The sequence below is a fragment of the Adiantum capillus-veneris genome, chromosome 6 (genome assembly GCF_014529385.1).
Source record: "Adiantum capillus-veneris isolate H3 chromosome 6, ASM1452938v2, whole genome shotgun sequence".
NCBI classification, from domain to species: Eukaryota; Viridiplantae; Streptophyta; class Polypodiopsida; order Polypodiales; family Pteridaceae; genus Adiantum; species Adiantum capillus-veneris.
In genome coordinates this window covers 106,473,421-106,545,509 of record NC_140936.1, presented here as the reverse complement: position 1 = coordinate 106,545,509, position 72,089 = coordinate 106,473,421, and the positions used below count along the sequence as shown (strand labels likewise).

The following is a 72,089-nucleotide window of genomic DNA, read 5'->3' as shown; positions in this document are numbered from 1 at the left end:
CGGTCAGAGGGTCGTGCCGTGCTTTACAGCCCTCCGTTTGGTCACTCTATGCTCTCGGAATCCCTAAAATTGTCAATTTCCAGTAGGGAACTAGGCCCAAACTAGAAAGTCTAAGGGTGCAAGTGGGAAGAGAAAGGAGGAGAGTGGAGGACTTGTCCCACATGCTCTCATTCTCTCTTGAGGGAGTAGGGTATATATATAAGAGTGAGTCTAGTATATATCATAGGACTGAGGACTGAGGCCTGGGCTTGGGCTTGGGCTTGGGCTTGGGCTTGGGAAAACGATCCCGATCTATCTTTTATACAAACCAACCCGTCCAGTCACGTTTTTTATTTTCGAAAAATTTCCGAATTTTTATTTTCTTTTTTTTTTTTCAAATTTTTCGAATTGCAGAAATTGCAGGAAAAAACGCAGAAATTGCAGAAATTGCAGAAAATTTAAAAAACGCAGAAATGCAGAAAATTGCAGAAATTGAAAACGCCGAACTTGAAAATGCAGAAATTGCGGAAATTAAAAAAACGCAGACAATAGCAGAAATTGAAACTTGACAGCAAATGCAGAAAACGCAAAAAACAAAAATCTCCACACACTCCTTCCCTGCCTTTCCTATGATAGAAATTGCACCACAAGGAAGCGTAAAGTGCTAACCGAGCTTAGTGTAGGGCATATCCCCGACAGCGGCGCCAAAAATGTGCGCTCCTTGCCGCACTGTCGAAGCAAGGGACTTGCCAATACACCGTATGCGAGCCACAAACGGCTCCAAGCACACAACAAGCCTAAACTAGCAAGCTCAAGAAAACAAAGGGTGTGTCACTCACCGCTCTACGCTCGCCTTCGTGGTGGATTCCTCGCCGCGATGAAGAAGAAGCTGCAGTCGTGCCGCGCTCAACCGCCTCGCCACCGTCGTGCCTTCGTAATGCTCGATCGCACACACACTCTCCCTCTCTCTCTCTCTCTCACACACACACACACAAGGAGGTGAAGAAGAAGAAGAAGATGGAGATGGAGCAAGAGCACTCTTCAATTGCACAAATGAGAGAATGAGTAAAAATTAGGTTTAGTTGGCTTTTATAGGAGCTCAACCCATTCACACTTGGGCGCCCATGCTTAACCAACTAATCCCTTGAATGTCCAAGTTAAAGTGCGCCTCTCATCGGCGATCACTCTACCTTTCCCTATTGGACCGACAAGCCCGGTACCTGACTCTACTAAATACATAATACGTGTCCATCGTAGGTGATAGGGTGTCCGTGAGCCATGAGGGTTAACACTCACTCATGGTGTGAAGCTTTGAAGGCCCAAAGGCACTTTTATGATTGTGGCATGAAATAACCTATGAGGTGTAAAATGAATATTGCAGGAGTGCTTGCCAAAGTCCCTACGCAAACACAGGTGCAGGGGAGAGAGAGAGAGAGAGAGAGAGAGAGAGAGAGAGAGAGAGGCGGTTGTTGATATTGTGCAGCACTTTGAATATATTTTACAATCCCCAACAATGTGAATGAGGTGAAGCAGACCTAGAAATCAATGATTTCACGAGCTCGTGCAATCTGAATGCACTATTAGAGCATTCACCTATCCTTTACTCAAGTCCATCATAACAATCACTCACCATGGTAATTGGCTTCTTCACCTACCAACTTGTTAAAAATAACCCATAGTATCCATTACTCTTTGCTATGGTAGTACAGTGATAGGGTGGCACCCTTATTTAGCTGATGTATTGATTGTTGTTTACGTCCAAATGATGTTATGTCTCAAAGGAGCATGGTTCCTATTGTAACTTTTTTGTTTTCTTAATCTCTTTCTCCACTCAATATTGTGAGTTTAGCCAAAAAAAAAAGGATTTGACACCAGTTGAGATTCTTAGGGAATTTTTTTTCATTGTATGAAGGTCGAATTTTTAATGAATCACTCATGGGAAGGGCTTGTTTAAAAGTTTTCCCCTTTTGTTTTTTGAAAAAAACACAATTGTGAGTGGATTATATTAGCAAAACCAAAAAAAAAGTACAAAGTTCTCTCATGCTCATGACGAGGCATGATAGCTACAAAGGGTCATAACTACATCGATTCATAGCAAAGCCACCCCAAGGAAAGGAATGAGCCCACATCTTCACCCAAGGAAGTTACTCATAGCGGCACCCAAGGCCCTATTCCACTCATAAGATTTTGTATGTTTCCTAACAATGATGATTGCCCCCCTGCTTTCTTGGATTATGTTTGAGAATTTAGCTATTACAATGGTGTTCTTGAAGATACGACAAATCCTTGCCTTCCATACATGTTGAAGGAGAAAAATCTCACTACTTACATTACGATAAGTAGCATTCTAATCTTAAACACTTTCCCTACCAAGAAAAGATTGTTCTTGTATAATCCAATTTTCCAAGTTTTTTGAACCCATTTGCAAATTTTTCTTGCAAGGCCACAAATTGTTGGGCATTCCTTGAAAAGATGAGGGAGGTCTAGTCGACCTGCATTGCGGGCATCTATCCGGACCAATCCCCCTAGTGAGAACCTTCACCCCACTTGGCAAGGCTCCCCACAAAACCTTCCATACAAAGACCTTCATCCTATGCAACTATTGCGGGTGCCATATGTTCTTCACAAATGTTTTCAATCTTGACTCTGGCCATTGTTTGCATAGCTTGTTTAGTAGAGAAAACCAATCCTTTGAACACATTAGTGAGAAGTACACTCCCTTGGTTTGTGGTTTAAGAAAGTGTCTATTCTTTGACCATTGCCACGTTTTCCACTCAAACCTAGAATCATAGTCTGGCAGATACCACCTATTCAGTCATTCAAGGGCTCTATTGATAGCAAGCTTTCAGTCCCACTGAGGTTAAATTGGCTGACTAGTTGGTTCGTTCTTTTCCAGCTACAACTATTGTAGTCCCAAAGTTGGCCAAGACATTTGATTCATTTCTTATAAATCTGTCTGGAAATTTCCCTCCAAAAAGGGGTCAGAGGACTGCTTCTAGCCTTAGAGAGACAAGGGGACCAGTGAGTCATGGAGTTGTAAAAATACCTTGTTAGCTCTCCCCACTCCTATGCCAATGGAAGAGGAGAACATTAAGTAGCCCATTTAATTTAGAGAACACACACATGCCATGCCATGAAAAATGGGAAAGTTAATTGGAGCTCATGAAAAAATGTTATCATCTCTAGGTCAACCTAAAACTTGGCGATAATATAAGCAAGCTTGTGTGTAAATGTGCCAAATCAATAGAAACACTTGAATGGGAAGAGGAAGTCTTTCAAAAATTCCATAACCCATCGCTCCCCCACCCGGAATAAAACGTACTTTGGTTTCACAAGATGTTGTATTTGTGAAAGATTCTATTCAACCTTTGTTTTATAAGAACTTGTTGGTGACTCAAAGAGTGGGGCTGGCATGAGTGGTACATGGTTGAAGTTCTTTATGCAAAAGCAAGAAATATATTTGCATCATGTCATGTCCACTAATATTTATTGATGTTCGTTTCTTCATGATGCATGACCATGATTTTGGTGTATCTTGCCTTTGCCTTTTTCCTCTAGCAAACTCGTCCATTTGCTTTTGCTTCACAGTTCCAAGCCAAACAAATCGATATTTTCCTTGAGAACTTTGCCGTGCATATGTCGATGACTGGATGCGAGTTGATATTTCCATAGCTGATACTTGGTCTTCTTTGGTGTTGAGGATTTGGGGAAACAACACCCAAGATATTTTATAAAACTATCCACTTGGCTCCTCTTCCAAGTAGTTCAACAACGCTAAGCATTAAAAGGTTTTTCTCTTCCTGTGGGGTCTGGGTTCTACATCACCCCCTGTCAGAAGCATCTCAAAATGCCCCTCTCAAAGATGAGAAAGGTGCAGTTGGCATCTTAAAAATGCAAGACATATTTACACAATGAGCTCATAGCATTTCAAAAAGCCTTCTGTAGCCACCCCCACATCCGCTCTACAGGTGGAGTCACCTCTACCTTGCCGCCTCTCAAACTCCATGTGACATTGTGTCATAAGCTTGTGCTTTTGAAAGGGCAATGAGGAGCCCTCCCTTGTCACAAGCATCTCAAAACACTGACGGAATGCACTACGCTGGGAGTCTCCTGTCCATGCGTGTAACAAAACGTTGTGCAATACATTAGCCCAAGATTCAATGAAGCTAGCACACCACATAGTGTCTACCTTCAGTTGCATTTCAAAATGCTTTCCTTTAATAGCCCTCTCCAAGTTCCAATGCCTTCAAAAATGCTACACAAATTGATCCTCTGTCGTGTGCAGTGAACGCCGCCACCACTGAGCCCTTTTTCACCTGCGTTTGGAAATGCCTTGGGAAGCAACCATTGATCTTGGCTAATGTTTCAAAAATGCCACACAAACATAAGGCCCTACTCTTGCATTTTAAAGCCGTCGATTCTCGTCACCAATTCACCTTCTCTAGTTCCTCTTCTTTGCAACAATCTGCTCCCCAATGATCAAGGAGCTCGAGGCTTTGATACCATGTCAAACTTGACAATGCAAAAGCAGAGAGCTACGGGAAGAATACACAAGAGAGAGAGAGAGAGAGAGAGAGAGATACTACTGAACCAACCAACCTTGGCAATGAACTGATACACAATACAATGGGGTAGGTGTGCTTATATAGCCACCTTAGTAAATAGCCCAACCGAGACTTTGTCAAATAACTGAAATAAATACCTAACAAAAGCCAAAATCAATATTGGGATCACGTTGGGCAATTCACCTAAGATGTCATAACTTTAACGTATAGAGCATAGATGAGTCATGCTTTATAGGGAGCCACCCTTAGAAAATATAAAATATAAAAAATCTGTAGGACATTAAGAACACCCATGCAGAGGAGGCACCCACATAGAACCCCCCCCCCCACCCCCCACCCCCAAAAAAAAAAAAAACATGAGCATACTTGAATCAAACACACCAACATCTTGATACCAAATCAACACAAGAAACCACCCCAATTGCTAGACAACAACAAATGATCACCATCAGCAAGACTTAGTAGGCCGATGATGAGAGCAAAATAGAGGGGAGCCAATCCCCAACAAAAGGTGCTCCTCATTGCCACAAAGATGGAGGGTCGCTACCACCAATCAAACACCTCACGAGGAGCAGATCTTGCGAACTTGGATCTAAAGGTGTCCTCTATAGGGAGAGGAGGGAGGACTACTCCACTTCTTTGAGAAAGGAAACCCAAGGGGGGAAAGGGGAGGGCAGCCCGGTGCCCCCCACATGCGGAAAACCCCTACACACGGATCCACATGTAGCACCTCCACATGTAGCACCTCCACATCTCTAGTTGCTAGATGAATGCTACGAGCAAGAATCTTGCAACAAACTATACCTTGGTGCCTCTTGCTCATGGGCACTACTTAATACCTTACTTATACGCCCTCTCAAAATCCTTACAAGATCAAACTCTACTACTGATGGAAGTAGTGCTATGCTCCAAAGTGCACACATATGCGGTGCTTGTGTATTGTAGTCACTCTAAAGGTATAGAGAATCTTGTAAGGTTGAGGTAATGGGTTGCTCCAAAGTAGTGTTGTGCTCCAAAGTGCACACATATGCGGTGCTTGTGTATTGTAGTCATTCTAAAGGTATAGAGAATCTTGTAAGGTTGAGGTAATGGGTTGCTACTCAATACCCCACCTATTCCCAAATCAAATAATATGATATGTTGGGCCAAAATATATTACCAAATAAGTAATACCTACTGGTGTCACTGCGACGACAGCTGGTCCGATGGCAAATAACCATGCATCACCCTTAGCTAGAATGATATCTTCCTTTAAAAGAAGTTTAATTCCATCAGCTAGGGATTGAATAATTCCTAGTGGACCTGCATATTCTAGTCCAATTCGTTACTGAACCCCCGTACTTTTCATTCGAGCCATGCAATTACTAAAACTCCTATCATGACTCCCAAAAATGAAGAGTAGGGAAGAAAAAATCCAAAACTTGTCAGAGATAGAATTTACTAGATTGTTTATTCGCGCACATTGCAATTGTGAAACAAATTCATAGCCGTTCTCAACGCTGGGCAATCTACCTTCTTGGTAGGTTTCTAGTATTCTCTCTAAATCCTGCCAAGTTTCAAATAAGATTGAATGGCAATCCTCCTCCTTTAGTTGCATAAACTGTGAATGTATAGACGCTTGAGTTACTATTGAAGAAGTACTAGTGCCCATATTCATACAGTATGTTGTTTCAGCAAACCCAATCCCAATTAGATCTAATAAAATTAAAATAGCAACAAACAAAAATACCTTTCTCTTAGAAAGAAAGTAGAGATATATGGTGAGGTTAAGCTTCATGTTCGTATTTCCTTCTCTTTTTAAGAGACAAATAAGATTCAAAAATCCATAGGCAATAGTTTCTGTCAAGGCAAAGCCTAAAGTAACACAGCCAAATAATTATTTAGCTAACGATAAATTTCACGCCATAGGGCTTGTCAAAGAACTAAATACGTTTCCAGTACCTACTATTGTCCTGCTAAGGCTATGGTAGCCTCTCTTTATCCAATTAATTTTGCACCTTCTAGGGTAACTAGTTCTTAAGTGTTTGTGTAATAAAAAAGTGTAGCTAACTATGTTGGTACAATCTTTCTTTCATTTCTTTTTATAAGAATCAGCGAAGATGCTTTTGTAAAAGTTTGGAGGAAAGCAAAACTAGGTGGAAAGCGGGCCAAGGGGGGTCGCATGGACATGGCACGTGGACGTGATAGAGAGAGGGAAAGAGAGATTTTCTTTGTGCTCAAAGGAAAAGCGGCAATTTTTTTCCAAGGACACCAGTGTTCGAGAAAAATGTGTCTCGGCTTACTATCTGCCATTTTGATTTCAAAAATGGCGGTTGAGAGCAAGGGGAAAAGGAGAAAAATGGTATGAAAACCCAAAAAATAAACCTAACTTTATAGAGGGAAAATTACCAAAATACCCCTCAAATTTCAAAAATTCCCAAAATACCTACATTATTTTCTCATGAATTCCCAAAATGTCCTTCAAATTTTCCAAAATTCCCAAAATACCTTGGATGTGAGATTAAATAACTCCAAAAATAAAAAAAAAATTGTAGCTTTTCATAAGAAGACTGATTGTCTACCAATAGAAAATGCTAAAAACTAGAATTTTGGTTGGTTATGTAGGCTTTGGAGATGAATTGCTTCATTATTTTTCCTTTTGTGAAATTTCCTCCTCACAAATTCAAGGAATGGAATTTTGTATGCTTGAAAAATTTAATTTTCCTGAATAGAGGTGTCGATGCCTGATTTTTTGTGTGGGAGGCGAGGGTGGTAATGCCTGGAGAGATAGAAAAAAAGACATATGGGGTGAGGGCGGTATTGACGCATGGAGTGAGAGGGAAAAAATATAATTTTCTTCTATGGGCCGGCGTCTAGTTTGTGTCGTGTTGATTAAGGAGGTGGGAAGAGGCGTGACCAAGCACATTAGGGGAGGAGGTGGGAAGTCCCTGGATGATGTTCGTAAGGACAATAGCCAGTGTGCAGCTACAAGTGATGGTGGTAGGGATGCTTTTCCCAGACTTCCTTGAGGTAATGTTAGGATGTGCAAGACATCGTGAAGAGGGTATCGTGAGGGAGGGCAAGATGCAGGGAAGATGCACAAGAGAAAGCCCTGTTTTTCGTGTGGTCTAGTACGTTGTTGGAAAATGCAAGACGATGAGAATTTGTACTCAACAAAGAGAGAGAGAGGGGGGGGGATTTCCCAAGGACGGATTTTGCATGGGCCCACAAAAGTCACTATGCACAAGATGCAACTGCATGTGGCCCTAACTGATGAACCATCCTTTGGAAACTTAGAACGCTGCATTTTACCCAAAATATAGCCTTCACAAACATGTTTGATAGGTGCTTCAAGAGGCGGCAAAGAAGCAACCATATCACATTTCTACAAACGCAGCAAATTGGCAAAATTCAAATGCCCAAAACATGCATGCCACAGTTTTGCATCTGAAATAGCCTTTGAATCCGCAACTGCATTTGCAAAATTTTACCCACACTTGTCATACTTATATAGCCCACGGCCTGGGGGAGTTCACCATTCAGTAGCCCCCTATATAACGTGCGTTCGTGGGGTATTAAAAATACCCCTCTTTTAACATGTCTAAATGAATAAAATGACCTCTTATTTCAGGAATTTTTCCCAAAATTGAATATAAAACCCCCCTCATTTTAATGTATCTCTATAAATTGTCTAAAATTTCTGCATTTTAAAACCCCTCCTTTTGAACTCACGTTATACATTAACACGATTACATAGTGCGCCCCTCGAGCCCACGGCATAATATGCCAGATGCAACAATTTCATCACCAAAACTGATATCATATACAGTACATCTGTCATCCACAAATTTGACTACAAGACCAAGTCTAGCAAGTGCAGATACAGACAAAAGATTCTTCTTGATCCCAGGTATATAAATTGCATCAACAAGTGTGAAAGAACTACCATTTGCAATAGTAAGCACAATCTTTCCAACTCCCTGAACCAGATAAGAGGCATTGTTGGCACAAGTGACTGAATTCCCATGAGGGACAGACTCGAGAGAGGTAAACAATTCACGATGTGTGGTAATGTGCTTTGTAGAACCACTATCAAAATACCACACATGTGAATATGTAGCAACTGACATGCATCATGGACAACAGGATTGTAAGTGCACTCTACAGTAAAAGCCCATTTTGCATCAACATCAGCATCACAATCTCCTTTCACAGAAGACTCAACAATGGCTGCATTTGTAGTGGAACCAGCATTTGCAATGGAACCACCCTCTTTCTTCTTAGCCTCTTTGGCCTTCAACTTAGGACACTGCTTGATCAAGTGATCATTAGCTTTACAATAATGGCAACACATCTTCTTTTTGCCCTTATCACCAGAATTTCCAGACGAAGTGCTGCCAGCAGAATCATTGGGAACATAAGTTTTGCCACTCGCAGCAGAACCATAAGAAGTGGCTGCATTGTTGTTACCACCCTTTCTTTGAGAAGCAATAAAAGCCTGCTCAACTGCACGCTACCTAGTCCTGTTTTTTTTGGAAAGTGACTCTTGCAACAGCAATGTGCATAATGCATCAAACTTGAGAACTCCAGGATTTCCTTGGGTCATAAGTCTCCAAGTACTAGCAAAAGTCTGGTAAGAATCTGGTAAGGCATCAAGAACAGTCTGCACAAGGAAACTGTCTGAAATGACTTCACTTGCAAAAATAAGTTGCTCATTGATATCCTTGACACCAAAAAGGAAAGTATCCATATCATCTTCCTCATGCATAATCTTCGATTCCATCTCTTTATGCAGCAAATCAATTTTAGCCTCATTGCGGCTTGCATAAAGACCTGCTAGAATATCCCAAGCCTGTTTTGCAAATTGCACTGAACGAATGTGAGGAGTAATGGTGCGCTTCACAGACAATGCAATCAATGCATGAGCATGCGCATCCTTTACATCCCAACGAGCTTGTTTTGCCATAGGTAAAACAACTCTAATAGCAGCAATCCTTGCAGCAAGACCTGCAACATCCTCAACATCGCCTACATCCTCAGAACCCAGGACGTACATCAATGCCCTGCACAATATTCCAGACGCCCTTTGACACAAGAACATGTTGCATCATATAAGCCCACATAGGGTAATTGTCCCCATCCAACCTGTCCTCAACAGCAAACATCTTGAACACATCTGTGCTGTTGTCAGCCATGGTAAATGTTGCACCTGATGTAAAAACTGCCCGAAAAGAGGAGAAAAAAAGCGGGAACAACACGTGCTATATAGCACAATCCGTAGAAGACTGTAAGGCACCTGTTATGCAAAAAATGGCACTGACAAAAATTCTACACAAAATGACAAAATTGCGTATGCAGACCTGCGTGTAGTGGAAACGGAGGCCAAAATGAGCCCGAATCAAAAATCTGAGCAGAGTGAGCTCTACAAGCAATCCCAAAAATTTTGTGGACTTGCAAACGCTTGCCAAATCTCATTGAAATCAGAGAAAGTGAGTTGGCATGTGCTGGAGCAGCTGGCGACTAAGCCCGAGAGGACGCAACCTGCTCTGATACCAATTGTTGGAGTTAGGGTTGTAGGAAAACACACATAGCTTGGAGAAGATGAAGGAAGCTCAAGGCAAACAACTGAGAGTGTATTACTTAGTGTGCGATGGAAAGATAGATAGCCCTAGAGTGATGGGCGTATATACAATGCACGGGGGAGAAAACCTCCTAAAGAGGGAAAAAATGCCCCAGCAGGCCTAGTGTGTTCAACTTCACCGTGATGTGCATGGCAGTGTATGTAGAAAACCACTCCTTGTGAGGAGTCACGTGAAAGCTAGCACCTGAGTCCACAATCCAATTATGCACATAACACTCGTTAAGAGCTAACAATGCATCAAGACTCAAATCCAATGTGAAAATCAACACATCATTTGGCACATCAGAAACTGTCTCAAAGGTTGGAGACTCAACCACATTAATTTCTTCAATCTTCACACTGCTCTTAGGTTTGTTAGACTTTGCTTTTTCGTTGCCCTTATCAGGCTGCATTGTGTGAAAATCTTTCTTCAAATGTCCTTCTTTATGGAAGTAGTAACACTCAACATTTCTCATGTCTTTGCCACGACTCTTGCTATGACCTTGCATGCGATCTTCTGAACGACTGCAACTACGACCACACTGCCTTTGCTTGCCACGACTGCCACTAGCCACATATGCATCACCATGCAACTTGCATCAAGAGATTGACGTTGAATCTCCTCAGTGAGCAACGCACCAGCAACATCGTTGAAAACTATCTTACCATTGGGTGTAGAATTGCTTGTGGTTGGGTTGAAGGTATGCCATGACATGGTAGTGAACACAGCAAGCAAATAGCCTTCATTTCATCATTAAAATTGAGACCTTTTGAAGTAAGCAATGAAAACACGTTGTTGAACTTGTTCGAGTGAGAGCTAACATTATTGTCTTCTTTCATGTGCATGCGTATCAATTTCTTCATCAACAAAACCTTGTTCGAGCCGTTGTTTCCATCCCAAGCCTGACATAGAGCATCCCACAAATATTTGGCACTGGTCTTATCCATTACGATAAAGTAAATGGATTCACCCAGGTGCATGCGAAAGTCGCCATAGCACGCTCATTCAAGTCATCCCACTCATCATTAGTGTAGGCATTCTCTCTTCTTGCACACAAGGTTGCTATCATCTTGCATACATTGCCGCCAAATGACAAAGTTTGAGCCATCAAACTTTTTGATGTAGTACTCTTCTCTATTATAGCAAATTGCCTGGGATAATTTTGGCAAAGTTTTTAGGAGCAAAAACTCAAACCAAAATGTAGTAAACTCACTGTGTAAGAACAGCTAGAAATGCCAAGAATGCATAAAATGGACTTGCAGGAAAAATTGGCAGAGTCTCCTCTATATGAGGAGTCAAAACTCAACTCGAAAAATGCATAAACTGCTCATTGAGAATATACTGCGCAAAACCATTGTTGTGTGACCACCAACTTGACGTCAAAAGCACAAAAAGGCGCCCAGATACATATTCTATGGCGAGGGTATCGTAAAAGGGGAACTCCAGCTACCTGTATCACCGAAGGTATCTCAACATTTGAGAATATCCCAGCTCAAAGAAAACCTCACGCCATCGACCCTTCAAAAGCTAAAGCAAACACAAAACAATTAGCCAAAGTCTTAGAAAGGGCTCTTCCGGCGGTCCGAGTCTCAGAAACGCCCGGGAAAACTACCCAAATAGCCAAAAATACGTAGTGCAATAGGTAGTCTCTGCAACTCAACATACATGACTGATTGCATTCAAACAAGCACCAAGAACTACTGCATGCAATAAAAGCGATCCCTATGGGGATATCTGCTCTCAAAAGAGTTCAATAACGCCATGGTGTGCTAAAACAAACATGCATCTGTCTGCAGAGAAACTAATGTCAAAATGACTACCAAAATCGCATGTCAAAGTGTTGTGCCTATAAGCGTCTAAAAACCTGGAGAATTTGTGTGTAAACGAGCTCAAAAGCCCCCATGTAACCTGCATTTTGGTGTAGATATGTGCCGATTTCCGCCATTGAACGGAAATGTGCTAGTCAAATAGCCACCAAGAGGTGCTCGGAGTCAAGAAAGTATCGTAGAACGTGATCAGTGTGCTCGGTGTTTATGTTGGGTGTCACTCCTATGTGGTAGAGGCACCTCACCTGTGCATGTCACAAGCACAAAGACCGTCGTCTGGTTGTTTGTCAAAATCCTCTCGTAAAGAGAAGTATTGGTGCCAAATGGCAAGGATGGTAGCAGAATTGATGTGTCATATCATCAAGGAAAGCTGAGAAAATCAATAAATCACCTAGTTGGTGTCAAAAAAGGATGCGATGTCAAGGACTAGCCAAGAGCTAGTCGATCTGCTCTTGCTGATGTCGCTACCGGTGCAGTGCGACGAGGTGCCAATGTCCGGTGCGGAACGCGGCAAGTCATCGATCTCAAGGCCACTGATATCGAGGCCGTAAATGGTGTCGCCAAAAACCTACTTGCTCTCTCTCTCTCTCTCTCTCTCTCACACACACACTCGCTCGCTCTCTCACGCTTGCTCGCTCTCTGTCTCTATCTCTCAAGCTCTACTCTCTTTCTTTCAAGCTCTCTCTCTTACTCAATTCTCAATCTCTCGATTTCCCTTTCGGTCGGATTTAGGAGCAGGGATCGAAAATGGAGGGAGATTTGTCGAGAGCCTTTGGTGGGATTGATGGCTTGCACACAAGCCTTTTTTTTATTAAAAAAATCAATCAAAAGTCTGACTTCTGAAGAGCTGTAGAGCAGAACGACTGACGAGCTGGACTTGGGAGTGTGGGTGTGTATGTGTTCGCTTGCCCTGCTTGTCGCAACAGCGTTGCCCGACTCTAGTTCAATTTCATTTGCTGCATCTCAGCCTCAATTCCCGATTTGCTGCTCCAAGATGTTGACCTCCGATTTTCTCTGCTCGACACACTCAAGCTTCCTTACTACTCACAAGCTCTACGTGTTCAACCTCGCTAGCCCACATTCCATCGAACACAATAATTTCCTCTGCTTGCTGAGATGCCTGATTTTCCTTACCTTGCTTCCCAATTCCAAGCTCCCCAATTTTTCATGTTGTGCAGAGCTTCCAAAAAACTCCCTTGCTCGGGGTTGCTTCACGCATCGGGTAGCCAGGTCTCGGGAGTCGTGCTCCTGGGCTCTGATACCACTTGTAGAATCGGCTATGGACTGCAAGAGAGGGATGGAGAAAAGATGAAGGGATGAGGAGAACATACACAGTAGGTTTGGTGGAACTATGAGAGAAATTAACCCTCTCACTCCTTACTCTTCATTATAAGAAATAAGAATAGGTGGGCGGCCAGCCATTGCCTTTAGGTGCTCAATTGGCCTAAAACTCTTACATGTAGTAACCACGGTGTCCCATAAAGCATTGTACTTGCTTTGCATTTTTGGTTTAGGCATCTCTACAGTTACTTTTATCTTGTCTAAGTTGGTAGATATGCCATTCTTCGAGACAATATGTCCCAGGTTTCTGCCTTGTCTAACCATAAATACGCACTTTTTTGGGTTAAGACAAATCCTATAAATCTTACACTTCTCGAATAATTTTCTAAGATGCTCTATATGTTCATGTCTCAAGAGAGAGTGCACACATAAGTCATCCATTTAGATTTCCAAGAATATTCCTCAAGTATTCCTTAGAGACATGTACCATTAATCTTTGAAATGTTGTTGGGGCATTGGTCAAGCCAAAAGGCATCACCATATACACGTATATACCCCATGCTATGGCAAATGTTGTCTTGTATTGATCTTCAGGAGCAATTGCGAGTTGGTTATATCCTGAGAACCCAACTAAGAGGGAGTATGCCCGCTTACCTGCCACTCGTTCTAAGACATGGTCAGTAATAGGTAAGGGAAATAAGTATCCCTTATTGGTAGCGATATTAACCTTCTTTAGATTCACACACACTCGTAGTTTACCATTCTTTTAGATACCTAGTCGATGTGTTCTATCTCGTAGATAAACTCAGCCTCCTTTAATTTATCAATCTCCTCCTTGATGCACTTAGCAAACATATCATTGTAAGTGTAAGGTCAATGTCGGCTAGGCTTTGCATTGGGTTTTAAAGGGATCGTGTGCTGGCATATTGTAGGATCTACTCCTTTCAAGTCTTTATATGACCAGGCGAACACGTCCTTGTACTCTTTGAGAAGACTTGTGAGCTTCTTCTTATGGAATTAGATATGTTGCTATGTAGGTTGGCCGTGGCTCTTCTTCGGGTCTTGCCAAGTCTATCTTCTTTGCATCCTCATGCCCATTGTAGGACTCCTTGTTCTTTTCCTTCGTAGAGGTTGCGTCATCACTACCTTCCGATCTTGGATAGTGAACATTTTGTAGTGGGATGACACACTCATTTTGTCCGCATTTTTCTCGCCTTATCTTTCCCCAGTTTCTACTTTCATTGTCCATACTTCGCTGAGAGGTTTCTTAAGCTCTCGGTACTTCTTATTTCTCTCCACCTTGGTCCAATTAGTTTCTCCAAACTCACTTAATCCTGGTTCTTTTGTTTGTTTGAGTTTTGTTTCAAATGCCAACTTTCTGGTTTGTTTTCTCAAGTCTCTTATGCTCTCTCTTGTTTTCGGATCTTGAGCTTTAGAGAACCTTCCAGATATTTTGTCCTTGACACAATCTTCGTCCTTTACAAGCATCGGGAACTATGTTTTGCCCCTTATCCTAGGCATAGGGTTCTCTCTTGGTTTGTTTTCAGCTCTCTTTTTCTTGTAGCGCTCTTGACGTCTAAGTTTTTGATTTGGAAAATTGTAAAACCGGACATCTGCTCTCATTTCCTCCTGTTCACTCGGGTTGTCAGAGCATTCATTCTTTGCCTCATCATCTCGCTCAAAATGCTATAGGGACTCATAAAACATCTCCTCTTCTTTAGCACTCACCAATTGATCATCTCTGGGGTTTTCCAGGACTAATTTCTCATCATTCTCATTTACTATATTGACCATATAGTATGGAACCATGTCATATCCATCCTTGTCACAGAATTTTGTTGTGGGCCATCCTAAATAGCACACACATCTAGGGTTGCTAGAATATGAGTCCATTCCAAAGGCTCAAGAGCTTCTTTGGGAAAGGGTTCAGGAATGTATTCCTTATCTTCAATTGCTCTTTTGAGAATACACTTTTCTCGTTTCAAGCTCCTACAATGTGATGCATTGCACATCCACAGCTCCTTCAGCTTGCCTAACCAAGTTGAAAACTCCGATCCTACTAATGTGGTTGAATCAAACTCCTCAACTGGGATTCGGTTCACGTCTTTGTAACTATGGTCTTTAAGGTTTATGCACATCATGGTTTCCATGTATCTGAGGTATATGTGATCATTCCCCAATCTTGAACCATCTTCAGTTGTCGCATGGAATGGCCATCCAAGTATTATGTTGTAGCTGTTTCTCTTGCCAAAATCCACTATATCAAAGGTATGCTCATACTCAATGCCGTAAGAAGTGGCAATCACTTTCTCTAGAAGCCCTAGGGGTTTCTTTGTATACCCATCTGCTAGGTTCAATTTCATCCTGGTAGCCCTCAAGGTAGGTTTTTCTCCTTTTTTCCATATCTCTTTGGTTGCAATGGCTACACCAGGGAGAATGTCCATGGTTGTCACACCTTGGAATTCTACTAAAAGCGTAGTATTTCCATCTTCACCCTCGCAATACTCTTTAACCTTGTTTAATGGTACAGGTCTTGTGTTCAATCGAGGTTTTTCCAGTTCTCGGATTCCTTCTTGTATCTGTGATGTTGGATATTTTACCCCAAACTTCTCCAAGCATTTTTCAACAACCGTCCACATGTTTGGTCTTATTTGGAGAAGCTATGCTAGCATAATAGTGCAAGTCACAGGCGTAGACAATATGTCTACCAATCATTTAGAGTCCATAGCCTTTCTTGATGAGAGTCTTTGTGATGGCACCGCCTTCACATCAGACTTGGCTTCATACTCTCTCGTAAGGTTCTCAAAGATTGAGGTTGACTCTCTAAAGATCGCAATGATCCTCTATCCCCCCAATATGAGCGAATATCCAAATCTGCTTGAGATCCTACCTTGAACTCCTCAATAGGTGGAAGAAAGACATCCCTCCCCTTACTGGTTTGATTAACTCTTTCGCTCAACCCGTTTGCCTCATTTGCTTATCGTATTTGTCTCCAAAGCTCGTCTAAGCCATCATCCTCTCTGTAGGCCTCTAGTATCATAGATGGAAGCCCTAAAATGTCTAATCGATGGTATTCATCACTATCCTTGGATTTTCTAATTCATTTGTGGGATTCCTTCAGTTTCATGCCTCAGTGGGATTATCGATGTTGGAGCTGGAACTTCTATCCAACTCTTTGGCTTGCTTGCCGATGGCTCTGGAAAAGCTTGGGTGGTTTGAATCATCTCTAATCTTTGCGTTTCCAACTCAGCATAAGGATACATCATTCTTTTTTTTTCTTAGTTTTGGTTAGTTTGAAGCCGCACTTTGTAGGTTTTCATAAGTGCGTCTAGAGGTTTATTCACCTTTTCAACTAGTACAGATCCCCCCGAACGTGCACTCTTTGGTCTCTTTTTCTCATTAGATTCTTTGGTCTCTTAATTTCCAACTTAGGATTAGTTTGATTCTCTAGTCTCTCTAACTTGTCCCTGATTTGTTTTAACTCCTCCACTAGGGCTATTTGTTCACATTCCTTCCTAGCTTTCATGTGTGCCTTCCTAGCCTTCCAAGTGTTTTGTTGGCTCTTTTGTTCATAACTAGGCGCATTTGTTTTGGGTTCCTCAATTATCGATTCTTCCCTTGCTTTTTGAGCTTGCACTCTTGTGATAACCTGTATAGGTATCACCATTTCATTTTTAGAACCACTACTTGATGGCATTGCCCTCAGAATATTTAACGTTGTTTTCATCGTTTTATTTGGGGTTTTTGGGCAATGACTGATCAAATGAGTAATTTCTCAATCTAAACAGTATACATTCACTCTAATGATCTCTGTATGAGGACGATCTTTCATAAGGTGGTCACCACCACACTTGTAGCACGGTCCTAAAGGTTGGCGTGGTGCTCCTGGATCCACTCTCTGTTGATAGGCAGGTCTTTGTCCTGCTAGCCCACCATTGGCTATGAACAACAATGTGAGTTCATCCAAACTGTATCTACCTTCTCGTACAGCATGAGCTACTGTCAGTGGTCCAACATTCCCAATCATGCTCCAAGGTTCCAGTGCTTTCGGCTCTTTGGGTGGATAGTATGTTGAACTAGCCCCACATTCACTTGGCTCTTCATAATACACAGGCACATGCACTAAGGTTTTTTCCTCCGATTCCTCTATAGTGGGTGCATACCTAATTCCCATCGGTCTCGTTCCTGGTAGAGGTGGTCGTTGCCCCAAAAATCGTTGTGAAGTTCAACCCCTATTGGTCCTGGAAAATTTCCTACTATATACCTAGCATTGGTGGTACCTGAGGAGGTGCTACTTGGGCTGGTGCGGCATACTGTTGCTCTCTCACATATCCCTTGTTGTAGTAACACTCTTTCGTAGCATGATTCGTCCATTTTTTTCTCAATGGCATACCACTTAGGTTGCTTAGACTATGGCTTTGCAAATGAGCTTATCCTTTTGAGCACTTCCTCAATAAGTCTCTCTTGATTTATCGTTACCTCGCTCTTTTGTGCCGACTTTGTAGAGTTAGCTCCACTATGCTATGACAATGAGTCATCATCTAAGTCTTTGTGATAGCCTTCCTTGTAGACATCACAATTATCTACTAGATATAGAGCCTCCTTGGTCAACTCGTTCTCAGAGTTGAGCTCTTCTTCATATGCAAATGCTTCTGAAGATCCGCATTTCTAAGTCCTTGGATAAATATCAACATGAGTCGGGATTGAGTTGGTAACTCTTCCATAGGGCAATACTTCACGTAGCGTTTCAACCTTAAGGATACTTTTCTAATAAATTCTCCCTCTTTTTGCTTAAACTTATGAATTTGCAAGACCGTATTATGAGCTATCCCTCTTTGAGAGAATTCCTCAATAAACTTGTCAAATACCTCCTCCATCGACTCGAAATCTCTATGTTCAACAGAGTCGAACTAGGTGGCGGCATCCTCCTCTAGAGTTAACCCAAATCCTATGAACTGTGTGGGAAAGTCTAGTACTTCCTCAGCCCTAATGACACGCACAAAGGCTGCCACATGATCCCTTGGATCCCTATTTCCAAAATATTTCTTGTTAACCCATTTTTGGACTTAAGAAGTTCCGATCCTTTGGTGATCTATCATTCCAAACATATGATCCTCTACTCCTCCTCTATGAGCCCTTCTAGCTTAGGATATGGTACATGTTTCTCCCCTAGTGTTGCTCCCAATCCATAATTTGTGATTGTTCTAGCAGGTGATTGTTCTTCTACTCTGCTTCTTTCGTCTTGTTCTCATTCTCGATGTGGTGCTTCAATCCTAGTCAAATTCAACATTCTTGTTCTACTCTTATCTTGGTATTGCTGATGGAGTGGTGGTTTTGGTGGTGCTTCTAGCCCTACCCTGGCTTGATATCCACCCACTTTCGTGTTCACGTCTGGTGTTGCAAACTATCCAAGCCATGTTTGAAATGATAGTGTCGATGTTTATGAGTTTTGAGGATTAGGCAATGGTTGTTTAGTTGATTGTGATGTAGTGGCGTAATCATTTTAGAAGGGATTTGTAGACTCTCTTGGGGTTTCTATGGGATTTTGCTATCCTACCAAAGCATGTGCCATTAGTTTAGGCGTTACCACTCTCCCTATATCATATGGGTGAATTGGCTCGTATTCTCGGCATGTTTAAGGGTTTTCGAGAGGTGCTACCCCCCATGGTCCCTTACTGTTGGAAACCTCCAAGTTGTTTGTTAGCTATCCACTGATATGATCCTTCAGAAGAGGTGTCAGTATTGTTTCCTTCTTCTATGATTGGAGCTAGAGGATCTATCATTGCTTGGTTTACACTCTGTTCTGTTGCATTAAGCTAACTTGATCTCCTTCCACTCTTTGATCTCTTTGAAGACACCTACTAGATCTCAAATTCATCAAATTCTTCACACAAACAACTATCAACCCAAACCTCTTACCTTAGAAGTCTGCTTGCAATTGCTCTTTTGTCTTGAGTTTCTTCCAAGCCGCTTTCTCAACTTGTAAAGTACCTTGCACTGCCAACTGATCACTGACTTGCAAGATCCTTAGTTCTAGTTGTCTGTACAAAACTTTAGACTCTGCAAATCTTTGTCAAATAAGTAATTCTCACTTACTACTATCTATAAAGACATGACCCTTTTATGAGTTCCAAGCCCTGATCTGATACGACAAATGGAATGCTAGGATCACATGGAAGACTTCTAGACCAATAAATTCTCAATCTGAGCACTACATTGGCCTATAGACATCATATGGGTATGATGTCTAAATTCTCTAAACTGACTCAAACTTGAATCATGTACTCTCCTTGATGTGCTTTGTCCAAATTTAGGCTTACTTTGAAGTTCTAATCCTTGTAAGTAGGTCAATCTCTCCTATGTAGTCCTTGGTCACTGCCAGCTTCTCCAGGAGGTTAAGTAAACCAAAAATGATCCAAATTGGGTGAAACTTGGTCCTTAAGCTTGCTTTGGGGTGTTAAGCACCCTGGTGAGCTCTGTTGTTAGTCTTGGTCTCTAAAAATTCCCATGAGACATCATATGCGTATGATGTCTATATGGTCAAAATAAAGTTGAATTCACTCCAGAGCTCCTCCACTACACAAACAACTTAATGCAACTTTCAAAATGCAATTTCAACACCTTTTGTGCTAGGTATAGTCACCCAAAAAGAGTAAAACTCTCTCAATACTCAATTTATATGCCCAAATGAGATGAAACTAGGTGTATGTGCTCTACACAATATGCAGACCATGGGTATCAAGTCAAAAGTTCAGGTTGACTGCCAGATTTCTACTTCAGACATCATATGCGTATGATGTCTGCTGATGAATTTTTTGCTATATTTCATCCACAAGCAACCACAAGTCTTCAGCAGTGCTTCCCAAGCACTTTTACCAATTTTCCATGCAAAAATATGCACAAAATCACAAGTTTCCTACTTTTTCCATTTTCCACACACGGCTTTTATCTTTTGGGGACCAAATGTTGGTCAAAACTTTAGTCTCAATGTGTACTAAGGGTAAATCACCCCTTTAGAACACTCTGGTGCATTTTATTTTGCCAAACTTAATCTCCTGCTAGGCCATACGCGTATGATGTCTACTGATGCAAAATTGTAATTTTCTCATCTTGATCTCTTGCATATGTGTTCTTTTATGCCCAACAACACTTACACATGCACAATTGTCCTTTGAAACTTGTTTATTGCATGTTATCCCTAAAAATCTACTTTTCAGAGATCAGAATTGCAAACAAGCATACAAGCATACAAGCAATTAACACGATCACAATCACATGTCCTATCTACAACTAGGCCTACTTATCATATGGGGTTTTTCGATTGTGGATAGGAAAACACACAGACTAGTAAACACTTTTGTGCCACCACAACCACTCAAAAACAAACAAATATACCAAGCTAATTAAAACTATCTACCACGAAAGACCTAGACGAGACACATGCTCCCTAGAACCTCTCTAAGATCTCAAGAGTCCAAGTCCCTGATCCTACCTAAAGTAAAATAACAAGACTCTAACAAACTAGAGGAACTTTTACCTCATAAGACTATTCTAAGGTCACCTACCTAGGGCTCTCATCCCCGACAGCGACGCCAATGTTTCCGGGTAGATACACTGCTTGCAGTTACTAGCAAAGTGAGAACTAGGCCAACAAACAAGATGTCAACCAAGGACGGAGCTTGACTCGTAGGCACATGGAAACAAATAGATGGGTGTCAATCACCCACTCAACCTTCTAGAGACAATCACTACCAAGGGAAATCAACTCAAAGCGCACTATGTGTACGCAACCACTACCTTACTCACACCGCTTATGCTCTCCGAAACATAACCTAACGTTGTCGAATCGTCATGAAACTCAATGAGTAACCTCTACACACGTAGAGGACACTACCCTAAGGTCTCTAACCCAATTTACTACATGCAAACACTTGGTGCAAAAAACACGTATGAACAGACGAAAAATTACACTTCACCAATTCTCAACGTACTTAGGCATAAAGTGTAGTTTTGTCATGATAAATAATATTTAATTCTCCTAAATGATTTTCTCATGTTAAACTGGTCATTTAATATGGGGAAGTTCAAGGGGAGAAAAAGCTAGAATATTGGTTAAGCTGGCAAACCGGCCACAGTAGGGATCCAAAGGGGGGGCCATCTGCAAAAGAGCAATGTGCAACAATGGGCTTCAAAGACCCAAGGTTCAGCCCATTAAGACTTCCAGACTGCTAAGGTTCCAAAATTCAAAGGTTATGTCCAAATGGTCAAGCTTAGTGGAATTGGATACTTATGTGATGACCAAAAAGTCTTCGAGTGGTCCTAGATGGATGGGGGCGAACCTTTTTAGTAGGAGATGAAAGAGAAACACACACACACACACACACACACACACACACACACACACACACACACACACACTCATGCAAGCGGGTGCAAGCCCCTTTATACAAAGGGCATAGTGGACACATATCAGCTCCCTAGCCCAATTGCCCACAAGGTGCACTCAAATCCTATTGGATGGCCATAGAGGTGGACCAATGAGAATTAGGCTAGAATAAATCTAGTTTAATTCATTCAAAAATACTTGATAAAAGAACCAATAAGAATTAAGCTCTCTAGAAGACTATTGAACAGTCTCCCAAGGGGTCCAATGAGCATTCATCAACCCAATGGTTTGCTTGATTCCTACTGGCCAAAAGACAAAGGGGTCCAATGAGAGTTTAGTTGCATTATTTAATTACCTAAAGCTCTCACAAAAGGGGAAAGGGGACACATGTCACAAGGCTATCACTTATGCTTCTCAATTAAGATTGGCTAAGCTTTGCAGGGTCCAATGGGGTGCCATCAAGAGTAAATTGCAAGAGGGGTCGACCAAGAGAGAGAGAGAGAGGGGGGGACTGATTTTGGCAAGGTATTATCACACACACACTCACACTATCTCATGTGTGAAGCAAGAAGACTCTCTCTCTCTCCTTCTCAAGCTTTAATGGAAAGCTCATAATCTACTCCAAGCTTGTGAGAAGGGAGGCCTACACCAATAACTCTTGGCTTTGTGATGCAAATCCAACCAATAGCCAAGCTTCAATGCATGTTCATCTCCTCTACCATGCTAATTACTAAGTTATGCTAAGCTTTTATGAGTGATTATGTGAGGAGATATACTTCTTTCTCGTAAGACTACTCCTTCTTCCTCTCAATCTACTCTCATACCCCACTAGCTCTCACCATCTTCGAAGGTGTGTGAGGTCTTGGATCTGAGTCTGTGAGGGAATTGATGTTGTGTTTTATAAGTGTGTGCATAGTGCTTGAAGCTTCCATCTTCATTGCACCATCAAGTTATTAAAGGAACAAAAAGTATTGTATTGTAAAATGTCTCCCTTGATGGGGGAAACCTATAATACAAAGCCTTTTGGAGGGGGGACCGGCTACATGTAAATCCGGTCCTCAATTGTTGTCAACATCTTAATTTCTCTCTCTTTTGAAGTATTGTTCATGCCTATCTAACTAGGTGTTATGCTTTTTGTTGCTCTCTCCATCCAAGCACTCTTGCTATGCTCATTACGAATCTATTCTAATGAAATGCTCCCTATGTCTATGCTATTTTTCGCTACACACAAGTTACTAGACCATTAAATGTTACATTGGTATCAGAGCACAAGGTTTCTCTTTTCTTGCTCAAGAAGGGAGGTCCTCAAGCTAGCTATTAATGGTTGGTATTATTAATTGCACTTGAGTAAGTAGAATAGGGATTTTTCAGCCGTGCAGTGCGCCTTCCTTCGTGTAGATAACGGGGAATCACTTTCGAGAGCTATGGTCTTAATAGTGGAGTCCTACGGGGCTTGCCTACCGCTTAACCACTATTGAGCTATTAGAATCTTGACGGGAGCCAGTACTATTTTGGTGTTGAAAGACCCTCTCTTCTATTCCTTGCAATTAATGATATTTGAGCCACAGGTATAGTAGCTTGAGTGCTTTTCTAAAGGGGTAAAGAGGAGCAACAACTAGGGCTTGAAGTTCCAAAGTACACCTAAAAATAGTACACCTAAAACTTGTTAGAATGGTTGACAATAGTAAAGAGAGTGAATTTAATGTTGATAGCTTTGATTTTGCTAATGAGCAGGCTACTAATGATGCCCCTATGCTTGTTAACTACCTTGTTTCTAGGCTTCAACAAGCCATGGGCAATCCATCCCTCCAAAGTGAAGTGCAACGGCAACTATGTGCTCATGGGATTCTCCAAACTCCCCACCATGACAAGAGAGTACCTAGGAAGCCTCCTTGCGAGACTTCCAAAAGAGGCCTCTCTCCAATTTGAGAAGAAGAAGAGGATTCATACGAAGGGCTCAAAAATTTACTTCTTGATGACGCATCTCCTTCCCAAAGGAGAACTCAAGAGCCCCCACCAAAGGAACGAGAAAGAAGTGAGTCTCTTGCCACCTCGGCGGAGATGGCTCCACGAAGACGACAGGCAAAATGCTCTCCATCACCTCCTAAACAGAGAAGACCATCACACACCTCTCCACACCATAATTCAAAGAGGGATGACAGAAAACAAGAGAAGAAAAAGGCAAGAAAGAGGTCAACCTCTTCTCCATGTTCTTCATCATCTTCCTCTTATAAAGAAAGTGATGGTGCAGACAAAGAGGAACAAGGCAAGAAAAAGGCAAGAAATAGATCACCCTCTTCTCCATCTTCCTCAAACTCTTCATCTTCTGAAGAAAGCAATGGTGCAACTTTTGAACCATCAAAAAGAAGAGGCCATAGGAAATCCTATGCTGCGTGGAAGAGGTCGTCCAAGCTCAAGAACTTCAAAAGAGGGAGGAAAGAACATCTCTTTCCTTACCTACGATGGCACCTTTGGTGCTATGGACAAAGTCTTGGCTTTCATCCAACAATCCGATGCGGCGTTTGGAGATGAGGGCTTCACGGAGTCCTCTAAGCTACACCATGTACCTATGCATTTTCAAAAGTTCGCCAGGCAATGGCGGTCTAGCCTACGGGCAAACGGTGAAGCTCCACAAACATGGAAAGCTTTAAGAGCTTCAATCATGAAGCAGTTTTTGGCCACCGATGCCAAAGACAAAGTACTCACCGAATGACAAAGCTTGAAGCTCTCTCCCTACGAATCCATTCACAAATATGTAGACAAGTTTTGGGACTTATCTCAAAGCCATTGCCTTCAAAAAGATGGATCTTGGAGAGCAAAAACAACAATTTTATGTGGGCTTAACAAAAGATATGGCAGAGTATGTCAACTCCCAAAGGCCACGCACCATATCTGCAGTTATACACCATACTATGGTGGCTTCACGAATCAATTTCCAAACGGGGGCTAAGAGAAATCTTAAGCCAACAGAAAACAAGGGTTCCAATGAGCCTAAGGGGAAGGACAATGTCCAAAAGTCTCCTAAGTGCAATTCTAATAACAACAAAGCTAAGGAGAAGGGAGTTTACAGGTAAAAACAAACTCTCTCCTGAAGAGCTTGAGCATTATCGCAAGGATAACCGTTGTTTCAAATGCGGCGAGCAAGGGCATGCTACCATGCTTGCCCCCAAAAGAACACCCGCCATGAGCCTCCTAGAGCTACCTTGGTTGAAATCCAAGAAGAGGAAGCTCACCACAAAGGATCTCCTCTATGCCATGCTTGGGAAAGGTAAGAGAACATGATGCTTTTATTCTCTTTGACCCTGGTTCTACTCACAATTTCATGTCCACAGAGTTGGCCACCAAGCTAGGCATCCAAGCCTATGAGATGGGAGATGTCCTACCGCCGATGGTGCTTTCAAGGGGCAAGAAGCTTCAGTCACTCCCTTAATCGGGAAATTGAGGCTCCATGTCCAACGCAACGTGAACAAAGAGGACTTCTTTATCTCTCCTCTCAAGCACGAGGATGTAATCCTAGGGGCACCATGGTTTGATCGCATGGCTGCCAATGTTAAATTCCTTGAAAGGAAAATCTACTTTAGGTTTAAGAAAAAAGATATGTACATAGATGCTAAGGAGTTGGGTAACACCATACCCATTGTACATATGCAATCTTTCAATAAGTCAATAAAGAGCTCTATTTCTGTGTACATGATGAGATTCTAAAATGAACCTAATGCTTTAGCAAAAGAGAATATAAACAATCACAAAGAATTAGAGTTATCCAAGTTTCTCAACGGATTTCAAGATGTTTTTATTGACGACATCCCTTGTGAACTACCTCCTAAACGAGGCAATGATGACCATGCAATTGAACTTCTTCCAGGAAGTTCACCGCCTAATAAACCTCCTTATAGAGTTTCTCAAGCTCAACAAGGGGAGATTATGCGGCAAGTGCATGAGTTGGTTGAGAAGGGCATGGTTAGGCCTAGCTCATCTCCATTTTGCTCACAAGTGTTATTAGTGCAAAAGAAAGACGGCACATATCGTATGTGTGTCGACTATAGAGCACTAAATAGGATCACTATCAAAAATAGGTTTCCTGTTCCACAGGTAGAAGACCTATTTGATAAGCTGCAAAGGTCGACCTACTTCAGTAGGATTGACCTAAAAAGTGGCTACCATCAAATAAGGATAGTTGATCAAGACATTGTAAAGACCACATTTTGCACTACGTTTAGTCTTTACGAATACATTGTCATGCCTTTTGGCTTGACCAATGCACCAGCCACATTCAACCACTTGATGGAGAAGCTATTCAAGACTCACCAAACCTTTACTGGAGTGTTCTTTGATGATATTATCATCTACTCTAATTCACTAGGCGAACACAAGAAACACCTCCAGGTAATATCTCAAGTCTTAAGAGAGAATAAACTTTATGTCAATCGAAAGAAAAGTGAGTTTTTCTTACAAGAGATTCAGTATTTAGGTCACATTATCTCTCAAGATAGCATGCAAATGGATCCATCAAAGATAGAGGTAATAAAAGGATGGCCTAATCCAAGGAATCTTCATGAATTAAGAAGCTTTATAGGTATGTGTGCATACTATAGATGCTTCATAGAAAAGTTATCACTAATAGCAAGACCATTACATGACCTAACAAAGAAAAATGTCAGGTATACATGGTCTGCCAAGGAGAACAATGCTTTCAAAAAGCTTAAAGAAAAGCTTATCTCTCAACCTGTGCTTACCCTGCTGGCTCTCTCAAAGCCATTTGAGGTCCAATGTGACGCTTGTGGTGATTGCCTTGAAGTTGTTTTTCTCCAAGAAGCGCATGCCATAGCCTACGAAAGTCAAAGGCTCGACCCTGTTGAGCAAGCTCTAGGCATATATGAAAAGGAACTCCTCGCAGTTCTACATGCCTTAGACTCATGGAAGCACTATTTATTGGGGACTCCTTTCATTCTGTGGGGACGGATCATCAAATCCTTAAGTACTTCATGACGCAGACCAAGCTCTCTGACAAACAAATGAGGTGGGCAAATTTCCTTTTGCAATTTCATTTTCATATTGCTCATATTGCTGGCAAGCATAATCAAGTAGCCGATGCACTCTCAAGACAGCCGAGAGTGAATGCGGTTTCCAAAGCAACTCGCAATGATCTATCTTCTATGATAGATGAGTACGCTATTGATCCCGATTTTAGAGATTTGATTTCAGCCCTTGCACTAGGAAAGAGGAACCATTTAATTTACAAGATGGTTATCTTCTCTATGGCAATAGACTATGCGTTGCTAACTCACTACGTGATAAAGTAATGTATGAATCTCATGCTCCTCCTTATGCGGGGCATAGAGGGATTCACTCTACCCTAAAAGGGATTGAAACATATTTCTATTGGCCTACCATGAAAGCAAACATACAAGAATATGTTTCTAAATGTGTGGTATGCCAAAAGACCAAGTTTGATAGAGGGAAGCAACCAGGATTGCTTCAACCTTTGCCAATACCTAATTCACCATGGGAGAGCATATCCATGGATTTAATCTTTGGATTGCCTAAGTCTATCCATGGGAATATGGGAATATGGACGATAGTAGACAGGTTCAGCAAACAAGCTCATTTTATACCTGTCAAAAAGACTATCAAAGCCCATCAAATGGCAACCCTCTTCATATCACAAATCTTCAAGTACCATGGCTTGCCAATGTCCATAGTGTCAGATAGAGATCCTAGAATGACCAGTAATTTCTGGAAGGGTCTCTTTGAGAATTTAGGGACAAGGCTAAACTTCTCTTTGGCCTATCACCCGCAAACGGATGGCCAAAGTGAAATAGCTAACCTAACAATTCTTGATCTACTAAAAGCCTACGTAACAAAAGTAGATCAAAGGTCCCAAGGGGAGAAGTACTTACCCTTAGTGGAGTATGCCTACAATAACACTGTACATTCTTCCACAGGAAAAGCAACCTTCGAGGTAATTGAGGGAAGATCAAAAAGTCCCCTGCTACTTAAGGTACACGGGAAGATCTTTGCTGCAGATGAGTATAGCCAAGACCTACAAGAATCTTTCCAAAATATTAAGGATGCTATCTCTATCTCACAGCAAAGGAAAAAGGATGTTGCTGATAAGCACAGAAGAGCCTAAGCCTTTAAAGAAAATGATTGTGTCTTGCTTAAATTTCCCAAGGCTCGATTAAGGCACACCACGGGCAAGAATCCTACGGGACACTTAGAGTACTATGCTAAGTTAGCAAAAAGGTACTATGGTCCCTTCCAGATTCTTCGACCAATCAATGAGATGGCTTATCAACTTAAGTTGCCCATCCATTGTCTCATACACAATGCTTTCCATGTGAGTCTACTAAAGCCTTACAAAGGAGATCCACCTCAAGAACCAACTATTGAAGACCCACCAGAGATCGAGGACCAAGAAGAGGTGTTGCAGCCCGAGTCCATTCTCCGACATAAAGACAAGGTATTAAGAGGCAGTAAGACTATCTGACGGTATCTTATTAAGTTTAAGAATTATCCTTTTGAAGATGCTAGATGGATGCAAGGCATACAATTAAAGGATAACCTAAACCTTGTAAATGCTTACAAAGCTTCCCTAGAGTAAGCAAATGTACAAATATTTAAAATGAACAAAGTTTTTGTCTTATAAGACTCTCTTTTTCTTTATTGTGCACAAATGTTAAGTAGTATGCATGCTTAGAATCAAGTTTGTGGAGATGACGTCTTCCAAACACCAAGTAGAGCTTGTCACTCTACTATGGAAGATTGATAGGACTAATGTGCAGACATGCTTGCGGCAGCTTAGGCTCTCAAGCACCAAATGGATTAGTCATCCATTTTGGAACGATGTCGTAGGGTAAGATAGGGATCCTCTACCCGCTGGAAAAAGGACTAATGAATGGGCTTTATCTTCTCTACCCCATAGTCGAGGACGACTATGATTTCAAGAGAGAGGTAATGTCATAATAACTAATATCTAATTCTCCTAAATGATTTTCTCATGTTAAACTCATAATCTAATATGGGAAAGTGCAAGGGGAGAAAAAGCTAGAATATTGGTTAAGCTGGCAGACCGGCCACATTAGGGATCAAAAGGAGGGAAAATAGGGATTCAAAGGGGGGGCCATTTGCAAAAGAGCAATGTGCAACAATGGGCTTCAAAGACCCTAAGGTTCAACCCATTAAGACTTCCAAAATGCTAAGGTTCCAAAATTCAAAGGTTATGTCCAAATGGTCAAGCTTAGTGGAATTGGATACTTATGTGATGACCAAAAAGTCTTCGAGTGGTCCTAGAAGCCCCTTTACACAAAGGGCATAGTGGACACATGTCAGCTCCCTAGCCCAATTGCCCACAAGGTGCACTCAAATCCTATTGGATGGCCATAGAGGTGGACCAATGAGACGTAGGCTAGAGTAAATCTAGTTTAATTCATTTAAAAACACTTGATAAAAGAACGAATAAGAATTAAGCTCTCTAGAAGACTATTGGACAGTCTCCCAAGGGGTCCAATGAGCATTCAGTAGCCCAATGGCTTGCCTGATTCCTATTGGCCAGAAGGCAAAGGGGTCCAATGAGAGTTTAGTTGCATTATTTGATTACCTAAAGCAATCTACTCTCGTACCCCGCTAGCTCTCACCATCTTCGAAGGTATGTGAGGTCTTGGGTCTGAGACCGTGAGGGATTTGATGTTGTGTTTTATAAGTGCGTGTATGGTGCTTGAATCTTCCATCTTCATTGCACCATCAAGTTATTGAAGGAACAAAAAGTATTGTATTGTAAAATGTCTCCCTTGATGGGGGAAACCTATAATACAAAGCCTTTTGGAGGGGGGACCGGCTCCATGTAAATCCGGTCCTTAACTATTGTCAATAGCTTAATTTCTTTCTCTTTTGAAGTATTGTTCAACCTATCTAACTAGGTGTTATGCTTTTTGGTTCTCTCTCCACTATGCTCATTAGGAATCTATTCTAATGAAATGCTCACTATGTCTATGCTATTTTCTGCTATACACAAGTTACTAGGCCATTAAGTATTACAAGTTTAACTCTTCGTGAATGTAATGACATAAAGAAATCACAAAATTAATACACGGCTAGAGAGAAAACTCGCTTTGAAGCTCGTGGGAGAGCTCTTTGTGATGAGACCGGAATCGTACAAGCTTGGCGTCGAAGCGTAGCCCTCGTTGTTGCTAACATGATGATGTAAGCGCCTTCGCAACGTAGCTTCCGTAGTGCATGTAGAGAGTAGAAGAAGACCTCACGCACTCTCTCACACAAAATACACAGTCACATCATGCTTAGTTGCGCTCAAAAGATGATTAATTCAAAAGTTGTCCTTAGGGTTACAAAAATTTGCTTCGAGGTACTAACTCATCAAACTTACCTCCTACTTTCTACCATGGGTTTAACTCATCCGCATATTTACTAAGTTACAATCTTGAGAGTCAATTGAGTCCCAAAAAATATTTACAATTGAGTTTGTCAAATTAAATAATACAAAAATGGTGTAGCTTTCCTGGGTTCAGCTGTCAACAAGCGTCAAAACTTTGCTATTGAGCTTCGCCACACTGAAAGGTTTTCCCCTTGGCTTCCAGTTGGTCCGTCATTGGAACAACAATATGAGCATAGTTTTTAACAAACCTTCAATAAAAACCTGCAAATTTCAAGAAAATTTTTAACTCTTCCAAGTTTTTAGGAGAAGGCCACCTTCAAATGGCATCCAATATGGATTGATCCATGTGTAGCCTATCAATTGAAATAACATGCCCTAAGTAATGAATTTCCTGCTTAAGAAAATCACACTTTTGAATCTTTGGCATATAACTTATTTTCTTGTAATAATTCAAACACCTGCTTCAGATGTTGTAAGTGCTCTTCCTCAGAGGCACTATACACGAGAAGGTCATCGCAAGAAAAACTATAAAAAACTTGCCCAAATATGGTTTCAAGACATTGTACATAAGGATCATGAAAGTTGCGAGTGCATTGGTTAACCCAAAGGGCATAACCAAAAACTCATAGTGTCCAAATCTGTTTCTGTAGGTAGTAAACCTACACCCATAGTTGTTGCTTCTTCAAACATCAATAGGTGTAAGAAGTCTAGTGATAAAGGCAAGAAGAATTTCAAATGTCATTATTGTAGGACAATTGATCATTGCATAAAACATTGCTCTAAGCTTAAGGCTAACAAGGCTTGGAAGAAGGAGGCAAGTGTAGCCATTGTGGATGTTTCTACTAATGTAGATTTGGGACACATCGTGTAAGATACAAAATGGGCTTCTAATGTGCAATGTCAACATTACCCATATGTTCATGATGCATGTAATGCAGAATCTATGGATCATGTGTGGTACTTTGACAGTGGTGAAACTAAGCACATTATGTCTCATCGTATTTTTTTTACTTCTCTTGAGACTATTTGTACAGGAAATATTGTCACATGTGCCCATAATGCCTCTGATGTAGTTCAAGGAATCGAGAAGATTGTGCTTAGTACTACACGTGGCAACTTTTTCACGCTTTTGGATGCTTTGTATGCATTGAGGATCAAAAGATTCTTGTCAATATTACCCATCTGTTCATGATGCATGTAATTCAGAATCTGTGGATCATGTGTGGCACTTTGACAGTGGTGCAACTAAGCACATTACGTCTCATCATAATTTTTTTAGTTCTCTTGAGACTATTCGTATAGGAAATATTGTCACATGTGCCGACAATGCCTCTTATCCGATTCAAGGAATCGGTAAGATTGTGCTTACTACTACATGTGGCAACTTTTTCACACTTTTGGATGCTTTATATGCATTGAGGACCAATAAGAATCTTTTGTCTGTGTTTGCACTTATAAAACTTGGTTTAATAGTCAAGTTTGTGGATGACATATGTACTACGCATAATCTTGATTCAACATACATAGTTTTTTATTCAAAGGATATTTTAAGATGAAACTTTGGCATGCTCGCTTTGGCCATCTAAATTTCACCAGTTTTCTTTGTTTGTAAAAATATAATATGTTTGCTTCTAAAATTCCACCAACTTGTTTTGTTTGTAGAAATCTAATATGGTTTCTTCATCGCCCCCTTTTGGAGGCACTATTGAAACATGTATGTAAATGCTATATATTTGGGCAAAATGTGATGTTCTAAGTTTCCGGGGATGGTTTTGTGCGGGCTACTTGCAAATTGTAACATGTCCACAATGATGTTTGTGACCTCCAATGCACACACTTTCTTTTGCAAGTCATTTGTGCTTTGTGACTTTCATTGATGATTATGATATATGATACGTGGTTGCCTCGATTCACTTGTGAGAGTATGAATGTTAGTCCTACTGTGGAGTCTTACATGATGGCAAGCGTGTTTTTTCAAGCAACAAAAAAAACGAGCGAGCCCCTTAATAAATTTATTTGTGAATTACAGACATTTTCAAAAGTGATAAGGAAAAAGAGACAAAACAAGTGTGATAACATTGTGATAAGTGGTCATAGACTATGATAAAGACAATTCAAGAGATATAGCAAACCACAAATACAGACCAAAAGAGCCCTACACAAAAATCAATGTATATTAAGTCACATGACAATGTATTTTCAAACATTATAGTACACAAGAGCTATAGAGCACAAGATATTGCAAAATAGACTACCATCCCAAATCATCTCATCATTGTTTATGGCTGCACATAATTTAACTTGAGTCACACTCATCATCAATAAACAGATGCCACCTTCAAGGCATATCTTTCAAGAAATCATCATATAGTGAGTCCGACATCATGCGGATCATATCTGCCTAAAGGTATATTTGCAATGCACTTCATCCAAACAAAATACACAACATACACTTCAAGAGAACATGGCTGCCATGCTCACAACTTGAAATGTACAGACACTTAAAAGTGGTAATAGCAATGCATGTCAATGAATTATAGAATGAAATAAAACATAAGAAGAAGATATCCAACAAAACAATGGAAGTATAATAGCCTACTCAAAACAAGTACAAATCTACGCAACTCTCAAGTGATAGATAGAGACGATTTATTTTTCTCTTGTAAACTAGCAATATCTCGGTGTAGTACATCTCCACGGTGAAGCTAGGGGGGATATCAATCTCTTGAGGAAAATCAATGTAGTTAACAAGGACCTTGCTAGATCTATCTAAGATTCTATCTCTTGCAACCAACTTTGAGAACAACACTTCTATTTGTAGGCAACACCTTTATTTGCTTATTATTGATTACTTGTCAATGGGGTTTCTTTTGACACGTGTGTACTAAAACAATAAAATCTATTTTCTTTTAATGTAACACTATCTGGCATTTGATATGAGACCATAAGCACATGCATATGGAATAAGTCTGCATAAAGACACACCTAGACACTCAAAGCAACTAAAGACCTTGTTGTCTTTAGGATGTCCTCATCTTTGTCCACATTTAAGTGGCTATCATCCCCCTCATCCACACATGGAGCCACCTCAGGAACTATGTGAACAGGGACAAGCTCCAAAGTAGCTTTTTGACTGGCCGTCATTGGAACTTCATCCATTAAACCCAACTCAGTGTTTGTACCCTGACTCTCATCTACATGATTATCAAAATCATCAAAACATGTGGAAACAGATGCAAAGAGGATCATCAGTCAAGGAAGCCCTTCCCCAAGAACCATGGAACCACGATCAGCTGCTAGACTACATAATTAAATGCCCTCATTGTTACATAATGTGATTTTTATGTGTGTGAGACATACACTTTCATTTGGCAAATAATGTGAATGCATTTATATGAATGTATTAATAATCGATGGATGTATTAAACTTGAGAGAAACTGGATTACATATGGAGAAGTCGAATAGCTGTCGAAACATATTTGTGGCATAGTGTTTATGTTAGTATTTTTGTCATTGAGGTAATTATAATTTTAATTGATGGGGCTTCTATTGATGTCGTACCATAATTGTAGTGGGGCATGGATCCATTATTGAGGTTATTATAATTATAATGGTTGTAACCATGCTTCACATAGTTGTAGGTGCATTTGAATGGATGATGTTGGAGGATATGGCTACCAAACTATGAGGAAGGTTTGCTATAGTTGTAATTGCTGCTATGGTAGCTCGTCGGACTATAAGTACTCCCATCATCTGCGTCATATGATGAATGATTCTGGAACTTGTTAAATGCTTCTTGCCAAAATTATGCCCCTTTTCCTCTATTCCTCATAGCTTTCATAACTTTCCTCCTATCCACATATCCGAGTACTGTCACTTTGTTGATTCTTATGTCAATCTCAACACTATCTACACTTTATGAAAACAAAAGCATCTTAGTTTATTTTAATACAAAAGTGATCCAATTTACCAAGGAGCCGGTTTTGTTAAAAAAAACAAAAAAGCTACCATAGTACTGCGTGGATCCGTCAATGGTGCTAGAACCTGTCCGCACCGCCGTGGAATGGTTTGGACTAGTTTCACCAAGGACACACCTGGCTTTGTATAGCTTGTTGGAGACAATTTTAAAATTAAAAAAAAACAAATTTTTTGCTTTGAATAGCGTGCAGATGAGCTGAGTGGGTGTCTCAAATATTTCTAGAAGTGTGAATCTGGAAAGATATCCAATCCCGACTGAAAAGGAAAATATTTATACTGCCAGATGGCGGCGAGGGTGACAATACTGCATGAGAGGCCAAGAGCGCATCTGAGCAACGCGAGTGTGCAAGCATCAGGCGGGGGTTTGTATTTGTATGTTGAAGGCGTTGCATTGTAGGCATCATTCTGGTGGTGCTAGGATGGTTAGCGGGAGATATGGCTCGCTAGGTTGACTGGTGAAGTTTCGAGTTCATGTCCCGCTCGCGCATAGCTGGTTTTAGTCTTCATCGGCATCGACCGTGAGGAAGATCAAGAGGGGATCTGCCAAGATTCTAGATAATGAAATGAGGAGCGAGTAGTAAGCATCCATAGTATGTAGTATGTATTGGGGTTTGTATAGCATGTTGAACCCTGCTAGAACCAGTCCGCGCCAGCGCGAACTGGTTTCAATAGGTTTCACACGGTAGAGACAAAGTGGAGTGGGGTGGGGCTAAGCCATCATCATGAGCTATTATGGACACAGCCCACACTGCATCTGCAGTACATGATAACTTGGCAGCCAAATTAACTATGTGTGATCTCTCAGGACTCTACAATCAACAACTCACAGCTCCCCGTCTTTGACCCTCGGCTCCAGAACGCGTGAGGTATACTCTCCTTTTGTATCCCAGCTCCTTTGTTGGTGATGCGCGTAATGATGACACTAGTGACAATGCAGCATCCCTACCGTGCAGGCATAGCTCAAGCCTAAGCTCCACCATTCTGTCGTGCGTAGCTCAAGCCTGAACTGCTTCCACCCTTGTCATTCTACTTCCACCCTCGTCACTATCATTCTCTTTTGCACCCGGTGGAAAGCGGCTTCCTAGAAATGCAGTTGCCAAAAACGACCTCAGTTTTGGGGCTCAAGCTTTAAGTAGTGATTGACATTGACATCGGAGTTTTAACTTTTGTTCATTCTTTTCTTACTGACGCTATGGCTCCGCTCCAAAAGAAAATCTAGGAAATTAGAGAAAACTTCATCTCTCATGATTCCCATGGTGATCATGTGAGGAATCCCAGTCCTCTCAAAGCTACCTCGGCCATCCTTGCAACCGTGTACCCGTTCATGCAAAGAATTTTGACACAGAGAAAGCACCGGTTCATGCTAGTTAGAAATATTGAAAAGGATGTGGAAGATTAAATACCAAGGTAAACCATGCAAGTTGGGCTTCAGAATGGGAAAAAACAATGTGCATGATGATGTAGAGGCCCATATCCATGTGCCTTGTAAGAAAAAAGGTAATAGTACTGTTTGATGGCTTATCTACACCATTCGTCGAAAAATCCAGCGATAAAGTAAGAGAGCTCGTACAAGCCATTCTCGCGTTCAAGGTTCAGCAAGTCTCTCCCAATGTCTCACTCTCCCAAAGAAGACAAAAACACACACACATTCATATCTCTCTCTCTCTCTCTCTCTAGGTGCACCTGCATGTACAATAGGTACATTAAAGTTGCAATTTGCAAGCTCAGAAAGAGTTAAAGAAAGCTAGCTGCTCATCCAGATGGCTCCCTCGATGTTGACTATTGTCGCCAGCCTGCAAGAAAAAACACTTGGCTTACAACTAAAAAAGAACATGTCCATTAGCCTTAAAAAAGCACAAGATAGGTTTGTATGAAGCGACATGTGCATATATGGATTTACCTACATTGCAAAGTGTGGTACAATGTGTACTTAAAAGGAACTCACACATGCACTTGACCAATTGTGGTAGATTTGGCTACAAAGTTTATGAGCCAGCGGGTAGTAGGTGGCTTGGGAAAGAAGCTTATAAACGTGGCTCACTATTCTTTGCATGAGATGCGTATGCCAAGTCTAGAAATGAACAGAGAATCTGTGAGGGAGAAAAGTGCTCGAAGATCTAGACCAATACTAGTGGAAACTGGGGAAATATTGGAGGAGGACAACAACCACATGCTTGAGTATACTGCAATCCCAAGAGAGGTTGGTGTATTTGGGAGTGGTTAGCATGAAGCTTGCACTTTGCAGCATAAGGTAAAGGGGCCAGTAAGAAGCAGGCCACCGGAACTGAGCTGGGTCAACCCCCAATAAAGAGTACTCTTCATGATTTAGAAGCACGACGTTCCTAGATGGGTAGTGGTGACGCGTCGTTCTTGGATTTGCAAGGGAGCGGGCTCGATCCTTGTTGTCTCCTTTTGCTTCTTTTACCCCCAAGGTCTACCTTCTTAATGGTGCCCCTTTTTTTCACATAGAAAAATTATTTCCTGCTCTCATTTCTTCTACCTGCCATGGTTGGTGCTGTGCCTACTGCTGTGAGCTCTCTGAGTCACTAGCTCTTGATCACACCACTTCTTGCTCAATTTCATTTTGTAGGCATAAAAAGCACCGAGTGCCAAGTTAGGTGCCTCTCTACTGGCCCCTTTACCCTATGTGACCTAAGATACTTGTGCCCCAAATAGTGTGGGAAATTAGGCATATAGAGCCTGGAAGGAAAATGACATGCTTTGATGTTCTTGTAGAGGAAAATGTCCGTGTTGTGGTAGCTTCATAAATGAGATGGAAGCAACTATGAGACATGGAATCCCTGCATCGTGCTTTTGGGGTAGGCAGAACTATCCCGCTAAGAGATCCAATCCAAGAGGTTTGGTTGAGGGTTTTGTATGGTTATGCAATAGTAGTAATACTCATAGTCGGAATATGGATGCCATGATTTCCTAGAACTTGGGTAGTGGTAGAGGGCACTAACGTGTAGCCATCCAAGATTGAAATGTTAGAGCACAATGGGTTTGTTCTTAAAGACATTGATGCAAGCATAAAGTGCAGTCGCAATGTCAAAGTTGGTGGAACTGTACCGAGTGTGTTTCGCCCCAAGGTCAGGGACATTAAGCTTGTTAGATGGAGATCAAAGCTAGCGAGAGATTTTCAAGGTAATACTGGTCCCCATCACATCACATGTGTTCCATGTGAGTACAACTAGGTCATTGGAGAAAGGAGTTACTTATGTTGTCACCCTTGCAAAATTCCCTTGTTGCACATGTGAGTATTTCCAAAGGTGGTACAACAAACATGCTACATTTGTTCCTTACAAACACATCTGCTTTGTATTCTTTTGCATCCTTGGTTTGAACTTTGTTGCCCATGAGTTTGTGCATCATGTGACACTAACAAAGGTGGAGTTGTTCCAAGCCTTGGTAGGTACCCGAGTGGCCTCATAGACTTGTTGGTGGAATTTTGTTAGCTCTAACCTTTTTTGGTGTTTTGGATGCATCCACAATTAAGCGCTTTATATGTAATTATGTGACTTGTTAGGGCCTCAACATGTAAGAAGTTTGAGATTTTGAAGCCTCAGCTGCTTTGTGGTAATTTTAGATGTATGACCCTTTTGTGTTGAGATTATGGGTGGTTGAATCTTGCATGACATGATTATTTTCTTCAATATACCTTACGCTTGCATCATTTGTCACGGGTGTTGCTCATATTTGCTCATAAATTGACTTTGCTTGGTTTTTTTTGCTCATTGATTGGAAACCCTAGTCCTAATGAGGCACATGTGTAGCCTATGCAAGTTTCAAATGACATTATAAATGAGCCATTTTTTAGGTGCAAATTTAAAAGACATATTTTTTATGAGGATATGTAGGGTTGAAAATGACTAGGCTAGAAGTATGCCAAGATGGCTAGTGCAAACCTTGTGTGACAGTAATTAGGTGCACCTATGTTTAGTCGTACTTGTTTAGGTTTTTAGCATGTCTTTTAGAAGTATGCCAAGAGTGAAAACCTTGTGTGACAGTAATTAGGTGCACCTTTGTCTAGTCGTACCCGCCTAGGTTTTTAGCATGTCTTTTATGCATTAGATTGTTATGTTTTGGATGTGTCTTCTATATATGATGAGGAATAGTCTTTGACATTTGATGAAGCACAAAATTTAGAAAATTGGGTGGTTGAAATGCAATCCAAGTATGATGCTATTATGAAAGAATGGCACATGGTCTTTGTGTGACTTACCTTCTCACAAAAAAGACATTGAGAGAACAAGGTTTTTGGCTCTCGACTTAGGAAACTACCCCTACACACAAGCTTGCTTGGATGTCAACCTCATCAAAATGCATTCTGCTGGCTACCAAGGTGTTCATTGAGGTATGAGCCCAACCTCTCCTTTTGCACAGTGGTCCAAAAACATCTCTGCAAGGAGTTATAGGTCCTTTTGCTTCGATGTTGTCGCCATCTCCATATTTTGCATGGTGTCAACTTCGTTTTGTTTCAATGTTCACACTTTTTAAAAAAAAAAGTGGTCCCAAAAGTGAGCTCTATTTTTAAAGAGGCAATAAACCATAGAGTTTGCCACTATCCTGCTAAAATCTCTTGTCAGTGACCTTTGAAGCCGCACTCAAACCAGAAGTGATACCCCCAAGCCTTGGATTACATACAAGCTGATAACTAGAGATTTTTTTTTTCATATTTTTGGAAGTTAATGTAACAAATACACAAACATTCAAAAATTCGACCGAGTTCTCGATTTAAAAAAAACTTTTGGCCAGTGTTGTAAGGGTATTCCTTGCTGATATGATGCCCACTTTTATGATTGAGCAATTTGTTGTGCTTACGCCAATTACTTGAGATCATTCGGAAAGGGGAAAAATTCACTGATGACATGGACGCAAACGCATTTCGGCACTAGCAAGTTCCATCTTTTTTAGCCCATAATTATATACATTTTTCGTGCTTACTATTTTTGAGCAATTATTGAATCTGCAATAAAATTTGGCAAATGAGTGCACTAGAGCCATCGAATTGGAAAGCACTCTCATGCATGCACCAAAAGAAGAAGAAAAAGAATGAAATCAGATGCAAAGTCTTTTTAAAAAGATTTTGACGGTACCAAACAGTGTTTAAAAAAACCCGGGGTCTAGTATATTTTAAACGGCTGAAATTATAAAATCCCGGTTAGATTTTGAGGTTGCCTATAAGAAAACCGGCAAATTTACACAAATTTTAGTGTAATTACCGGCAAAAGCTTCAAATTTTGACCTAAAAACCGGGAGAATTTCAAGTTTCCCCTTATTTTGATCGGTTAGGAAAAATGTATTTTTCTAGCCCTGGTACTGCCATAGTATTTGCATTTTAGGTTGAATTTTGAAGCATTTTTCGGTATTTAAACTTGAAAAAGTTTTTTTCAAAGCCGGCGTTGAAAATACACCACACTAAACCCAGGCTTGAGGTTCAAGAGTCACTGTCGAAGTCCTGCTCTACTGGGAGGGTTGGGGCAGCTCATGCTGACTGCAAGCTGCAAGAATATCCACAGGTTGCTAGGGCGTCCTTTTGTGGGTGCTTTCTCAAGAGCTCGAGCCTGCTCTTCTTCCATGGCAGAGGAAGCTCCCGTGGGCAAGCGTCCAAAACCTCCGCTCAGTATTGGCACTCACAATGGAACTTTTCATTGTGACGAGGCCCTTGGTTGCTTCCTCCTCAGACTCACCCCGCGATTTCGAGATGCTCATATTGTCAGGACACGAGATCCTCAGGTACTTCATTAGTCCATGCTTGCTCGCGTGCGCGAGAGAGAGAGAGAGAGAGAGAGAGAGAGAGAGAGAGAGAGAGAGAGAGAGAGAGAGAGAGAGAGAGAGAGAGAGAGAGAGAACTTCTTCAAAAGGTGAAAATGGCTTATGTGTATACAACTTGGACAACATCCGCTTTACTCGTAAATGATTTCTATCTTCACCAACCTACTTGCACAATGAAGAGTTATCCTACACACACACACACACACACACACACACACACACACACACACGTGCGCTCTCTCGTGGAGGCATATACACTTTTTTTCCAAGAGCACCCAGAGTGGGTGGAGCCCTTCAAGAAGGCTCTTAGAAGACCTCAAAGTGTTGAAGTAAAATGTTCTCATATGGAAACAATCACAAAGAGACTTAAGAAGCTGAGTACGAAAGTTGAGAAATTGTAGCTTCTACGATAAGCTTGCTAAAGATTATTGCGTGTATGATAATAGCCCAAAGGACCAAGCACCGTATCCAAGCAGGGATGCAACTGAACTTTAGTGGTGGTGGATTCAATTGACCAAAAATCTAAACGAGCTATTCTAAAGCTGACCCCAAAATTGTGTAGGATTGATGACGTGGTAGCGGTACGGACATCTGTGAATCGTGTTGATGACTCGGTAGGCTGCACGGATGCCTGCGTTCTACGTTGATGACATGGAAGGCCATACGGATTTTCGCAAAACGCGTTGGCAGCTTTAGTGCTAGCTTTTGGAATCAGATGCTTTTGGGGTTAGTGCTTTTGGGGCTCTGCTTTTAGGCATCCCTTGTACTGTTTACAAGGAATCATTGGGGCTTCACTCTGCAGAGCATCTGGACGCAGAGTATGAGAGCAAAGAACCCTCGGGAGTTGTACTATTGCGATTCGTAATAATAAAGAAATGCCGAAAGAGGCGCCGATCGTTGGGGCTAGTGCATTCGGGTGCAGAACTCCGCCATGCCATGTCGACTCTCTCTTTCATAAAGTTCAGTGATTTTGCAATTTCTGTTCGTGTGTTGCTATTGGTTTCTTGCTTGGAGTGTCCAAGCGTGTAAGAATGGTATCAGAGCTCAGAAAGATTCTTCTTCTTCGGAGGATCTGAGCAGTCAAGATTTTGTTTGTCAAGAAATCTTCGTGTCCCTACCGTGGACTTATTAGCCTGTCACGTGCGCACTTCACTTGCGCTACGTGGACATGCTTATGCTACAGTCTAGCATGAGTCTTAGCTTAGGACCTAGCTTGGCACCTTTGTGAGCCTCTAGCAAGGCATGCATGTCCAAGCCGGTCATAGCTGTATACCCTCTCTTGCACAGGACAACATTTTAGCATGTAGGCAATTTGCCGCGTGTGAACCACCTCTTATCATGCTATTTTTTAATAACTCATTTTCAGCCTATTATTGGCCTGGTCGTGGGGCTGCCTTTGTCCCTGCTCGACCCAGCCTTATGCATCTATACATGCAGGCCATTGGACACTAGGAGAAGCAGAAGGCAACAGTAGCAGAGGAACTTGTAGACTTGGAATCACAGGCAAGCACCTAGCGTTTTCAGCCTCTTTTCACTAGTGTTTTCAGCCCTTCATGATCAGCATTTTTCAGCCAGAACAGCCAGCGTTTTCAGCTTGGAGCGCTAGCAGATTTCAGCCTAGCCTTGTCATTGGTTGGAGTTCCTAGCCATCGACATCGCTAGCAGTACCGACATTCAGCCATAGCGTCGTCGTCGTCATCGTCGTCGGCACAACACCCCAGTACCTAGTACCCCTTGTGCCTTGGCTCGGCATAAGGATCCACATAACCCATCAAGAGCCTCGTCGTCGTCGTCATCGTCGTCGACATAGAACCATCAAGACCTCGTCGTCGCCGTCATCGTTGTCAACATAGATCCATAGAACCTCGTCGTCGACATAGATCCATAGAACCTCGTGGTCGACATAGACCCATAAGTACCTCGTCGTCGACATAGACCCATCAGTACCTTGTTGTCGTCGTCGTCGTCATCGTCCTCGTCCTCGTCCTTGTCGACATAGACCCATCAATACCTCGTCATCATCGTCGACATAGACCCATCAGTACCTCGTCGTCATCATTGCTGTACCCCAATATCAACAGAACCCCAATACCCAGCATCAGTAGCATCAGTACCCATTAGCATCAACATCTCAACATTTAGTCATTGTATGAGCATTGTGCAAGAATAAAGAAAGTATTTGCTGTGGTAACAGAGCAAGGGGGACCCGTGAGGGTTTGGGACTCGACATTCGGTGTCGTCTCTTTTCTCTCTCTCTCTCTCTCTCTCTCTTTTCGTTCATTTTAGTTTAGTTCTTTCAAGTGAAGTAAAGTGTCCCTTGTGTTTGTGTGAAGTACTAGATCCGAGCTAAATCCTTAACACTTTCGCTGCACCTGACATAGCCACTGCCACCCTTAGTCCTTCGGGCATTGGGCGCGCTCCTGTCTTCATCGCCTCTTAAGGGGCCTAAACCATAAGGAGCCCAAGATCCGGCACGGAAACTGAAAGAAAGAATGAAGAATTGGGCAAATTTTTGGCAGGGAAGTTTGCGAGCGGAGTACAAATGTCAACTTGCCAACTGCAAGTTGACATGTGTGCGAAAAGATTGATCAAGTACTCCAGAGACCCGAAATTTGCGAAACACGTGAAGAATTACCCGATGGATGAGATTCACTTGAGATAGCATGAGGCCATTGATTCTCCTCTTAGGTTGAGAAGAAAGCAGAAAAGCTGAAACTGTACTCGTAGAATGAGCTGGACAGAGCTCTTGACAGGAAGATAAACCAGTTAATGAACGACTTGAAGCTCTCCATGGCGGTGCTCCATGTGCAGTCCATGCCTTTAGTTATGATTGCAAACGACTTTCAATAATCCAATGAAATTAAGTTTTAATTTTTTTAAAAGCAAGGGTGGATTCCCACAAAAGAAACTATGAAGATCGAATTTTGACACCCCCTTCTTTGACTGCTCTTGAGCGGCCTTCTTCTCGAACACAATCTTAGGGTGCCATACAATCGGACATAGCGGCGACAGTCTACCTTCATGAGCATCTCCTTTCCCGATAAAGACTAAGATCTCTCGCATTAGGTTGATATCAAAAACTGCCTAGGAGTTTATACCCAACTATTTATAGAGTGAGACATTGATCATGAGGCAAACTTGCTTTATTACAAATATTCACAAAAGACTACAACTGGACCACAGTTGTCCAATCCCATTTATCTATTTCTCTCAAATTATTTATGGCCATGACCTTTCGCTGCCTGATGTCGACTATGTGCAAAACCTATTTTCATGCACCTTCGCCCTTTATATACAATATTTACACAGAGTGACTTGAAACTCTTTACCGTCAAAACTTTGGCTTCATGCTTTGGTGTTAACCACATGATGAAAATAGTCGCTTGAACTCCACCCAATTGAGAGGTGCTTGTCCGTGCAACAAGAGTGTCGACCATTAAGTTTGTGCATTCTCCTTCAAATGAGAGGCTACCTTTCTTACCCTGGTCTCGACTTTTGTAATGATTGCAAATATGGAAAACATGTAAAGTCTTCTTATTACTCTGGTGTCGTTAAGAAGTCTAATGCTCTTGATTTGTTACACTCTGATGTATGCACTATGCTTGTTAGTTCGTATGGGTGTGCACGGTACTTTGCTACTTTCATTGATGATTTTAGTAGAAAGTTTTGGGTGTATGTATTAAAGGGCAAAAATGAAGTGTTGGATGCTTTCAAACGGTTTCATGCTTTTGTTACCACACAAAAGGGGCTTAAATTGAAAGCAATTAGAACCGATAATGGGGGAGAGTATGCCTCTAATGAGTTCAACAAGTTTTGTGAGATGCATGGCATTAAGAGGGAGTTGACGGCTCTTTATAACCCTGCATCAAATGGCGTGGCTAAACGATATAATCGCACACTTTGTGAGAGAGTCAGATGCATGCTGTCCATGGCTAATCTCCCTCGGGAGTTTTGGGAAGAGGCTCTTAAAACTGTAGTTCATGTATGCAATCACTGTCTTAATTGTGCTTTGAAGAATGGAATTCTTGAAGAGGTTTGGTATGGCAAACCTGCTTCATATGACCATTTGCGTGTCTTTGGTTGCAAGGCCTTTGTGCATGTACACGTAGAACTGCGGACCAAACTTGACATGAAGTCCATCAAGCCTCAAGGCATCTTCATGGGATATAGAGATGAGGGAGAGTGTTAGGTGCAGCGGAATGAATGTTTGCGCTTTGCTAAAGATGAGTGCTCCGAACTGTGCTCAAGGTTCCTTTTGTTCTTATGGAAGGGAGAGCCTTCCGTTCTTAATGAGAGAATGCTATGATCACAAACAAAGTGAATGGACACTGTGCATGCAAGTGTATGAGACTGAGAGATAGAGAGAGAAGAGAGATACGACACCAGAGACGTTGTAAAACCCTCCTCCGAAGGCCCCACTCTCGTCGGCGAGAGTGGTCTACTTATGATTGCACAAACTAGTACAATGGTGATGCATGAGATTGACGCAAGTCTAGGCTATGTCGATGATGACGACAGTGATGACGAAGTCGACCTAAGGGCTGAAATCTGCAATCTTTCTACTGCTGTCCAAAAACGCTATGGGCTGAAATCTGCTAATCTTCTATTTGCTGAATTCTGACTCTATGTCGGTGACGATGTCGATGACGATGATGCGACGACGACGCGCTGAAAAGGCAGATGCTGAAATCTGCGTTTTCCGGGCTGAAACTGTAAACCTTGCGGAAACTGACCGTGCGGCGAGGAACTGCTGCGGGAAGGTGAGATCTGCGAGGTTCGGGACTTTATCTGCGGGTGCTAATTGCTGAAAACTGAAAACGCTGATGTTCCTTGCTGTTCGGTCGCGGTAAAGCTGCAAAACGCAGGGGCTGATCTGCAAATAAAAGACGCTAGGGCTGAATTTCTGTGGCCGTTGCCAGTTGCTCTGCAAAATGCAAAACGCTAGGTTGCTCTGAGGTTTTGCTGTCGCCGGAATCTGCAAAAGCAAATCGCTGGCTGATCTGTGATGAAAACGCTAGGTGATGGCTGTGCTCCAAAAACGCTAGGTCTCCTTGGGGGGGGGGGGGGGGGGGGGGGGGGGTTCTGCTGAGAAGTTGCCTGTTGAGCGTGGACCGTGCAGAACCCCCCTGGCACTTTTGTGATCTGGCACAAAAGTCTAGATTAGAAGTGATCTGGCACTTTTGTGATCTGGCCCTGTGAAGCTAACCTCAGACAATGCGTGCGTATCAATCATGCGAACACATAATACTTCCTGTGAGGGTTCTTTGTACCTAGGCTCGAGAGCCAAGATCGGTTCTTCCTTAATGATCGAATCGTCCTGTGGGGGTTCTTTGGACCTCGACTCGAAAGCCAAGATCGGTTCTTCGTGATTGATCAAATCTACAACGAGCTTAGCTTCGCTAGAAAAAGCATCCACTAACACATCATCCTTGTGAACAATCACATCATCTTCATGCAACTCATCATGCTTGTGAGAAATCACATCTTGATCATCATGCTTGTCATGGTCATCCAAATCATTATGCTCATCATTATCATTCAAATCAATGTCATTCAAATCATCATGCAAATCATTGTGCTTATCATTGTTGTTCAAAACATCATGCAAGTCATTGTCAATCAAATCATCATCATGCTTCACACAATCATGCAAATCCTGTGTATCATGCGTTGGAGAAGAAGAGACTGAGAGAGTCTCCTTTTCCCGAATCTCTTGCAGCTGTGCCTGAGCTTGAGAAACGAGTTGCAAGAACTCTTTCATGTGTTGGTCGCTCATTCCTTTGACGGCGGCTGCAATTCTTTCTTGGTGTCTGGCTCCATTTCTGCTTTTCTTTCTGCTCTTCTTTCTGCGTGGTTGCGTTTCATTTCTACCATTCTTTCTGTATGTCTTGCTTCGCGTTCTAACTTCCTTTCCAGAAACATCTGGTCTAAAGCCTCCATAGGAGTTAGTGCAATCTTTGTCGTAGATGGGGAAGGGGGAGGGTCGGAAAAACCTCTTGGTGGGGAGAATTCTTCTTCGCCTCTCTCATGCTCATCACCTCCAAGCGAAGTATCCATTCCGCTTCGAGTGATGACCATTCTGAAGTTGTGGGTTCTTGTGGTCTTGGGTCTTAAGTTCACGAGGAACTTGGGTTCTTGAGGGTCTTGAGGTTCTTGAGGTTTTCTTTCGCTTGCAATCTGTGTTTGAGAAGGATCTTCTCTTCACCCGATATCTACTCCTTTCCGCGGGCGCACTCCTTGGTGGCCTTGCACTCACACCAAGGTTGCTTTTTCCCACCTCACGTCGATTGGCCGGCCGCTAAGTGCATGGTCCGCTCTCAAGAGGCACAAGGGGAGGCTGGACAAGCCCTTCTTTCTTGGGATTCTTGTCATTCTTCAAAAACACGATTAGGAATCGACATGCCCAAGCGAACTTGGGTTCGTGCGACCGCAACAAGCAAAAAAAATTCTTGTGATTCTTGTGGTTCTTTCCTTGAGTGATACAGAACACTGCCAAAGCTCTGATACCAATGTTAGGTGCAACGGAATAAATGTTTGCGCTTTGCTCAAGATGACTGCTGCGAACTGTGCTCAAGGTTCCTTTTGTTTTTTATGGAAGGGAGAGCCTTCCGTTCTTAATGAGAGAATGCTATGATCACAAACAAAGTGACTGGACACTGTGCGTGCATGTGTATGAGACTGAGAGATAGAGAGAGAAGAGAGATACGACACCAGAGACGTTGTAAAACCCTCCTCCGAAGGCCCCACTCTCGTCGGCAAGAGTGGTCTACTTATGATTGCACAAACTGGTACAATGGTGATGCATGAGATTGATGCAAGTCTAGGCTATGTCGACGATGACGACGGTGATGACGAAGTCGACCTAAGGGCTGAAATCTGCAATCTTTCTACTGCTGTCCAAAAACGCTATGGGCTGAAATCTGCTAATCTTCTATCTGCTGAATTTTGACTCTATGTCGGTGACGATGTCGGTGATGACGACGCGACGACGACGCGCTGAAAAGGCAGATGCTCAAAACTGCGTTTTCCGGGCTGAAACTGTAAACCTTGCGGAAACTGACTGTGTGGCGAGGAACTGCTCCGGGAAGGTGAGATCTGCGAGGTTCGGGACTTTATCTGCGGGTGCTAACTGCTGAAAACTGAAAACGCTGATGTTCCTTGCTGTTCGGTCGCGGTAAAGCTGCAAAACGCCGGGGCTGATCTGCAAATAAAAAACGCTAGGGCTGAATTTCTGCTGTTGTTGCCAGTTGCTCTGCAAAATGCAAAACGCTAGGCTGCCCTGAGGTTCTGCTGTCGCCGTAATCAGCAAAAGCAAATCGCTGGCTGATCTGTTATGAAAAGCTAGGTGATGGCTTTGCTCCAAAAACGCTAGGTCTCTTGGGGGGGGGGGTTTTGCTGAGAAGTTGCCTGTTGAGCGTGGAGCTCCTGCTGCCTCTTCTGCCATTTTGTGCTAACTTGGTTTGCTTATATATTTTCTTACCCAAATTACCCTACCTACTTTTGTTGGAAAGTCACTTAAATTAATAAGTGAAAAATGCCAAAAATAGTAAAATAGGCTAAAATCACTGGAAAATTCCTTGATGGAATCTGATGGATTTTGATGGGAATACTGATGATCATGCTGTGTGCAACTAGAGGATATGCATCTACACTAAGTGACTGGGCATGCAGGGTCTACGAATAGACTCACAAAAGTGCCAGATCACTTCTAATCTAGATTGACTGGACTGACTGAACCCTGATCATGCTGTAGCTTGTCCATGGACACATAGGGTTGGATGTGTCACGTGACAGAGAGATGGGTTACAGAATTTGGTAACCTTAGAATAGGAAGATAGCACGCAGCCGAGATGTAGTGTTTAATGAGGCAAAGTTGCTAAATAATGCTACACAAAGTGATCTTGACAAAAAGAAGGTCAAGTTTTAGCATGAACAACCAGTCATTAATTAGCCATTAGCTGAAGATTTTGTGCCTATTGATGCTGAAAATCAACAACAACCCATTGTGCTACTGCCAGAAGATCATGGACAGCCATTGGATGCACAAGATGGGGTAGGACGTGTTGAAGAACATGCTGAAAACAGATTACAGCAGCAACGAAATGCTGAAAATCAGCCACCTAATGATGGTGTGGTCATTCCTGAGGATGTAGGCCCATTGCCACAAAATACGGACCATTGGGTAAGAAGGTTACATGTGTCAGAAGGCAACCACAGAGGCTACAACCATCTTTGGATTGCATTTTGTTGACAGATGAGAATGAGCCTCCGACATACAAAGAGGCGCAATCATGTGAGAAAAAGAGTAAGTGGGAGCTTGCTATGCAAAACGAGATGAATTCTCTGTGTGCAAATGATACATGGGAGCTTGTACCTTTGCCTAAGGTAGGAAAGCTATCCCTAACAAATTGGTTTACAAAGTGAAATGTATCAATGGAAAGCCCAAGTACGAAGCACGGTTGGTTGCCAAGGGTTACAAACAAAAGGAAGGTATAGACTTCCAAGAAGTCTTCTCACCGGTGGTGAAGATGACTACTCTCCGTGTTTTGTTTGCTCTCGCTGCTCTCCTTGATTTAGAGATGGATCAAATGGATGTAAACACTGCTTTTCTTCATGGCGACTTGGATGAGGAGTTGTACATGGAACCGTAGTTACTAGGGAACGTATTCCCACGGGTCTGGAACTCCAGAACGGAGTTCCGACCGGTCAGAGTTGCATGGAACGTCCCGGAGCGGCAGGGCGTTTTTGAAAACAAGCTGGTACCGGAATGTTTGGATCGGAACGGGCCGAAACGGCCAGAAAATGGGCAGATTTTCCCAAGCTGCAATGGTCACAAAGGGGCAGATTCTGGGGGGTTTTGTTTCTTGGCAACCCTTATAAAATGCTCCTCCCTCACCCCTTTCCTTCACAATTGCAACAAGCCTCAAGGCTCTCTCTCCCTTGATCTCAAGCTCTACCATGAAGCTCTCAAGCTCTCTCCCTTGGGGCTTGCCCTCAAGCTCTCTCCCTTGGTCTCAAGAAGTGAAGCCACTCTCTCAAGCTCTCTATCTCAAGCTCTCAAGGAGTCAAGCTTCTCTCTTAAGCTCTCTCTCTCAAACCCTTAAGGATCAAGCTCTCTCTCTCTCTCTCTCTCTCTCTCTCTCTCTCTCTGATAATCCATGGCCTCTTCTTCTACGCCTTGCAATTATTTGAGAGCTCTAATCTGTACTTGCATGTGTTATTGTGTAGGGACATTGTGTCTATTGTGTACACTGTACTATGACCACGGCACCGCACATCACAATGAAGTCATAGTAAGGTTGAATGGTCTTCAAATCGTGTTTTTTATGTGTTTGTGTACATTGTACTATGACTGTGGCGCCGCACATCACAATGAAGTCATAATAAGGTTGAATGGTCTTCAAATCGTGTTTTTTGTAGGTATTAGAGTCAAAGGACTCTAGTACTACTTGTATTCAAACACATAACGCTAAAAATTTCATTATTTGGGTGTTTTTTATGCCTCCGTTCCGCGTCGTTCCTGTCTCGGACCCCTTACCGTTCCCCCGTTCCGTAGGGAGGCCCGTCGTTGTTCTCGTTCTGTGTTCCGGGTAACTATGCATGGAACAAACCGGAAGGTTTTGTCATTCCAAGAAAAGAGCATTTGGTATGCAAACTAAAACGCAGCTTATGGGCTAAAAAATAGGCCCCAAGACAGTGCCACAAAAAGTTTGACACCTTTATGCTCAGCCATGGATTTAAACACAGCCATTTGGATCACTGCTTGTACACGAAAAAGGTTGAGGATGGAAGCCTTATTATGCTAGTCTTATATGTGGATGATATGTTGATTGCAGACAAGCATAAGTACAATCAATGCTCTTAAAAAGTAGCTGAATTCAGCTTTCTCAATGAATGATTTGGGGGCAGCTGAACAATTTTGGGCATGCGGAGAAGGGATAGAGAGAAACACTTGTTATTTCTCTCTCAAGACAAGTACATTGGCAAAGTACTTGCAAGGTTTAATATAGCGGATGCTAAGCCTCTTGGTGTGCCTTTACCACCACATATGAAGCTTAGCAAAGCTGATTGCCGGTATACATTATGCATCAGCTTGTGGATCTCTGATGTATGCCTGGGTTGCCACACGGCCTGACATTTCTCATGCAGTGGGAGTTGTCAGTAGATTTAGGTCTAATCTTGACAAACCACATTGGGAAGTAGTGAAATGCATTTTTCGGCATTTTTCTAGTAGAGTACAAGGTCTCCCTAGGGCTTCAATCTCGAGAATTGAGAGTGATGACCCTTCCAACCATAGAATTTTTGCTTATAGAGATTTCAAAGGGAGATTGATTTACCTATATAGAGCCATGGAATTGGGTTCTTTTTCTTATAAATTATTTGAAAGGTATAATATAAGGATTCTTTTTAAGCTCTTGTATACCCTTGAGAACTACTCTTATGAAGATTTGGAGCTAAGAGAGTCTCATAGTACTCAACTTCCAGTACTGTTAGGCAAATTTCTGAAGTCCAAGTGTCCTAGTCTGAAAAATCCCTTGGTTGGAAAGAAAGATTTGTTGATAACTATCTTTACCTCCCTTGACTTAGACAAGATTGGATTAAGCTCTATTTCGTAGGTTTGTAGTAGTATTCATTTTTCGATTTCGTATTTAGCTTACCTGAGGACTTAAGAATGTGTTCCTTTAGAAGTTGTTGTGTGAAGTTTGATTTCTAGGATTAAGTTTTTAAGATGTCTCATCCTTTTTTGCTTAGAGTTGAGTACTTGTTTTAAGCCAAGTAAGTTGCGTCAATTTATTTTACACATGCCTTTTCTAAAAACATTTTTAAGTTAATAATGTTTTGTTTTATCTAGTTTTGTTTCGTAGCAAACTAAGTGATTAAGTTTGTTTGTTTGTTTGTTCTTGTTTTTCTTTTCTTTTCTTGTGTCCCTTGCCTTTATAGTTTTATGAGTACTTTATTCCCTCTTATAGTTCGTGAGTTCAGACTATTCTGAACTTATGAAGGTATATTTTTCGGTACTTAAAAGGTACAAAAGAGAAATGTATATGCTATGGAAAGAGTACATTGGAATTGCGGGGATTCTGTAATTCAGACATGGAAGGAGATCTTGACACTCGAAAATCTACCAGTGGATATGTCTTTACACTTGTTGGTGGGGTTGTTTCTTGGTGTTCAAGACTTCAAAAGATTGTGGCTGTGAGGATTCTAGTTACTAATCCTTAATTAAGTACTTAAAACTCATGATTAAGACTTAAGAAACTTGAACTTGACTCAGAAGACTCTGTGTTTGATTGATTGATTGCTTGAAAACTGAGTACAATAGGCTCCTTATATAGGAGATGAACAGGTTCATGAAAAGGTATGACCCTTCACGAAAAGACACATCCCTTAGGTGAATAGACATGTCTTTAGGCGAATAGACACATCCATTCGATGAAGAGCCGCAACCATTGGTTGAAGGGGCATGACCAGTCGTCGAAGGAGTGTGGCTGTTGGTGAAGAGGCATGACTTTAGAGCAAAGGTTTGTGACCATTCGAGAACAGGAGTCCTCCTGGGTTAGTCACACTTCGCATCTGCATCTGTAATGAACCAAGAAAAGTGTATAATGTAATAACAAGTCACAATCGTGACATTCCCTCCCATTTAAAATAAAACCTAGGGTAGTTGTAGAAACTCCGGGAGAAGGAAAGTATTCTTGCTTGCTTCTGTATCCAAAGCTCTTTGTGTTAAGTCCCACGTCATGGCACTGTTATTGACCATAACTATTTTGCCAAACTGAAAACTGATCATATCTGCAACTTGATAAGTGCCTTTGTCTAAGTCATTCGTAACTACGAGCTTTGTCCAAGAAAAGATTGAATCTTTATTTGCTTTAAGTGAAACTACTGGTAAACTTTTTTGCTAAGTGATGACCACTGGTTGGAAATCTGCAAGGTACTCTTATTCCATTGGTTTGTTTGGAATAGTAAAATCCTCTTGAAGGGATGTTGTAGTGTCACAAACGGGAGCGCATAACAATATAAAATACATTCGGATAAATAGACTTTATCACTTATTACTGAAGCCAAAGGATATAGAGAGAAGTAGATAGAGAGAGAGATAGAGAGTGAGAAGATCGACACAATACTGGGGACCAGAAGATGGGCTGGTCCCCCCCCGTAATAGTATCTTTATTACTGAGGAGAAGTCTATACAAGCACTTGAACCGACGTATTACCACGTTCGTTCTAGAATAAGACTTGATGGTTCCCGAAAGCCTCGGCTTCCGATTCCTAGGGCAAAACCCTATTCCAAGGAACTTCTGTTCCTTATTCCAAATCCTTGAAACCAAGGTTCTCGCCTTTGGATCTCACCTTCCAAACTCAGGGCATGACATCCTGCAACTCTTTTTTCCATCTTTGTTTCCAGAGTCCTCTTCCCGCAGAACAACTCTACTTTCCCGGACATGAAGTCCTTACTTGGGAATCCCAACTTCTGGATCACAAACTTGAGAGACTACCTCTCTCTGATCCGTGGATCTACTTCCCAAACTTGGGTACGAAACCCTTGGGCTGATCTGGCTCTAGTTCCTCAGAGCGCTTTTCTTCTGCAGAGGCTCATGCCTTCCTCCGCTCCTACTCCCTCACGAAGAGGAAGTACACCTGCAATCAAATACTCGGAGATCATAACATGAAAATCGTTACCTTCAAAGTCTCGACGCTCGAAACGCGACTCGGTTCTCGAAAAGCAATTCCTCGGAAGAGATCTCTACATAGAAAATCCTCTCTTCCAATCCTACACACAAAAGAGGTGTGTTCTCGGGTTCCTTCTCGTAAATCAGCCCCGTCTACGACATTTATGGGCTGAAAACAGAGAAAAACAGCAGCGTGTCGTGATGGAAACACGCTCCGTAGGCACTTCTTCGCGAGGGAACTCACGCATTGGGTCTTGGCGACATCGGGTACACTTGGGGAAGCCATGGGTATCACTGGCAAACGTCTTCTTTGTGGGTGAACTCTGCAGAGCAGCATCTCCTTCTTGCAAAAACTGATCCTCCCCTCTGAGTGAGGGCATGTGATGCTTTTATAGCTCCCAGCCATGGGCACGAATAGTTGCTCGCGTAGAGATCGCGGCCCCCTTTTTTTTTTTCCTTCAATTTTTTTTTTCATTTTTTTTCCCGTTGTTCCACCAAAAAAAGAGAGAGAGAAAACGCTGGCTGATCTGTTGCCTTATTTATCAGATGGCTGCCCACTTATTAAATGGACGGCCGACGTATTTTAAAAATAGTATGAATCTGTCCAAAAACTCAATAAAACCTTATAAGTTAAAACCAATGCTTTCATAGCACTTCCCAGGCGTCCCTGGATGCAATCATATGCACAATTGCAATGCAGACATTGACTTCCTCGCGGGAAAGTTTCTCAGAAAGCATGTGTTTTTCCTCAAAGTTTCCTATGAACCCATCTTCATTCAAGTGCTTGCTTTTCCTTGTGCACAATACCAACACAGTTCGGAATTTCCTCCCGACTATGGATATTCCCTTTCCGATGCACCTGTCACCCACCTTGTGACGTATCAAGAATAACCTTCACCTAGTCCTTTCCTATCGAACTTACGGTACAATCTCCTTCACGATGCTCTATGTCACCCATCCTATGATGTCAGAGATGTCCGTTCTCGGATGGTCGGATACTTCTTTTCGATGCACCCTGTCACCCATCCGATGTGACGCATCAGAAGTACCCGTTCCTGGTGGCCTTACAAATATTCCCGTTCTCAGTGCTCCTGTCATTACTTTGAATGACGCACCAGGAATACTCTGTACTCGGATGTCTCCAGTGAGAAAAACCCTCTCACTTAAAATTTCAATAATTCATTTAGAATTATTTTTCATGTTGTTCCAAGCGAGAAAACCCTCTCACTTATAAATCCAATAATTCATTTAGAATTATTTTTCTGTCAGATAAAGCCAATTTATCAACATGTAGACTGAGACAGAGTAGTGTTTGGAGGTATATCCATCTGTAAAGGTTTATCAATAGAATAAGTTGTGTCCAAAGATTCAATCGCAGCAACTAAAGTCGTGCTGCAAGAGTCTATATCTGTTTTATCCTTTGCACTGCTGAAGGTAAGGAATGGAGTCTTCAAGTTTGAAAAATTATCATTCACCACTGCATTGGTTATGTGTTCAGAGACAAAGACTTTATTCTGCAAGGGTTGTGACGAGGCGAATTTTTCTACCTGAATCACGGCCAAAGAAGGGGTTATGTTCTTGTTTGTTGTCACACAAGAACCAAAATCTTTTGAATCTTCAGCTTTCTCAGCGGGTATTAAGGATTCCAATTTAGAAGGGGGAGGTTGAGGGAGTTATTGCCTCTTTGAAGAATCCTCTTGCACAAGGAAAGGATCAATAAATCTTCAACTTTACCACCATCAGATAAGGACGACTTAAATGTAGGGCATGGCTCGCAAGGGGAACTTGTTTAGCGTCGCGGCATTCACAACAGAGTACTCGACTAGGGTCGGATATATGTGCCACTAAGTAAGCTCATCTTGATATTGTTGATTTCTTTTTAAGATGAGATTCTTTGGAAGCTTCATGTTGCTGCTTTTGTTGCTGATGATTCCAATAAGAAGTAGGTTGTTAGAACTGTAACTTTTCCAAGAATATTCATGCTGAGACTTTTGTTGCTCGCACGAAGATACTTTGTGTCTAGTTGTCTATGAGAAACCATGCTTTGGGTGAGAAAATTTGGGTTCCGAAGGCTTTTGGTTGTGTGGTTCTTCCTGGTCGACCACTGAAGCGTCGGAAGAAGATGGAAAAGGAGTAGCATGTATAGCTCGAGAAACAGCTGGGTGACTCCGAGAAGAGGTTTGCATGTGCATTTGATCCAAGCGAGTGTGAATCGATGCGAAGCTTGTTGAAATTGCTGCCATCTGCTTTTTTGAGAACTACTATCGGGTCCTCGGGTAAAATATTGTCGTCGCCATCTTGTGATCCCGTCATGCTAACTCCTTGTAGAAAGTAATTGATAACTTGGAGTAAGCTCACACCGAGGCTTGAGAACTGGAACCTGTGCGGGAGAAGGTGTTGCTGCAGGAACAGGTTCCGGAATGAGTACTTCGGGAACAAGAACGGTATCTGGAACAGGCTCCGGCTCCGGGATATCGGGAATGATATTGACTTCGGGTGCCGAGAGAGGGTACAGCGGAAATTCTGTGTCGGGAACCTCGTCTATGTACGAGTAACGAGACGTAGGGGAAAGTTGCCCACCGGTTCGCGTCGGCCATGATGGCGAAATGTCCTGTGCGTGCAAAGTGCACACAAGGCCAACGTGGTAGAGTGGGTGAGAGTGTGGCACTGATTGTAAACGAAGGTTGGAATTCATTTTGAGCTAGTGGGTGTTTTGTTTTGTTTTTAAATAGTACAGATTGGTTTAAAAAATTGGTGTAGGTCAGCCAAGTTTGGCCGGCCACTTTGGCGCTTAATAAATTTGGGTTTTTTTTATAACGTGAATTGACTTGCATTGCTGTTTTTGTACGCAAAAATAAGGCAAGGTTTCAGCGTTTGGGGAAATTTCAGCGCAAAGCAGCCACGTTCAGCAGCGCAGCGTTTAGCCTAGCATTTCCAGCAGTTCAGCGCTTGGCGAACCCGCAGAAGGGGTGCGAGCGAGGAAGAGATACTCAGCAGTGGAAGTGTGTGCAATGGTTGCATATGAAGGGAAAGGTTTTTGTTTTCTCTGCGCTACAGCCTGGCAGCACGTGGAGGAAAGGGTGCCAACGCTTGGTGAGGAGGCATGATGCTTCGCGAAGGGGTGCATCCACGTTTGCTGAAGGGGCACGGCGAAGAGACACCTCGAGGAGGCAAGGGCGGCTATGAAGAGGCACAACCCGTTGAAGAGGTGCCGATGAAGAGGTGCATGGCTTGGTTTCCATTAGGGAATTTCAGCACGCACAACGGGTATGCCATTCCTCTGTATCGCTGCATTATGTATGAATTACAGATAGTGTAAAGTAAGAGTTACCTCATGCTCGTGTATAGGTGTGTATACCATCGTTCTTTTGCTTCCATACAACTCCGAAAAAGGGTGAAATATATTCAGCCTCTGTTGTACTTAGTGCCATTGTCACGATTGTGACTTGTTATTACATTATACACTCTTATTGGTTCATTACAGATGCAGATGCGAAGTGTGACTAACCCAAGAGGACTATTTTTCTTGAATGGTCACAACCCTTTGCTCTAAAGTCATGCCTCTTCACCAACAACCACACTCCTTCGACGACTGGTTATACCTCTTCAACCAATGGTTGCAGCTCTTCATCGAATGGATGTGTCTATTCGCCTAAAGGATGTGTCTCTTCGTGAAGGGTCATACCTTTTCATACAAACCTGTTCATCTCATATATAAGGAGCCTATTGTACTAAGTTTTCAAAGCAATCAATCAATCAAACACAGAGTCTTCTGAGTCAAGTTCAAGTTTCTTGAGTCTTAATCATGAGTTTAAGTACTTAATTAAGGATTAGTAACTAGAATCCTCACAGTGGTATCAAAGCAAAAAAAATCCTGGGACCCGACGGTTGTGAGCCTCTCACCCTCGCCGCTATGCACTAACCCACAGAGTCCGCCAAAGAAGCAGTTTGGCTTAGCCGTCTCGTCAGAGATTTTGGTCTTCTTGCACGTGCTCCAGTGCTTGGTTTTGATAGCCAAAGTGCAATATATTTGGCTAAGAATGCCATGTTTCATGCACATACCAAACACATCGATGTTCGGTACCATTTCATACGACAAGTCTTGGATGATGGTCTTGTCACACTGACTAAGATGAAAACCCAAGATAACCCTGCAGATGCTCTCACTAAGAGCCTTGCAAAGGCTCCACAGAGCATTGTCTACAGTATGTGGGAGTTGGTTAGCTTAAAGGTACCACTTCGGGCCTTTAAGTGGGAGGTTGTTGGGTTTGTAAAGGCCCTCTCCTCTTATTTTTGTACACTAGCTCACACCACTAACTTACTGGGTGGGAACACACCCTTGTACTCTTGAAAAGTCCATACATAATATACATAACTTTTTAGTATGTCAATATTATTGATACACGTAACAATAGCAGCGCGATATATATCTCTCTCTCTATCACGCTCGTTATTTGCAGAAAACAACTAGCGCTACCTGCTCTTTCTGCTAGCTCTTCCATCATCGAAGTGATGGAATGACTACAACATTTTATCTGTTTCTCATGACAGGTGATGTGAATGTGATAGTAACCAGATTTAGTAGATCAAGAAATCCATGAAAAGATGAGCGCGGTTTGGATGTGATTTTTGAATATGCTACAATGATCATGATTCTCATATGAGATCTCCACGGGGATAATGATGTGAATGTGATGTGAGTGTTCAATGACTGTCGTCTTTTTGCAAGTCCTGGATGTGTGTAGTTTGGTGCATGGGTACATAGAGTCAGTGTCTATTGGTCTAGTTTTTGTCCTCTGTCTGTTTTGCAAGCGTAATTGAGGGCGATGATCCTTCTTTCAAGAGGGGGTTTGTCACAAGTCAGATAAAGTGGCGTGGTCCTAGTGGGCCCACAAAGGGCCACTAAAGAAGCTGGACCTAAATCCTAAAAAGATTTGACGCAAAAACTCTATGCAAGGTTATGTGGCAGGTTTCTGCTGATTGCATCGTAAAACGTGTTGCTGATGCGGCACGACCGCACGGCCCGCTAGAAGAGCTTTTCCCGCGCTAGGCTTTTGGCTTGAGTAGCTCTTGGGAGGTTTTTGGGCCCTTGTGTAACCTTCATAAGCAGAGCCAGGGCCCCCTTCTTTGGCAGATCAGCTTGGGAGCATTTGCGGAGAAGGAGACCCTCGGCCATTGTACCTTTGCGATCAATCAAGAAAGAACAGAAAGGGGCGTCAGTCTTTGGGGCGGCTTCATGGCGACTCTCCTCTCTTCATGTCGACTCTCCTCGTCTCTCTTTTCAAGTTCAGTTGTTGCAGTTTTTGTTCGTGCATCGCTATTGATCTCTTGTTTGGGTGTCCAAGCCTGTTACACCAACTCCCACGTGAGCAATACAGATGCTTGTGTTTCCTGCCGCGTTTTTCAGCACAAATTGGCATCACTTTGTGACATAAGACATCGGTAAGGTGTATTAGGCACTACAGAACTAATGGCTTTATTGAAACTGGAAACTTCAAATAGAACAGATTGAAACCACACAAGTGAAAATTTTGTGTCCGAAATGTTTCCTCTTTGTGGAAGAAACAGGTTTCTGCCCATGTTGGCAACTAAGTGTGACCCTCTCCACCCTTACAAGCAATCCCTATTTTCTGCTTGTGTGTCTTTGCTCGTGTATTTTTGTTTTTTTTTTGGTTGTTTGGGGGGGGGGGGGGTGTCGATGCCCTTGTGATACTGTGTAGAAGGGATTGGTCTTTCTAAGTGTTGTGTGTGCGCATGTGTAATGGGGTGAGTCGGTGGTTTGTGCTCCGATAGTAGGATTTCCAGTTGTTTGTTGTCCTTGGCTTTGATGTTTGAGTGTTCTGCTGGATCCTAGTCGAGATTAGAAATGACTTCATTGCGTGCGTTGGAGCTCTTGGACAGCACTGTTCCTGGGATTCCTCCCGGGCTTGTTCAATTGGACAACACTGCTCCTGGGATTCCTCCCGGGCTTGTTCAAAGTTGAATGGTTGGGGACTTTTTATTTCTGATTCTCTTAGTATCTTCAAGATTGGTTGGCATTTCTTGACAGTCATACTGGCTTTGTTGCTTTCTACAACTGCTTTTTGGGGCTTTTATCTTGTTTCTTGCATTATCTGCCACGAAGTGTCATACTTTGGGATCTGTTGCTCTTTGATAGTATTAATACCGCTTTGTTTATCTTGTAAAAAATACAGAGAGATCTTCCTGTTTGCAGGTTCTGGGAACTTTAGATGCGGTGCTAGATGTTGGAGGTATATATGAGCATGAAAGCTATAGGTATGATCATCATCAGAAAGGATTTGAAGTCAGTTTTGGTCATGGATTTAATACCAAGCTGAGTAGTGCGGGCCTTGTCTACAAGGTTTATTTGCCATTTTACATCAGCTTTTATTATTTATTTTGACACCAAAGGTTACGATGTGTCTTTCAAGAATCAATAGTCATTTCTAATCTGGTAAAACATTTAGCACTAAAACATCAAGCTTTTTGCAGCATTTTGGACTTGATATTGTTAGTAAAGAAATGGACGTGGAATCAAATCATCCAGATGTAATACAGATGTACAAGGCACTTTACAAAAATTTTGTGGAGGTATGTACACTCTGTATTTTTTGACACTGGTAACTGCTAAAGTATATGTATTCCCTTGTGGCTTTCTATCTTGTTGGGCAACCATGCATTGATTACATATTTTGATGACATTCGAGGACTCCCTGCCTTGTGTGTCACAGATTGGTGAGATGGAAGTGCCCCACAGAGAGAGAGAGAGAGAGAGAGAGAGAGAGAGAGAGAGAGAGAGAGAGAGAGAGAGAGATGAAAAGACCAAAATGACCTATGAGACCAATATGTTACAAACTGGTCAATTTGATACCATGTTCGAGTACAAAAAAAGAGATACTAAATTGAATCTAGAAGTCCTACTAGCTGGAACTGTGTGGGGTATGTGTGTGATGATTGATACAATGGGTACCAATACAAGAGAAAGATACAATGGGTGATGAATCTATACTCATCTGTATTGTGGATGTCGAGATAGTATGGCTCGAATCCTCTGTTGTAGTCTCCGTTGATGCTATGAAGCTCCTCTTCTCAATCAAAGGCGTCACGATCTCCCTAGTTCCAATGCTCGGTCAATGAGAGTATTGCGGGTGTGAGCAGGAGCTGAGCTTTGCAATGGTGGCTGCTCCTCTTTGTCCAGCGTCTGGTGTGAAGAAATCAATAATCTGTCTCTGGGATTCTCTCTCTCCAGATCTCCTCACTCAGTAAACTATCTCTGTGTCTGTGTAACTCAAGTAGATACAATCCAAGACATCTCTGGTCCTGATAGCTCAGGACCCTGTAGAAAGGTCCAAAGCCTTCTTTGAATAGACAATGGAAGTGACCCGGTATCTCGTAATACATTGTGCACTAACATATATAATGCATCTCCGTCTCTGGCTCTTTATGGCATATGCAGCATATCTTGTTAGCTGTTGGTATCCCTCTGAATCTACCAGTCTCAATTTCAAGCTGGTGTGAAGATGTCCATATCTAACCAATGGCGCTCCGTAATCCATGAGATAGATGTGTATCCATATAGTTGGGTCGAATCACAAACCCATCCCGTGTGAGCCAAAATCGACCTATGAGACAAAACAATGTACATGATAGGATATCATCTATGTATCGGCAAAAGGACAAAGGTACAAATTAAAATGTAACAGTGCTACTGCTATGGAGTAGTGATCCATGGGTGTCCAAGGGTTGAGAAAGGGAGGAAACGTATATCTCCAAAGCATGGTCTCATATATAGGGGTAAACTAGGGGCATCCATTACTTGCAAGTGATGTCTTCTTTATTATCACTAATGAATCCACTCTACACGCCTTAGAGTGATGTCTCCCATAGGCCCCTTTTCTAATACAATATACAAGGTTTTTTTTTTTTTGGGGGGGGGGGGGGGGGGGGGGGCGTGGAGCTTTATCTCTAAGGGTGAAAAAAGGTGTAAGATCTATATGCTCAGGGAAGTACAATCATGAGATGCGTCAATCTTCCAGCTCCATCCAGTGCCATAATATGGCTATAGTATGTGATGCATGGGAGGGTCGGGGATGAGAAGCCCTCTGAGTATGGCTGTAGGATTTGCTATCACTCTCTCCCACGCCATCGCTATGGCTTGATAGTACCAAGTCTGGATCTCTTGGTGGTAACATCTTTGGGCGCTGTATCTTGGAGCTTTGGGTCTTGGCTTCGCTCTCACCTCCTCTGCCTCATAAAGGGTCACCTCTCGTGGTGGGGCGGGTAGTGCAGTGGTGCGTTGGAAAAAATTTGTGAGTTGTGACCGTTTCCCTTTGATGGTGGCTGCGGTGGTAGGTGTTTGTAGTGTGAGTGCGCGTGTGCGGGAAGAAAGAGAGAGAGAGAGAGAGAGAGAGAGAGAGAGAGAGAGAGAGAGAGAGAGAGAGAGAGAGAGAGAGAGAGAGAGAGAGAGAGAGAGAGAGAGAGAGAGAGAGAGAGAGAGAGAGAGAGAGATGGTACATGGAAATATATGTGGGTGCTCGGACGAAAGTGGACGGCCGTCCCCAAACTCGGGCGGCCGGACCAGGTACAACCTAGACTATGGGTGGCTAGCCCGGAGACATACTAGCCGTACAAGTATGCCCTAGACCTGTGAAGCAGCAGAGTGATGTAAGTCTAATACCCCCTCTCAACACCGGATGCTGAACAAACCGCATGAAGCCGAAGATGTGAGGCAAATGATGAAGATGTCTGCTACAATGTCCACTGAAGGACAATACTCCATGAATGTAGTGTGTAGCAGCAGTCTGGGGTGTCCCTACTGCCAAGAAATCTCCGTGGTAAAGTGCCGTCACAAGCAGTGTAGCAAACTGTTGTACTCCGCCGATACAGTGTGAAGGTACTGTGTTGAAGGTCCCGAACTGAGTGTGAAAACAACTCCTTGTCGTGAAAGAAGTGCCAATAGACCTGCAAGTGTCCTACGCAATAGGATCTGTGGTGTTTGTAGTCAAACCGTATGGAGAAAATGGAGAAGCCCATGAACCGTCATGTGAATGCACAAAAGCCTGTCAATGCATGAACCTGCAACCCAATGTGGCCAGGTGGCTAAGCTGTGTAAAACTCCAGGAAGGCAAAATGTAGTAATCTGCACCATAATCGTCCTCCGAATCAAGGAAAGCCAGACTAAGCAGTCTGCACTGTAGAAGCTACAGTAAGCTGCAGCAGTCACCGAGAGACCGCATGAACCACCACCGGATGGTGTCCTGTCAGTAGGTAGGGTAATCCAAGATGAGGGGAAAGCCAGACTAAACAGTCTGCGCTGCGAAGGGCCTCTTCTCGCCTTTGAGGTGTGGTCAGACCAAGTTGTCTGCACCGTAATCCTCCTGTATGAAGAAGGGAAGCCAGAATGAGCAGTCTGTGCTGTCAATAATCTCTTAGAAGAGGTAAGGCTAGACCAATCTGTTTGCACCGTCTTGCCTGTATCTCCTGTCTCCAATCCTCTGGTGTCAACCAAAACAGAATCCGCACCAACAACGCCACCAAACCGCAACTCGATGTGTCTCTCATGTGAATGAGCTGGGAGTGGCCTACTGCCCAAGTTGGGGGATAAGTCTTCTGTAAGGTTACCGAGGGTGAGTATAAGCAACTCTGAAGGTAGCAATCCAAATGATCAGGAGTGTAGAAAAGCAACTGCACTACCATCCAAGCCAAGCTTTGGGTGACTTCGGATGTAGGTGTGTAATGATGCTTGATCCCTTGCATCTTGTAGGTGAACTCTCCAAGAGAGGTCCAAAGCACTGAAGTCCCACTCCAGTTTGTAGATCCAAGCAATGCACTTGTCCAAGAAGAGATCCAAGATCCTCTCTAGATGCTCCTGTGTAAGCAAGTGATCTGATGTGTCGAGGTCAAGTGGTAAGTGTCTGTCCACCCAAGATGGTGGTGTCCTCTCTGGGAATGTATGAATCCCATATACCATGAGCATGGCCATATCTCGTGTGAACTCCTCTGATGAGTGCAAAGGTGTGTCCATTGCAAACCACAAGTCACCACCCCCTCTGGAGTGTGCAATTGTCACAATCCAGTGACGTGGCATGCCCAAGAGTACACACACCCCCTGGTAGAACACTCGGAAAACACGTTGTCTAGGGTTGACGTGGCACTGCCATACGGATCCCCCGGAAATGGCGATGGAAAACGGGGAAGTCATATGGACTGCTGACGTGGCACTGCCGTACGGAAGTGCTGCTTTTTCCTACGTAATTGCAAGGCTGATTTCTATGCAAAAGAGAGAGAGCTTTTGGGAAAATTGCTTTATTTTGAGTTGCTTTATCAATGGAAGCCTTGAGAGATGAATGACATTATTTTTGAATGCTTTTTATGGGCGACTTTTGGGGCTCTGCTTTTGGCGTCCCTTGTAAACCTTTATAAGTGTGGCTTGGGCTCCCACTTCTCAGAGCATCTGGATGCAGAGTCTGAGAGTGAGACCCTGCCACTCCCTTGTACTTTGAGCATAGATTTAATACAAAAAGAAATACCGAAAGGGACACCAGTCTTTGTGGCCATTATCTCTAGGCACGGAACTCCGCTGGGCCGTGTCGAATCAATTGTGAATTGTTTTGAAGCGAATTCCTGTCGTGTTGCGGTAGAATCTTGACTTGGAGTGTCCAAGTTTGTTAGAGTGGTATCAGAACGCGGCCGATTTCTCTTCTACCGGGAAATCCGATCCTTTTCTCGCAACACTTATGGATTCAAACAGAGATCAGTCAACTTCCTCCTGCATCTGGGGATGCGGGAAGAGATCACGAAGAAGATTCTCACGAGGAGTATGGCCTGCCTCGGCCTACTCTGGTGGAGATTGAAGAGATGAAGCATCGACAATTGGTTGACGATGCGGATCAACATTGTGAAGGATCCCAAATTGGCAAAATTTTTGACGCAGACATCCTTCGACGAAGTATACTCTCAGTGGCGAAAGGCCACAGAACCACCCCTCAAACCGGCACTCAAGAAACCTCCTACTCCAAGGATGTTTAAAGAGCAAGAATTAAAGAGGTGGTTGATACACGGATTACACAGCTTTTTGACGCATCCAACAAAGCCAAAAAGCAAGCGTCTGAACAAAGGAGATATTGTTTTAGGAATTCCATGATTTTATAAAAAATCCCTATATTTAGACTCTATATACAATGAAATATTTACACACAAATGGGTCATAATATATTTTTATTTGTTTGTTTTTATTTATTTATTTTGGCTCAACTAGCCTAATGAATAGCTAGCTGAGGGTTTTAAAGGAGATATCGGGATTCGGGAAAGTCTCCTAACTTACACACGCCTATGTACAATGAAAAGGTAGGGATAGCCACATTGTTTGGGTGATTTTGGTAGGGTGAGGTAGCTCACTATGGCAATTTCGGATAGCCAAAAAATAGCTATCACTATGTATATCACTCTCTTGTTTTTGTTAAACAAAACATGCCTCATGTATTTGTTTCGCTTTGTAATCAGATTTCTGTAAATAATGGTTTTGCAATATCAATTGTTACTGCTTTGGAAATGTTTAAAGATACAAAGTCTTTTGATGTTGACTTTTATCAATGTGTCCCATGTGCTTGGTTTGATTCATTAGTGCTTGGTACTTCTGTCACTGAATTCCGGTAGTCATATGTATATCTAGGGGTTACCTTCGCCAGTCCACTCGGGTGCTTCACCATGGCTCAGGTTGCCACATATAAGTTCACCAAAGGATATGCAACATTGTCTATGCTAGAGCAGAGATGCCACGCAACACACTTTCAAGAGCCTCGCACCAAAGGGTGGCTCTTTGACACTTTGGGACACTGGCTATGATGTACGCTGCTGCACTATGGGCTCCACGCCTATCAGCCAACATCTGGACCCAGATAGAGAGACCCCAGATTTGTATGCTTATCAGCTCTGACGATGGTTGAGACCAACTACATATGGATATTACAGTTTGAGAGTCAGTTTAGTAGGGCCTTGGAGAGCTGGCTCGGTCAAAGACGTGTGTATCTTGTTACCTTCCCTAGGCTTTTGTGGTGGATGATGAGTGGGTCCCTCCTGTCTCTCTTGCAATATGGTTGTGCCATAGATCTGCATCCTTTTTTGGGGTATATCATCCGGAAATGTTCGAGTGGAGATTGGATGATTTTGGAGGCACAGTTTAGGGTTTCGCAACCCCTTGGCTTTTGTGACTACTACAGGAGGTTTTTGCAACGGATGCTTTATCAGTCAGATACATAGCATTGGACACTGTGATTTTGGCTACATTGCCTGAGGTGGACAGGGCTTTGGAAAGATCTGTGTAGGCTTATCACAAGCCAAATAGTTACTTTTCACTACCTGATTAGAGTAGCTTTATCCCTAAATGTATCCTGTGGTTTGTTCCATCATTGTTACGCTTTCTTGTAAATGTCACTCTGTGGATGTAGCTATGTATATTGAGTCATTTTACTTGATTTGTTGATTCATGCAAGCATGGTTTGACAGGTTTGCATTATCATCTATTACGATCCATCCTTTAAGTGGTCGTATGCTAATGTGTAGAACAGTCTAGTGCGACGGGAAAAGCAAGCCTCTGTATTACTGAGCTGGAAGTTGGACCTGCGGGCTGCATTTTGCCCAATTACTAGAAAGCGTAGATATGCTTTGAAACTGCCGACTGGTCCAAAATTCAAATCCTCTTGCGAGACATTCAAAATGTGCACTCTTTTGACATTCCTATTGTTGCTATGTTGAAGGCTATCGATGCTGTTGACAATGGTGTAAACCAATATGACACTGACAAGCTGCCAAGATATGTGGATAATACTCGCCTTTCTGGAAGAGTTGCAAAGCTTAATCCTGATTGGATTGAGGTGAACAGCACTGAGAGAGAAAATGACTGTTTCAATCAAGCGATGGAGCTTGCAGGTCAGGAGTTTCTGGATGTAAGAATTTGAAGAAACTAGTACTGTCCATACTGTCTCGCTTTATTTATCATGCCATTACAATATAAGTGCAAAGTCTTAATTTCTAAGCATGAAGTGTGCGATAACATGTGGGTTACTAGTCGTTTAAGGGTTGTGATGATGCTTGATCCTTCTTTTGCAGTCTTTACGATATCATGTCAAGTCCTGGCTTCCAGCCAGGTCGATTGTTTCAAATTGCATCAAGAAGAGGAAGGAGCTTGAACAGAGTGGACAGATTATGATGTTAGATAGATTTTGCCCGGTAAACAGCTAGAAACTCAATCCGCATGCACTGCTGATGTTTTTGTTTCCAATCTTATGCGCCATATACTCATGTGGAGGGTGATTGCAGTGGAAGGAACACATTCATGAGTTGGAAGAAGAACTTCAAGTGGATCCAAGCATCAAGTATGTACTTTATCAGGTAATTCACAGCATCCATGCGTTTCAGGGTGCTTCAAACGAAAGCTACATTGATCACAATTTTTCTGTCGGGTTTTTTTTCTTACTTTAACTACTCTATCTTAGGATGGGAGAAATTTGCAATGGCGGATACAAGCGGTTGTAGTTGCGGTTGGGAAGTTTGAAAGCAGGCGGCCCTTGCCGGCAGCATGGAGAGGTCTTGTGGATGAAAAGTTATCAGAGGTGGTCGGGGTGGGTGGATGTGTTTTTGTTCACAGTAGTGGCTTTATCGGAGGAAACATCTCATTTGAGGGTGTTCTTGCTATGGGGAAGAAAGCCCTAGTATTGAATTAATTGATTGACAAGGCATGCATATTTTGGACTGGAATTAATGAACCTCCTGCTTGAGATTATTGGGTAGTAATGAAGGGGATCAGAAAGCTCAAAAAAGCCATCTGGACGCATTCTTTGCTAGGTTGCTAAGCTCAAGGTGGTAGTTGTATGCACTGTGTAAATGGATGAAGAGGTCACTTTTGGTGACTTGTAGCAAACACTTTTTGGCCTTGTATTTGGATGTTCCATATGGGGTCATTGTTGCACTTTAAAGAGTGATCAAAAGTGACTGATGGCATTGTTTAAATGTTGCCAGGAAGACTTTGTACTTTGGTTAGTGAAGCTAAGGCAGATAATTCAATCAAACCGGTTTAGGGTTTTTTCTGGGTTATATGTTTCTATTTGAATTTGATCAATAATTTTATGACTGAAGACGATCCCATTTTATCAGTTTTTTTCCTTTAATGCTCTTTGGCTTTGGTATTCTGGTAGACACTTGTAATTTTGCCATGTTTGGAATTCAGCTGACATAGATTGCATATAACCCCATGGATGTGAGAAAAACACACTCAAGTAACGTTATGGAAGTTGCGTGTACTCAACTCCACTACTACAGATTACACATTTAGCAACTATAAGAGGTTGCTTCCTGCTCAACTGTAGTATGCATGCCTCATTTTCATGCATTTAGTAAAACTCAAGTGTGGGCATGTAAGTGACATCAATGAGACTAATTGGAATCCCCAAAACCATGCAAATCATTCGTTGGTAATGATTCTCCCTTAGGATTAAACACTTCAATCTGAATAGTGCTAGTCACATCGCAAAAGACGACTTAAACTCCTTGTCAATGTCCCTTGGCCATTGATACACTTGCTCATCTATGAAGCCCAATTGAACAGTCAGATGTGAAATGTACACAAAAATAACATTTCGGAGGCTATGCTTCAAACATGTATCCATGGAAGTAGCAATATGCTTGCAATTCTCTAGACCAAATCTATGCAATGGTGTCTCTACGTACGTTGTGCAAAACCACAAATAACTTCCACTATTCCAAGTGGAAAACGTGAAGCAATTTCTTCAAGTAGAAAGCAAAGATTGCAATAAAAAACTTTTGCTTACATCATGCAAATATCATTAGTGTTTGTGGGCAGATGCATAGAACAAGATGGGGGAAGAGAGAGAGAGAGAGAGAGAGAGAGAGAGTAGGGACAACCCCAAGAGATCTCAAAGGTTTATCCAACGAGTCTTGAACTCAAGACCGAGGGATTGGAACAACCAATCTACCATGGTTGAGAGAGGCTTAAAAGGCTATGGGTGGACAAAGTGAACTTGTTCTTATTAGTAGCACCACTCCAAAGTACCATACCATGTAGATTTTCATGGGATGTTGGCACTAAATGCTACTATATTTGAAACTTCTGCCATAACAATACTTGCCACTATCTTCCTAACCTCCTTTTATGACCAATAGACTCCTCCATCTAAATCTTCTTTTCCTTTTATTAGTAATTTGTGAATCTGACTATTGGCTAGCCAACTAAGGAGGTGGCTTACTAGCTACAAAAGCCTTGTCTAAAACACACACAATGGACCTTTTGAGATTTCGTTTTTTCCAATTTAATATACATGCCACCTAAAACAAAAAGGGATTTAAATTAGCCTCTAGTGAAGCTTGATGCATGTGGAGAAGGTGGACCAAGGTGGGTGATAGAGGGTTGCATTTAAAGTATAACATAGACAAAGAGGTACATACGAACAAAGCATTAAAAGTATAACGTAGACAAAGAGGTACATGTGAGTAGAGCAACGTTCGTAAAAAAATGGCATTTAGTATTTTTCAATTGTCTAAAATTGCAAAATCTCGGTTAGATTTCGAGCTAGGCTTGAAAAAAATCGGGATTTTTTTATAAAAGTTTTAGTGTAAACACCAGTAGAAGCTTCAAATTTTAACCTAAAAACCAAAAGAGTTTAAAGTGCGCCCTCGTTCTCTTCGGTTAGGAAAAATATTTTTGGCAAGCCCGAGCTAAGAATTGAGGATAATTTTCACGACTAAAAAAGTGTTTCCTTTCATTCATGTGTTGCCTTTGAAGTAGGTTGGGCTCAAATCCTTGAAACTTCTCCTTTTCCCAATTCTTTCGTCCTGCTCCTGTTGAAGTTATGGCATCTCAAGTGAACTGGCCAATGTGATCGTAAAATTTCGTTTGGCTTTAAGAATTTATTTTTCTTCAAACTCTGGGTAGGGCAATTTGGGAAGGTGACTATATAAGTACACCTAGCTCCTATTGTATAAATCATTATAGAGGAGGAAATCCCAACATATACGGAGATTGCAAAGGAGGATTCTGATTATTTTGGCACGCCACACACGATACCCAATCGGGTTTTTAACCATGGAGGACATCAAAGAGATCCCAAACCGACGATACTGGATTTACTCTGAGCCGGAGGATTATCCCTTTCTTAGTAGCTTAAGCTTCTTGCATCCCTGTACCTTTGTATTGACTAGAGAGTCTCTAGTCTTTCCCCCACTTTCACTTTCACTACAACATTTTGTTTAGGATGTTAGTCTTTCTTTCAACACACAGACTTTGTATTAGATTCACCGGTTTGTAACTTGTTGGTCTCATAGGTCATTTGGGCCTTTTGTAGACATTAATATATCATTTCATTTCTCTCTCTCTCTCTCTCTCTCTCTCTCTCTCTCTCTCTCTCTCTCTCTCTCTCTCTCGTATTCTTCTGATTGCTCTACTCAAGCTGGTCTTGAGATGAAAACCAAAAGAATATCACAGTCGCAGTATAGCAAGGTGAAGGCTCACATTGGCATATTAAAACAAAAATTTAAAAGAGAATTTCTTGAGACACTTAGAATGTAACAAACAATTTACAACTCAAGAAAGGCATGTTAAACAAAAAGTTGAAAAGAAAGTCATGAGGCTCTTTCTTAATTTTTTTGATGTTCAAAGCTTCACTTTGACTGGTTTTACAAGATTGTGCCCACTCACCCACGCCCACATGTCTCAAGGGTTGAACCATAGTAATGCCCCTCACCTTACCCACTAGGCCAACACCCCTTGACATGAGCCTCTTAAAGGAAGGGACCCATTTACAAATTAAACAAAGGCAATAAAACATTTGAACGCGTTTCTCCCTTCTCCTCTATGGCATGTTTCAACATGCTTATATTTATATGAAAAAAAAGGGGAGAATGTAAGTGTCCCCATTTCTAGTTGGTTGGAAAAGAAGTTCTAGTGAGTATCACTTTGTATGCTCAATCTACCTTTATCTCACAGAAAGGCTATTGTGAGCAATGTTTTAGAGTCTCCATCTAGCTCCATTTGTTGAAAAATTGGTTTTTAATGAGCACTACTTTATTAATTTACCTACTTGCTCTAATCTCAATGCATCTACTTGCTAAGCTAGATCACTCCCCCATTGTATCTCCCGACTGCCTTGCCTCATGCAAACTACAGTTCTGGAAACCTTCTTACTTCTTACAATGAATTCCCCTTTCCCATCTTCAGAAGATTCTTCATAGATGGAATTTACAAAATGAATATTAAGATTTCTAAGGTTTCATACTTAACCTTATAAACTTGTCTAGTCTTCACACTCCAGTTCGTTAATATTTGATGCTTTTTGTCATGTAGAAAAAATTGCCAACACCTACCTCTACATATATACATATTATCCCCCGACATTGGGCACAACCCTTTAAGCCTAATGATCATGATTGCAAATTTCATGCATAGTTGCTTGGTCTCTTACTTGTGACCACCTTGCCTCCAACGGACCACCATCTTGACCCTCCTCCTACTATTCATGTGCTTGCCTTGTTGTTCATATCACGAGCAACATATAGGTTTGCAAAGTGACCTTTGGAAAAGCTTTTGTTGGAGATGGAGAGAGAGAGAGAGAGAGAGAGAGAGAGAGAGAGAGAGAGAGAGAGAGAGAGAGAGAGAGAGAGAGAGAGAGAGAGAGAGAGAGAGAGAGAGAACTAACATTGAGCAACATGTTTTTGAGATTGGAAATGTGTGTATGCCATAGGAGAGTAGCCTTATTTCATGAAGAGATCCAATCAAGAACAGTAATTTGGATGATTTTAGTTACCATAGCTAGCAAACCTACATGTTAGTGCATCGTAAAGCTGCCAATCGGTGATTACATGTCCAACATGATAGACATAGAAACAACTAGGATGGCCAAGTGAGCAGTTCCCCCCAACACTGGCTCATGGGGGCTAGGGAGGGTGGGATCAAGAATCCATATGAATCTTGGGTTCTAACATCAATCAAGCATTGTAAATCTTGTATCAAGGATACTCAAGATTCCTTTTATTGACAAGTTAATCTCGGGTATTCATTTTGGAGGTTACTTAGTCCTCACACCACATCTATACATCAAGAGTAAGTGTGGATGTCTATACTTCAACATTACTTTGTCCTCGTAGCACAATTACACATTAAACGTAGACGTCTATACATCATGAAAATGCGGATGAGTAACATATGTGTCTTCCAAAGCCTAAGTGGTGGGTTCAATCCTTGAAGTTGCAAGAGAGGAGCATGGATGCCTGTAAAGTAATCGTTGATGTCCTTAAATGAGGAGGACTCCCCTACATCATTAACTCATGGATGGATAGCAAAGGATGATGGATCAACGATGAGATGAATGAGGGGTGAAAATCATGATGGTGGACCCACAAAGTAATCTCAATACCCACTAGCTAGGTCACCTAGATGCTCTTTCATAATGTATAGGAATCCACGTTTACTTTTGATGTATAAACATGCCACACAGACAAAGTAATCCAAGATTTATTTTATAGAGATGATTTACAATGCTCATCACCCAAGATTAGCAAGGGCCCTTGATCCTCGTGACTAAATGGCACGGGGTCTTAGATGGCCCCCCAGCCATGGGATCGACGGTGCATAGCTGAGGGCTGCGATTTTAAGGAGATCGGACGACGACAAAAAATTAGGCAACGGGTACAGGATCGGAGATTCGAACTTGAACGGGCGGTGTGGTAGCCCAATGGGCTAACCATACGTGCGTAAGCATTTTGCTGAAAAGTGTGTATGTTCACATTTATTTATGCATGTTTGAGTTTACACTCTAGATGTCCGAGTTTACAAAATGTGTCTGATTTACTTTTTAAAAATTTGACAACGTCCAACGTCTTTGCTTTTATGCGTGCACTTCTCCTTCGTGGATCCCATGACGGGGTCTTCATTCAAGACCCCGTGTTCTTTAGTCCCGAAGGTCCTTGATCCCACCCTTTTGTGCCCTTATGAGTTAATTTTGATGACCTCACTTTTTCTCTAAGGTACATTGAACGATCAAAGGCGGCATTAACGAGTACCTAGGTCTCTATGCACCCATACTTCTACCTTAACCAATAGGTCACTAGAGAACTCAAGTTTGAAAGGTATCTATATTGAAAATACACGTAGTGCCTGGGTACAAATGTTATTTGTCAATGTAAATGTAGAAATCTATACTATACATTAAGCATCTTAAATTTCTCAAGGAAGGAGAGACCTTCCATGTGTCACTCCTCCTTCACTTAAGAGAAATCTTATAAAACCTCTATTCTAAAGTGTAAAAGTCAAGGGCAGGAAGATTTACATTGCAAGGTGAATACTAACATTGGAGGAAATTACAAGACTTTTGGGAATTGAAAATCAAAGACTTTTGACTTTACACAAGGTAATTATATCCATTTAAGTACACATAACAAAAAGAATTTTGAAAATGTAAAGTCCAAAAGCTTTCTACTTTACATAAAGCAAATGGTCCAGCCTAAGTGCACATAACAAAAGAACGACAATTGTTGTGGATATTTTATTGTTTAATGAAAATTTAATTTTTAAAGATAAATTTAGCTTTGTTTTTTCAAAGGGGTTTTTTTGAGACTTATATTAAT

General features: G+C 42.1%; 1 protein-coding gene across 2 annotated transcripts; it reads left to right on the top strand.

The window, feature by feature from the left end:
• The first annotated feature begins 38,296 nt into the window (after positions 1–38,296).
• LOC147456033 (uncharacterized) lies at positions 38,297–66,548 on the top strand. 2 transcript variants are annotated; one of them, XM_086514608.1, is made up of 7 exons: positions 38,297–38,362; positions 58,672–58,818; positions 58,950–59,048; positions 65,213–65,401; positions 65,565–65,684; positions 65,775–65,846; positions 65,951–66,548. In XM_086514608.1, exons 1-7 carry the CDS (start codon positions 38,312–38,314, stop codon positions 66,176–66,178), a joined length of 906 nt encoding a protein of 301 aa, XP_086370734.1. In that variant the 5' UTR covers positions 38,297–38,311; the 3' UTR covers positions 66,179–66,548. The 2 variants fall into 2 exon arrangements, with proteins under 2 accessions (XP_086370734.1, XP_086370733.1); XM_086514607.1 differs by lacking the exon at positions 38,297–38,362 and adding an exon at positions 39,417–39,744.
• Positions 66,549–72,089: the final 5,541 nt, after the last annotated feature.

Bases quoted from the DNA above. Each gene is read 5' to 3' on its own strand.
- LOC147456033 (XM_086514607.1), top strand. From the start codon at position 39,496: ATGCTGACTGCAAGCTGCAAGAATATCCACAGGTTGCTAGGGCGTCCT. The intron at 58,819-58,949 runs GTTTATTTGCCA...AGCTTTTTGCAG, and splicing joins GTGCGGGCCTTGTCTACAAG to CATTTTGGACTTGATATTGT. The intron at 65,402-65,564 runs GTAAGAATTTGA...CTTCTTTTGCAG, and splicing joins CAGGTCAGGAGTTTCTGGAT to TCTTTACGATATCATGTCAA.